The 70,987-nt window shown below is 41.7% G+C and overlaps 7 protein-coding genes across 7 annotated transcripts in view; 2 read left to right on the top strand and 5 right to left on the bottom strand.

The window, feature by feature from the left end:
- LOC137914316 (neuropilin-2-like) overlaps positions 1-7,801 on the top strand; it is a gene marked incomplete at its 5' end in the record, with an annotated part of 28,315 nt that extends 20,514 nt beyond the window's left edge. Inside the window, 2 exons of the mRNA XM_068757921.1 lie at positions 6,239-6,301; positions 7,473-7,801. Coding sequence (XP_068614022.1) covers positions 6,239-6,301; positions 7,473-7,801 — 392 coding nt within the window. The remainder of the gene's footprint in view (positions 1-6,238; positions 6,302-7,472) is intronic.
- Positions 7,802-30,985: 23,184 nt separating this feature from the next.
- On the bottom strand, positions 30,986-36,580 carry LOC137914318 (UDP-glucuronosyltransferase-like). Its single transcript, XM_068757923.1, has 5 exons — positions 35,709-36,580; positions 34,591-34,722; positions 34,306-34,393; positions 33,251-33,470; positions 30,986-31,962 (listed from the first exon to the last, which is right to left on the bottom strand). Exons 1-5 carry the CDS (start codon positions 36,567-36,569, stop codon positions 31,680-31,682), a joined length of 1,584 nt encoding a protein of 527 aa, XP_068614024.1. The 5' UTR covers positions 36,570-36,580; the 3' UTR covers positions 30,986-31,679.
- Positions 36,581-37,430: 850 nt separating this feature from the next.
- On the bottom strand, positions 37,431-41,514 carry LOC137914317 (UDP-glucuronosyltransferase-like). Its single transcript, XM_068757922.1, has 5 exons — positions 40,609-41,514; positions 39,765-39,896; positions 39,480-39,567; positions 39,125-39,344; positions 37,431-37,885 (listed from the first exon to the last, which is right to left on the bottom strand). Exons 1-5 carry the CDS (start codon positions 41,461-41,463, stop codon positions 37,603-37,605), a joined length of 1,578 nt encoding a protein of 525 aa, XP_068614023.1. The 5' UTR covers positions 41,464-41,514; the 3' UTR covers positions 37,431-37,602.
- Positions 41,515-42,379: 865 nt separating this feature from the next.
- Positions 42,380-46,354, bottom strand: LOC137914321 (UDP-glucuronosyltransferase-like). Its single transcript, XM_068757925.1, has 5 exons — positions 45,494-46,354; positions 44,656-44,787; positions 44,371-44,458; positions 44,016-44,235; positions 42,380-42,823 (listed from the first exon to the last, which is right to left on the bottom strand). Exons 1-5 carry the CDS (start codon positions 46,352-46,354, stop codon positions 42,541-42,543), a joined length of 1,584 nt encoding a protein of 527 aa, XP_068614026.1. The 3' UTR covers positions 42,380-42,540.
- Positions 46,355-47,056: 702 nt separating this feature from the next.
- LOC137914322 (UDP-glucuronosyltransferase-like) lies at positions 47,057-50,295 on the bottom strand. The gene is made up of 5 exons (XM_068757926.1): positions 49,425-50,295; positions 48,768-48,899; positions 48,397-48,484; positions 48,052-48,271; positions 47,057-47,720 (listed from the first exon to the last, which is right to left on the bottom strand). Exons 1-5 carry the CDS (start codon positions 50,283-50,285, stop codon positions 47,438-47,440), a joined length of 1,584 nt encoding a protein of 527 aa, XP_068614027.1. The 5' UTR covers positions 50,286-50,295; the 3' UTR covers positions 47,057-47,437.
- Positions 50,296-64,863: 14,568 nt separating this feature from the next.
- On the top strand, positions 64,864-66,165 carry LOC137914315 (neurexophilin-2-like). Its single transcript, XM_068757920.1, has 2 exons — positions 64,864-64,956; positions 65,419-66,165. Exons 1-2 carry the CDS (start codon positions 64,864-64,866, stop codon positions 66,163-66,165), a joined length of 840 nt encoding a protein of 279 aa, XP_068614021.1.
- A 3,658-nt stretch (positions 66,166-69,823) lies between these two features.
- LOC137914314 (speckle-type POZ protein-like A) overlaps positions 69,824-70,987 on the bottom strand; it is a 6,400-nt gene continuing 5,236 nt past the window's right edge. Inside the window, exon 9 of the mRNA XM_068757919.1 lies at positions 69,824-70,987. This exon is cut by the window's right edge and continues 187 nt beyond it. The gene's annotated coding sequence lies outside the window, so the exon portion shown is untranslated.

Below are 70,987 nucleotides of genomic sequence, written 5' to 3'. Positions count from 1 at the left end.
AGGTCTACCTGATGCTTAGACACTAAAAACAGCTCAGACTGCTTGTCTCGAATTTTTTTTGTTGTTGTTGTTGTTTCCATCATGTAAAGTTCTTTGTTGTTTACATTGTAAAAAACAAAGAACATGATAAGGAAGCATTCAAGGTCAGAGTTTATTCAAACAAAACCATTGCTGAAATCCAAACTAAGCTAATAGTTTACTTTTAATTAGACCTCTCTTTGAAGAAGTGTCTTTAGAAAGCTAGTTAAAGCTAGAGAGGCTAAATATTGCAGGTTACGACACAAAAAGCCAACACAATCCTTAAACTCTACATTTGTTTTTGCATTTATTTTAGCTTGGACATGGCTGAAAGTACTCGTATCACTCGTGCTGCACCCCCGACACGAGTCAGCATGTGGAGAAATCCAAAGCTTGACAGACCTGCTATGCCTGGTTAAAGGTGTTATGCTATGATTTGACAATAACTTTCAAACGGAGGGGATTGGCGAATGCTTAATTTGACGATCAACAGCTGCCCAATGCGATCTGCATGCTTGCCTCCCTTGTCCGTACTGCCAACCAGTAATGTGTCCTCCTGCCCTCCAGGGGGTGCCATGTCTGGGATGGAGCCCACAGTAGACACAGTGGCGGTGCAGCCTATCCCGACCTACTGGTACTTTGTGGGAGGTGGTGCCCTCTTGCTGTTGGTCACTGTAACGGTGGTGGTGATAATATGCTGCCGTCGGTACCACTGGGCAACCAAGAAGACCAGCGGCAGTCATCATCATTCAGTGATGTACCACAGCAGCCAGCAGCCAAATCAGCAAGCTCTCCAAAACTGCTACCAGAACCAAAACCTCAGCTATAATCTGATCCACAGCCCCAACCAAAACCACCTGTACACAGGTGCTGGGCAGAACCTCGATCCCATGCTTACCATCAGAATGGATAAAGACGACAGCTACGATAACCAATGGTGAAAAAGAATTGATAGCCTCGGTCCATTAAAGTGATCAACAAGGGGTCAAAGCTCCCTGAAATAAATGATAAATAGCCATTTTCACATCAACACGCTTGACGGGTCAACGTGGAAGACTGTTTGTGTCCTGATGGCTGATCCGATCAACCAATCAGGATGTGCCTTTTCTTGGTTGGAATTGAACCTCTGACATTCACTTTTACATCTCTGTATGCAGATGAGAGAACTAAAATGCCGGCGAAGGCCTTATGGCATCATTAAAGTAAAACTTTCAGAATCCTGGTCTCTACAGCTGCAACTTGAACATGAACTGTGATCAGACCGATGCTCGTCGGGAGCCGAACAGACTGTGGACACAACACATGTGATGTCGGTGTTGTAAGGACACGTTTTCCCCACATCTATAAGTCGGCCTCGCTCTGATTTGCAGCTTGGACACTGCCTGCCTCTGAATACCCAGTCTGACAGAAAGGGGATTTACACCTAGGTAGAGGCAGATGGAAGTCGCAGTGTGTGTGCTGCATAAAGATAGGCGGCTTTTTCTTTGGGTCTGAAACAAGCTGCTGTTTTCTTGTCCACTTTGAGAGGCTGAGAGTGACAGTGGAAGATAAAGAACAAAAAAAAAAAGGAAGAGTTGCAGGAAGAATTAGCGCCGCCCGATCAGCCGTGACGTGTCTTGCTCTGCGAACTGGCGAGGGATCAGCGTCATTTTGTTTGTTCTGTCGGGTTTACACGACGGGATGAGACGGCTTACACCGGATGCTGCAAAACTAGGAATAAACACGTATGCACGGACATTTCAAAATGTTTTACTGCATTGTTTTTTCTTACATCCTGATATGCCTTTTTTCTTTTCTTTTTTTTAAAGTGTGCATTAAATCTGTTACCTCTTCACCTCCTGAATGAGGTAGTGCCTCAGTGTCAAATTATAGTATGAATGGACGCAATGCATTGCCTGTTTCTAATGTCCAAAATAAACATCTTTGTATGACTTGCACACTTTAGATTGGATTGACAGGAACACATCCAGATATATTACGTATCCTGATGCTGCAGTTTTACTTTATTTGGAGCTTGTGCAACATTTTACAGCAGTTGAATCTTTTCTTGCATTGTCATGAATGACAGAATGTTTTGCGTACGAGCTCGGGAAACTGAAGATTAATTTTGCTTTTCAACAGGTGAGACCAAATATGCTGTGAGAAAGTGTCTTACTTATGAAGCGTTTCAGAAAACCACTGATCCAGGATCACTGGTCAGCTCATTTGAGCGTTTCATTCACCGTGAAGTTTAAAAAAAGAAAAGAAAAGCAAAACTGATTCCAGTGCAGCACTACTGTCACACACTCTCACACAGCCTTGTGGTGTTTTCTTAATCATCTGTTTATGTGTTTATTTGCATTAAATTCAGGTGGGTTTGCAGACATTTTTACCTGATGACATGATGCACTTTTGAAATCAGGTTACATTTTATTTTGAAATGCTGATTAGCACTTTTCTGCTGCTTAACAATCATGTATTGAAGGCTCTGGCAAATTGATGACAATTTACTGTGAATCTTAATATAGAGAATAAATTCATTGATGTTTTGCTTGTCAACCAAATAACATTGTTTTCACATTGCAGTAGGAGGCTTGTGCTTCTGATGTATAGTTACATGTCTGTTTCTTGTACTCAAAAACTGTTTTGAGCAACCGTCATCATGTCGTTTGTATTCACTGAGATGATCTTAACTTTTCTTGACTTTCATCTGATGGCAAATTCTCAAGTTAAAACCATTCAGTGAAAGTGAATGTTTAAATTGAAGTTAATGTGGCTTTAATTATTATTATTATTATTATTATAATTATACAAAAAAAAGCATGAAAAAAAATGTGTTTGGTTTTACTTTAAATAGTCCAGATTTAAATTTGACACAGTTCACCATCTTTTGTTGTGTACCACCCTCTACATTATTGTGTTAAAATCCCCCAAACGTTTTTTTTTTATTCATCAAAAGCTGCTTGTTCCTATTCTGTTGCGCCCCCTTCATCAAGAATCCTCCCAGTATAAAAAAACATAGGAGGGACCTTGAGAGGCAAAAAAGACGAGAGAGCAAAATATATCTGAGGAGAGGGGCCCATTAAACCAGGGACCCTTTCCCTCCAGCAACGCTCGCAGAGACGGATGAAGATGAAAGAAGTTTTTAAAAAAAGCCCTGTTCTCCAGCCTTTCTAAAGACGAGACTTTTGTCTTCCTGGAGATAGAGGACTAACAGGGGAGGCAGGTTAGGGTTTTGATTGAAGGAAGGAGAGAAAAGAGGGAGGAGGGCAGGTTGTTTAAAACACAAAGGCACATGAAAAGAAGTGTTTGGGCCCAATCGGCTGTGTGGCTATATAGACACGTTTTAAAAGCAGCACGTACACAATCACACACACAATCGAACAAAACAAATCTGAGTTAGAGATTCCTTATAATTCAGCTATTTATATCAGCATTTATTGCATATTTAACATGTTGATATTGACTTATTTAATGAAATTTGTCTTGAAAAATGTGCTGCCGTCAAAATGCCGTTTCTTTCTGAGCTTGCTTATCCGTCCCCGCTCCCTTCCACTCCAATCGACTTGTGCATGATTTACACTTTATGTGAATGAGGCTCGCGCAGTAAAAGATCAATGCGAGTCTGAAAATCCAAAAGAGAAATGATATACGGTTGTATTGATGTTGTGCTGCCAGCGCACTTTTGTCTTTCACTCTCGCTCTATCAAACCTTTTGCAAGATTTGGAAAATGCACTTGTCACGCAGCGCTTTCAAATCAACCTCCCCTCACTTCTCCCTTTTCCATCACAGGCAACTTTGAAGCGCTTTAATATTTCTAATTAGTTAATGGAGCTGATTGCATTCATAAAAACCCTGCAGTAAGCACTTCCAGGCTTCAAGCCATCTCTAGTTCTTTTTTTTTTTTTTACTTTCTGCCTCCTCCTCCTTCTCCTGCAGAAATATTACAAGTGAAACCACTCTAACAGGTCCTCCAGCCCCCAGTGGAACAGCATATGGTGCCAAAGAGGCATCCATGCTTTTGCCTGTATAAAAGCCCCTTTTTATTCCTCTCTTTTACTAATTGGACAGTGGAGATAAAATGGGGCTAATGGGGAGTTTTAATCTCCTTTCAGATACACATGATTCTTTTTAGGAATCTAGCCTCGGGGCTTGAAACTAAGATCATTAGAAAGTGTTCAACCACCATCCGAAGAGTATCTTCATATTATTTCCTTTCAGCCGTCTTACTTTTCAGTCAGTCTGTCAGCGATTTAATGTTCTGTCTGTGGCCTGTGGTGATTTCAGTCTACCGTGAGAAAGGTTTTAAATGCTGGAACTTCTGTTGCGAGATCGTACATTTACACAATCAGGACAAAAAAAAGAGAAAATATAGTTTTACATTTCACTCAGACCTCCAGAAAATATTTAAAATTGTGGCGTGACCACAGGGATAAGTCATATTTGGCTTTTATTGTTTTTGTTTTTTAACCGGATGCTTTTGACATTATCGCAAGTCATGTTTATATCAAAAGGAGGACTCCAAGCTTGAGAGGGACAGATCTTGATTGTATTTTATTTATTTTTTGCATTGCACTCCAATAATATGCGGTTGTAAAGTACAACCACATGTCGAGTTTATGGAAATTCAATCTTGATGGTGTTATTTTTTATCAAATGAAGGAATCATGTTGAAGTTTGATTTCTCATTGTAATAAAGCAAAAATATTTTGTTCTTCTATTTCGGTGCCACAGTGAGGGATGAAACCGAACCGCTTCAGACTGGGACTGGTTTCGATCCTGTTAGACTGGATAAAACTGGCCTTGAAGTGATAAACTCTTAAACATCCGTCCCTGGCTTCAGCCCCTCTGCTCTTATATTTACTGTGTACTTTGTCTGCCTCTGTGAAGAAAAAGACATCGACTTTATTCAACATTTGAGAATGAATGCATCCAGTTTAGGATCGGATTTGTTTGTTGCCGTGACATTAGAATTAAAATGAATTTTGTTTATTCCAAAAAGGGGTTCTGGAAGTCAGTTTTGGGTAAATTCTCAATTTTGCAAACGTGATGGAGCCACGGCAAAGAAATGATCTCGTATTTAATCCATGTGGAAATCACTTCCTCAACAGAAGGTCTCATCTAAATGCATTAATCGCCTACCTGCTATTACTTAAAAACTGAGTATTCTAAGTTGTAATGATTATTTTTAGAAGGTAGAATCTGGATGTTAAAATTGTCTCATTGAAAAATGACCTTATCTAACTGAGGAAATGAGGTTCTATATCTTTTTCATATCTAATAAATTAGTTTTTCTCCTCTTGTCTTTTGAATATCTATTACGGTTTTACTTCATACTGTGTTTTGGGTTCCTTTGCCAGAGCAATACAGGATTATCAGCTGGCCAGATATTGCTCTATTTATTTTTCCTTTATTTAAACTGAATTGAAGCAGAATTGAGCTCCCATACCCTTCAAAGCCTTGTACTTCAGCCTGCCACAGAAATATGTGATATTTTAGCTTGTTGAATTTCGTGGTCTTGGAATAAAAAGCAAATATATTGCGCGGAATGTGAAGGTAATAAAAGCGCTATTTTTCTAGCAAAGTCCTACGTATCTTTTTATTTCTACTCTTACTCTGTCTTTCTACCGTTCCCTTCATCCATACATCCATTTTCATCCGTCTTGTGGGTCACGGGTCTACGGGCAAGAGGCAGGGTACACCCCAGATGAGACGCCAGTTCATTGTGGTGCCACATGAAAAATAAATAAATACAGATACAAATGGACCTTTCACTGAAGTTGGGGGGGGGGGGGGGGGGAGCTGGAGAACCTGGAGAGAGCCCATGCAGACATAGGGAGGACATAAAAACTGCACAGTGTCACCCCCTACCATTCCATCCTAATCTGAAATCTCTGTTTTCTTTTCAAGGCAAATAAAAAAAAGCAAAGACACACATGACACAATGAAACGTGCATGCTGGCTGTTTGCAGGTAGTCTCTGCAGAATGTTGAGCAGCAGCAGTCATTGTCCCTCGATGGTCTGAGCACAGCTCAACGAGGTTTATGGGAGATGTCTTTCCTGATCTCTTGGGAAAGTTTCAACAAGATCACTAACTCTATTGAGCTGTTTGTGTGCTTTGATAGCTACAGCTACAAATGTAGCTTGTGAACTGACAACAGAAGAGATGGAGCGATCTTATCGCAACCTGTTGTAGACCGGAAGGAAGGGATTAATGCTTTTGCTCTTTCTTTTCAACAGATCCCAGGCCTATGGATTTTGGGAAAGACCCTGTTTTCAACCACAAACCATCCATCGATGGCGGTGAGGCTCCTCTCCTCTCCTCTCCTCTCATCTCCTCTCCTCTCCTCTCAGCCCGAGGCTATACCAGCTGTTTTACCCTAAGAATAGTGAAATAGCTCTTTAAGCAGAGGCATGCTTGTGGGTCTTCGTTTTATTTTGCGGTTCCACAGAGAAAGCCTATGGCTGTGTGTGTGCGTGTGTGTGTGTGTGTGTGTGTGTGTGTGTGTGTGATGCATGTGACTGTGAGTTTCCTCTCTTCCTCTTTCATATTTGTGGCAGACAAAGTGAGCCAGACAGCTTCCTCCTGGGCACCTAGAAAACATCTGCCTGCTACAATCATGGATTACACCCTGTATGTGTGTGCGTGCGTGCGTGTGCACATGCATCCTTGTTTCCCCTCAGCACATGTACAAGAAGAGTGATCAGCATATGTTTACTACTTGCCTCTGTGTGCATTTATTTATAAAACCATCATTTGCTCCGTTCACGTGTATAACTTCCTCATGTAGATTTGCATGGTTGCTTGTGTCTGTTAGATTCCCACACTTCCCCACTCCCACAACACACACACACAACAAACCAGAGACCCCCCGTACAGTAATTCCATGTCATTATGTCAATAATAGCTGAGGCTGCTGTAAACAGAATGAGCTCTTCCCGGATGTATCAGCCACACACATAAACGTTTGAATCTATGTGTAACCAATTACGCTCACCTTTGCTTTCATTCACTGCACTCAAGGGTTTTCCTGCATACCTGAAATAGTTGCTCTTAGCTCAGATATTTCTCGTCTCCAAGAAGCACCAGTGGAATTTATCCAGTGTCTCCGTTCCACTGGGCCTTATGCTTCTTTTTTACGTTTAGAGGTGGCTAATGCAATAACACATACTCAACTAAACCGTGACAGTCTCCTATTAAAGGAACATATGATGGCTTTTGCAAGGTTGTCCCATCTCATCTCAAATCGGCCACTCGTTGGTCATGCATCAAGGCAAACATCAAGGTTGTGTTCATGTGTGTCTGTATGTCTGCAGGCCTACACAAAACTGTCTATATCTAACAATATAAATACTTCTTTTTTTTTCAAACGCCTCCTGACTGCTTCTTATAATATAGAGAACTCAGTGGACACCAGTTGCTGTTCTTTGGCTTTCAGCATTTTTATTCCATACTTACCTGTTTTATCTGCAGATTACATCTTCCCTGGATGGCCGTCCTCCTTCTCCACCCCCTCCTCCTCCGATGTGAACCCCCCCTCCGTCACCCTGTTGTCGGAGCGAGATAAGGACAACGCCTGGTTGTACACGCTGGACCCCATCCTCCTCACCATCATCGTGATGAGCTCCCTGGGCGTCCTGCTGGGCGCTGTTTGCGCAGGACTGCTCCTCTACTGCACATGCTCCTACAGCGGGCTTTCATCACGCTCCTCCACAACGCTGGAGAACTACAACTTTGAGCTCTACGATGGGATTAAGCACAAAGTGAAGATAAACCAGCAGAGGTGCTGCTCAGAGGCATGAAGGAGAGAGGAGGACATGCCCTGTGGTCCTCTCCAAAAGTTATTTTATTCTTGGTGTTGGACAAAACGAAGCACTATCTGTTATTTAAATCCCGAGTGTGCCCTATGCGGCTCCTGCTCTGATGTCTGATGGGGTGAAATTCAACCCAATTATCTGCGTGCCAGTGGGGGAATTTTAGAACTCGATCTATACATGCTACAAGGCCTGAACTGGGTGAACCCCTCACCCCAGTCTCCGTTACCTACGATACTGAATCTCCTCTGCCTGCAGGAGACATCCTGCTCGATGCTAAAAGCCTGTGAATGAATGAAGGAATGAGTATGAATAACAGTTTTACCATAGAATATAGCCCACCGGCCACTGGGATGAAGTTAGAGGATCAGATGGACTACAGCACCGATGAAAATCTGGACATTTGGACCACAAATGACAGCAAAGTCCTGGATTGTTCTTTTTTTTTTTTTGGGGGGGGGGGGGGGGGGGCTTTGGCAATGGCATTTTTAATGAAGAGAAATTCATGAGCATGTGCCCATGGCTGGTACTTTACAAGGCATTTGTCCTCATTATCTTGAATATGAATGTGGCCAATAGAGAACGCATGCAGAAATCAAAACGCTGGAGCTTCTGACTGTCCGATTCAGCACCGGCGGACCATTGAGCGTGGGCACTCTGACTGAAATCAACACATATCAAGCAAATGCCGACCCCCCCCCCCCCCCCCCAACCACATAGAATTAGCCAGTCAAAAGAAAGGAAGAAAATGGACCTTTTCTTTGTTTCGTTTCTGAATTTCTTTTAGAGTTCTGTGAGTTTCAAACGTTGTCATGACGGAGCTCGCTCGCTCCTCTGGCTGCCTTTGGTCCGCCCCTCGTGAAACCAGTGGCATAGAAGAGTAATAGTGAATATTCCTGTTTCGTTTTAGATTTTTGTCAGTTTTTTTAAAAACAAGGTCAAGAAAAGACAACTTCAGTTCATCGATATACCCCCATAGAGCTCCTCGCGATTTTAGACTTTCTTTAGCATTGTGATGGACTCGGATGTCTTAAATGTTACTTCAGTCCTTTTCTATTTTGAAATATTTTACATTACAGATTATCAGAGTAGACAAAGGATAAAAGAAGATGGAGGACAGAAAAGGAGAGGTTTATCTAAATCTAAGATACTGTTATGGAGTCGTGCTTTAGATTTAATATTTTAGGGTTCGTCTTTGTTATATATATATCTATTTTTTTTTTTACTTTTCAGACTGTATGACGCCCAAATGATGGACAGACACTGTGTGAACAGAATGTCAGTGATTGTTATAATGCAACCTATGGATTGCCAAAGAGCTGTGTATGTGTTCAGGAGTCTGGACAAGGTGACGAGACTGAGGGAAAAATCAGCCTGCCTTTTATTCACGGCTCTTTGCATCACCCCACCCCCCGAATGAAGGATGCTCCAAAACGGATGGAGGCAGAATGACTAAAGATGAAGGACGGAAACCCTTCATCAACTTTTTTGGTCACACAATTCAGCCTTAAGCTAACTACAGTATACGCTGTATCGGAGGACAGCCATCAAGATGGGCCAGTGCTGCTGGAGAGACTGACGAGCAGGACACACACACACACACACACACGTACATACAAAGAAGGATGAGGAGAGAGGAAGACAAAGAGAGAAGGAGGATGGGAAAATATGGTGGTTATGTTTACATGCAGAGAGGTTAACATATCGGCCCGTAACACTTAAATGTGTATTTCTGTTAGCGCTGCGCAGCTCTTTCACCCAGGAAGTACATTCATGTGACATCATCTAATACTAAAGACACGCTGTGTATTTCTGTACCGCCATGGAATGATGATTTAACAAGATGGTTTCCCTTCGTTTTGATCTCACATAAAAAAGAAAACGTAAGGCAGCGAATAACACAAGATATAAATGTATTAAGAAGGGTTGGCTTCTTTTATAATGGTGAAGGACACAGGTTGAATGTTAAATTTAATTCATAAGAGAAGATGACAAAGGAAATCTTAAAATCGTGCAGGTAATAAGCCATTCTCAGAATTTGAAGTCAGACTAGAAAAACAATCAATTAGATGACTTGTCAATGAGCTGCTGAACTCCTCGGCGACTGAGGCATTATAGATGTAAAACATAGCAGCAAACAGTCATTATCTTATTTGGTGGCGCTGTTTCCGGCGACATTTGACTAACTTCTTATCATCAGCAATCCAACAAACGTGGCAAAAATACTCATGTGCATGCCTGAGAGGACCGATGGTTAATAAGAGGAACAATCTGAACACAAAATGAGAAGATGAAATTAAAATTTAAAAAAATAAAATAGAAGACGCATTCGGAAAGGAGGTCAGTGACTCTTGCAGAAAATAGACTCAAAACTCGCTGCCTGCTTCTTTTTCTTTTGCCCTCTGCTCGGCTGCAGTGGCTAAAGGTCAATCACAGAATATTTTTTTTAATCTGTCAAATATCCAGGTCAAGTGGTGATCTTCTGGTGGGGGGGGGGATAAAAGACTGAAATGGAAAGAAAGGGAGGAAGGAAAAGGGGAGTCAAAAATACCCATGTACTGTATTGTATTTATTTTGGAGTCACCGTTCTCTATTTAGTCTTTCTCACTCATCTGTCCCTGAAATGAAGAAAAGAAGGGAATCGTAAAAGGGTGTTGAAGAGATGAGCAAGGAGGGAGAGATGGAGGGATGAAACCATGGTGAGAAAGAGAGACAGATGGAGGGGTTTCTGTCCATCGAACTGCATTCTCATTGGACTGTTTTCCAAGTGCCTTGGAGCTCTCTTGTTATGTCTCTCTATCGCTGTCTCTCTCTCCTTTTCCCTCCAACTCATACAGTGATGATCATTGAGAAAAGAGTAACATGCACAGTTAACAAACAAACACACACACACACCTATTATCTAGCTCTTTGATTGAATCCAGATAGTATTACCTCTTATGTCTTGATGAACACACACACACACATACACACAAACACATTAAGACATGTACTGGCCAGGTAACTCAAACTGTCGTTTGTAGACTTTGTACAGAAACAAATCTTTTTTTAATGTTATTATTATTTAATAAAGGCTAAATAACAAATGATTGATTCTTGTTTCTTCTTGTGTGTTTTTGTTTCTTTTAGTTGTAAATAGTGGTACTACTTCAGTGACACACACACACACACACACACACTCATATATATACTCAGGCCATAATTTAAATCTCATATGTCCTTGTCAGTTTAACCTCTCACGCATGCTTAGTCTTAATTTTCTGCTGTCATCTTTTAGATGTCAGTGGTTTGCCTCAGTTTATCTCATCTATCCCGCAGATACACACCAGACTGATCATTGCATCAGTCTCAGCAGAGTCATCAGCCACCACCACCCATGTCTGGACTCCATATGGGGATTTATCTAGCTTCTGCTCAGGATTGCTGCCTTTGATGATGAATATGAATATATTTATTAGATAGAATGTTAGAGTACAAGTACAGTCACACAGTAGCATGTATTACAGTACAAATACAGTCAAACATCCTGTCTAAGAGGAGCATTTCGAAAAAGCCCTTGCGGTCTTGTTTCCGTTGAAAGTCCTTAGTACATAAATCATCGACATTTAAAAATACCAATAAAAATAAATTACTCCATTGATGCAAAATAACAATAAATTAAAATGACACATAATATGTACAACGTAGGTTCAGTCTCAAACTCCCCGAGGAGTCAAATTACAAAATACTTTCTGACCAATTATCACATATCACCTGCTGCCACAAACAATTATAACAAGAATGCCCAGAGCACATTGTGGTTTTGATTAGCTCAGGGCAGGTGAGGGGAGAGTTGGGGATGTTCACAGACTGGGGCTGGGTAGAGAGAGAGCTCCTTCCTAGTGTTTTTTCTCTCTCTCTCTCCCTCATAATACAGTATGATGGACCTGGAGTGGATTCTGCCTGTCAGACTGTGTGTTACTGTCACCTGGAGACATGCCTGAGCTGTCTCCAGGTGACAGAAAGGTTTCATGAGATTATGGTGAAATAAAGTGCCAGTATTATCAGCTGAACTGGCAATTAGAAAAACCCACACTCAAATATCGTGGCGTGTGATAAAATAATAAAAAAATAATCCTGAATTCATTTCACATAATTACAACGCGGCTAAACTCCCAGAAACTCCTGACTTTACTTTGTCTGCCAGCTTGCATGACTTTGGCATTTCTGTTTTCAGTAAAACAACGAGTTGACAAATCTATTTAGATTTTCAGGATGAACTTGAATGACTGTTTATATTTGACCATCATCTTCGTTTATGGCCAAATATCTGTAAACATAATGTCATTCATATCAGCCTCCGCTGTATATAATGCTAACAATCCAACATTAGTACAACTCAAGCAGACCCTCGTTTCAAATAAAACCTCAAATAATAAAGGTAAACCATATTTGTTTTGGGCTTCTCCTCCACCGATCCATCTTTTTTTTCCACCCTTCCTTTATTTTCACTCTTGAACTTTTGCATTTGCACGCTCAATAGGCCAAAGCATGGAGGATTAGAAATTCTCTTCATTTAAACTAGCCGCGAAAGCTCGTTGCTAACGAACACTTACCCACAAACACACACAAAGCAGATGCCCATCCTGCTGCAGATTAGCTGGAAGACGGTGAAGAGGTATTGAGAGTGATGAACATGAAGTCAGATCTGGGAAAACAGTCACTTAAACGAGAGACCAAACTAAATATTAAACTTTAACATTTGAAAAGCCATAAGATGGAATGATTGGATGAAAGTCAACAGGTGTAAACTATAGTTGGGTCCATACCAGATAAACCAGTGAGAAGATATGTTTTTAAATGCACTTTGAACACTGGTGCTGATGCTGATGACCTGATCTGCATCACTTAACGCTGCTGATAAACTATCAAGTTTATCCTTTTCTGAATAGCAAGCCGATGCAAGGACGTCAGAATCCAAAAGTAAGGTTTCATTTTGGGAGAAATGCTTGTCTTAATTTCTAATAAGTTCACTACACTCGGTGCCCCTCCCTGACCATCTGCCCCACTTTACAATGCTTCGTAATTGGCTGCAACTGCATACAGCAATGCTAATTTGATTTTCGCCCTCTAATTAGCTCATAGAGACAGCGATTTCTCCACATCAGCATTTCTTCACCTCTTTTGTATTCTTCTTCTTTCTCATTACTCCTGCCCTCATTCAAACATCGCTTCTCCAACTCTCTGTTGCTCCTCTCCTCAGGAGACAAACCCGGTTCTCACGCTGTCTCTGACATGAAAATACACAACTGTACAAACAGATCCACATGGATACGGAAACAGCGTCAACATGTTGGAACAGACAAACACCAGTGGAGTCTGAGGGTGCCGCCGGGCGCACAGCACTCTAACTGTACCTCAATCCCTCAATGGCCATCTGAGGCCGGATCTGGAAAGACAAGAACAGAACTTTAAGTACCTAATATATATGCACGTGTTGCCGTTCGATTGTTGAGTCTGCAGATGCGACCGCACACTTCAGACGGCTTCCTAATAACTTGCCTTTGCTGAGAGAGTAGCCTACTAACACAGATTTTAGCTTTGTGCTGAGTAGTGGAAATCACTGAAAGCACACACACACACACACACACACGCATACACACACCACACACATGCTGGTCTTCCAATACAATAAAAAGTCTAATGAATATTTTAGACTTTTCGAAGTCGTGGTGCAGACAGGGAAAAACTAAAAGCTCTGTATATCTGCTTCTGAAATAAACCGCCTGATAACTGAAGATATCCTTTCAGACTGACGACCGCTTAAGCCTCTCTATCTTTATTCTTTAGTATGAATAAAATTAAACAAGCGGTGCCGCTACAGCATAAAGCACAGTCCCACTGATCTTCTTTAGCTTTGAAGTTTAGAGGTTATGAGTGTGATATCGCTCCTCTTGCCTCAGCCTACCTTTTATTTTTCTATTCCCGCCTCCCTGTCTCTTATAACACACACACACAGCTCACATAAAAACCAGCAGGCATTTTCCTTATAAATGTGGCAAGCCCGGTACGTACTGGAAGGTAGTTACACACATACTGGTATGTGCAGCGCTAACAGAAAGCCCCACACAGCCACAGCGGCTTCTTCCTGCAGAGCGAAAGCATTAAACATTTAGTTCTTCCATTATGGACCATTGCTCCTAATATGGCGACAACAACATATATAAAAATTTGCATAATCCATAATAGAATCTAATGAGTTAAAAACTCATTTAGGCGAGAAATCATTTCTGCAGTTTGTTTTTATTTATGTGCGCTGATGCCCAAACTGGATTCAGCTTCCTGCATTACTTACACCTTGTTGCCATTGCAAATGAAAAATGTTGCCTTGAGCTAAGACAGAAGATAGTAATTAGAACCAAATTGGTGCATGCAGCACAATTCCTGCTTTTCCTGCAACACTTTTCCCTCAACCGGCTGCATTCCGCCTCCATCTTTTTTATTTCATTTATTGAAAGTAGTTATTGCAATAATGTGGTCAAATATTCATTGAACGTGGATTTTGCTGCCTCCTTTCACTGCCATCTTTGTTGCACCTATTACACATGTCTTTCTTGGTTTCTCCACTCCCCAGCAAATTCACTGTAATTTATAAACCTTATTTATTATAGAGTCAAGCTGGGCGTACAGAACAATGGGACTAAAAAGCATTTTAAGCTTATTAAGGTAGTAAGACACAAAATGAAATTGCATGCTGTTTGACCTCTTACTGAATCTTATTTTTCAATTTGTAGAAAATAAAGTGAGCTAAGTGCAAAATGTCTTCTTTGCCGGGTGCATAAAATCCATTACATGTTTTTTTATTTTATCTTCCACCACCTGGGTGGGCGTCTGGGTGTGCGAGTCGTTCTTGGCAGCCTCCACCACTGTGTTCTACTAATGTCCCGAACTCACTGACTGCACGCTGCTAAATCAAATTACATTTCATCAGACAAAAGCTTTTTTTTCTTTTCTCACTACTCTGGTATAAATATGATTGTTCCAAATCTAATCTCAGTATAAGCTTTATTGCTTTCTCTTTTGTCTGCATGGCTGTTTGCCAGGTGCTGGCACCTATTCCTGAATCTTTGCCAAATAGAAAAAGTTACGCTGAAAAACTTTTATTTTGCATAATCAATGTTTATTTTGTACACTTTGGCTTTCCCATCTCTATTTTGTATACAACCAGTATTTTTTCATCATTTGTTCATCTCCATCCTCTTCCTGCCTCTTACTCGATTCAATATTTCTTGCATCCGCTGCTTCTTTTGCACAGTAAATGGTTTTCCTTCATTCCTCTCCGCTTCCATGAAACATTTTATCATCAGTCCTTCTTTCGGTTTTATTATTTGTTTTTTTTCAGTCGTCTTGTTCATTTGTTAAACATCCCATCAGTCACCATCCCTGCAAAGAACATTCTGTTACGATGATATCAGTCTTTCCTTTCGGTAGTCCTTTGCTGATCTAAAGCGGCTGCTCAGCCACAAACACTTGTGCTCTTTAGAGTTGTCTGTTGACACTGCAACTCTTGAACAATCCAGAGCTGTGGTTTTCCCATGAAGAGCATGTGTGTGTGTGTGTGTGTGTGTGAGCGTGGAGTTATGAGGATCCAGTGTCGGTGTGGTCTCACCGTAAACTCTCAAGTAGGCACTGCAGTCGAGCACACATTCTGCACAGATAGTGCACATAAATAAACATGAAAACGGATGTGTTGCAGAAACAAAAAAGCAGACTAGCACAAAGGCATGCACGTCATACTGTACACAACACACTGACATGCCTCCTGCTGACTCCTAATCCTATAAATAGCAACAATAGCCTTCAGCAGAGTCTCCAAAAGAGCCGCGCAGAGTGGTCGGCAACAGAGCCAACACTTTCATCTGGGTAGGTGGCTCATGAGTGTGTGTGTGTGTGTTGCTCTCGCCAGCAGCAGAATGCCTGTGTGTTCTCTACTCCCTATCCTCCCCCACACAGGCAACTTTACATTAATGCAGAGGCTAATGCCCACACATACCTGTCTCTATGTGCTGGATCGGCTCGCTGAGCAAACTCGGACTCTTAGCTGCTCAGTGTTACATGAAACCTCGTATTGAATGTGTCTTTTTTTTTTTTATGACTAACAGTGTATTTCAGGCAAGTAGAGCCAAAGTGGGAGTTCAGCTACTCTGTGGCCATTGTAATCTTAAAGTGGGTTCAAGCTTTTTCAATGTGAATATTTAAAATTGTTAAAGACATTTCATGTTGCCTCTATCCATTTCAGCAATTAGTTTCTGTTCTTTGACACTGAATGGCTTCTATTTACTTGTTGAGTAGATATAAACACAGTTTCTGTCATTAATCCCATGTTTTTACTTGGTTTTTTACGTGGTGGCATTTGACTCTGCCGCCACAAGGGGGGCGGTAATACAGTACACCCACAAACTGTTTGCAATGACTAGCCGTAGCCGTTGCAACTCGTATAAAAAATTAGCTGGAGCTTTCGTGACTGGCTTACTTTCCTGCTTTGGACCCGAAAATGGCTCCTGTCACCATCGAGGACAAAGCGGACACTCTGTTAGAACACCCCCGGCCCGACCTAAAATCTACCTCATTTATCATGGTCATATTATGCATGTTCAATGATAGTGGTAAATAATGGCTGTTTATTTATAATGCAGCCTCACAGGTAGCACGGACGTAGTGTCTCCCTTGTGCCGGTCCCAATCCCGGATAAATGCAGAGGGCTGCGGCAGGAATGGCATCCGGTGTAAAATTTTGCTAGAATTAAGTATGCAATCGACTAGAACAGGGATCGGCAACCTTTAATACTCAAAGAGCCATTTGGACCATCTCCCACAGAAAAGCCGCAAAACCCTAAAACCAAGGATAACACTGCATATTAACCTGTATGCTGTATAAAAAAAGAACTATAGTCTGTTCCATTTATGAAATCAGATCTGCTGCAGGAAATATGTCATTTTATTTCAAGATTCAAGATTCAAGATTCTTTATTGTCATTATGCCAACATAACAAAATTGTGTGAAATTTCCGCATGTAACAAAAACATTTTGAGCTCTGAAAAAAAGACAGTTGGTCGATGTTTACTTTCAAATAACGTAGTCGATGCCTGTTTGAGTCGTTCTTGTATTTCGAAAATAGAAATCCAAACTTAAGTCATCCGTCCGCAGCGAACCAATAATGCCTTCTGCTTCTGTGTTCCGTCATCAACACAAGTTTGCCCGAAATGAAAGGGAAACATTGAGAGGAAATTAATCTGCGCGTGTATAGCAGGAAGTGTTCTGTTTTCTTCAGAAACTTTTCTTTTCTTGGATTTATCCATCATTTACCTACCAGGGGTCGAAAGGCCACCTCCTCTACAGAGCCGGTGATGCCGGGAACCAACGGGACTGGAATCCTATTTCAACTGATGCAGCACAGGAAATGAAACTGCGCCCAATTTTGGTGACTTTGTTCCATTTGCAGCAGTTTCTAGCACTGTCAGAGGGAAATGAGGCTTCTGTGACATGTATTGAAAAATGTCATATAATGAAATCAGAGAAGTAATACAAGATGATGCAAAGCAGGTCTGTCATCATGAGGTTTCTAATAACGTCTGCCTTTCCCTTCTATGTGTTGCCTTCTTTATCTCTCGGAGGCATAGAAAGTCCTATCAAGAAGTTTCTAATAAAGAGAAATGACTTCACGTGTTAATAGAGCCTCAACACATCAATCGCAGATCAGTGTGTGTGTGTGTATGCGTGTGTGTGTGTGTGTGTGTGTGTGTGTACAGCAGCCTTATTTGTGTGGAATTGTGTTTCACCATGTTGTGCATTTACCATCAGCTTGGGGCAGTGTGTGCTTATTGGATCGTGATAGACTGGTGTATTATTCATCAACTGATGGAGAGTGACAGATTACTCTTTGTGTGTGTGTAGGTGTGTGTGTGTGTGTGTGTGTGTGTGTGTGTGTAGCGACCAGTGTTGGAGGAAAAATCTGCTGTGAAGGACTGTACGTAGAAATGAATGTTATTACATAAAATCTTTTGACAAATGAGTTCACACTTTGCTGATTAAGCCTCAGCTAGTTAATAATTTTTTTTCTCAAGGCCTTGGTCAGGAGTCTGTGACATCCCAGTAGGCACACTAAAACCAATATGTTGTACATCAACCAGGAAAGAAGGAGCGAGCTGCTGCAATGGTAGCTTTTGTTGCTTTTTTGTCCTTCCATTCGAACAAGAAAATCTCAGGGATTAAAATTATAGCAAGCACATTCCAGAGTAATGATTTTTAAAAATGCCACACTACCACCGCCCGTTGAAGACAATGACGACACAACGTTGTATTTTGACGAGGTTGTAGTTCCTGTTGCAGTTCCTGCTACCATGTTTTGTTTGTGCTGCAGATTTCTTGAAGGTGTTACGCACCAACTCGTCTTGCAATACATACCATATCGCAGTCAATCGTTTGCCCAGATGTGCACATGTCTGGCCAAACGATTGCCCAGATGTGTGCACATGGGCCATTCAGAGAACGTGTCCTAAACTGGCCTCGGCCTTTTCCTAAGTGGTTGGTTTAAGTGACTGTCCCTTTAAATGCTAACGAGACACTTCTCACCCAGCCTCCTCAAACAAGGGCAGCGCTTGATGGCAAGTATAGCATCTCGTTTCCATAGTAATTCCTGAGAGGGGGGGGGGTAATAATTTGTTCCGGTCTGTGCAGGCAACAAGCGAAGTCATCAGACATGAGGTGGTTTGAGAAAATGGGACTGAGTTTACAAACAATGGGGCATAAAATCGTAAAGGGCTGCGGAATGGCATGGTTTCTGATCACAAAAAACCTTTTTTCCATTTACCTTTTAAATATTCAAAATGTAAATGAATATTTACCGTATATTTTAGTTATGATACTCGTGTAGTTGCTCTTTTATGCTTAAGTGCATCCTTTCAGAGGCAAACAGCTTCTGAATCTGTCAGTTTCATGTGAGACATTTCTCAAACAAAGAGCTTTTATTATCAAAACCTGATCAGACATCAGATCCAGGACACGGACTCTGGACTCCCGTGTCAAAATACCTATTTTTTTAATGCAAAATATGTACTCGTAGTATTTCATACCAAGTAAACATTATACTTCTGTTTTTGATAATAAGCAATGAATGAAAAGCCAACAAAAATAAAATCTCTAAAGACATTAATGCTGCAATTTAACGAGTCAGATGGAAATGAAAGATGACAGCAGGCTCAACTGGTTCCTGCTGAGTTAAAAGGGGGTTACTGGACTCCTAACACATCTTGCACAGCGTGAAGTGTGTTTGTAGGGTGTAAGATGCACACACAGTGCATTCTTCATCGGCCTTCGAGAGTGTGTGCATGTGTGTCTCCCTTTCTGGGGTCCTCTCAGCATGTCATTGTAAGTGACAGCTGGTGATTTTCAGCAACAACTGTTCAGACTGAGGAACCCCAGCGTGCAGCTGTAAATAAAAGCTCGTTCTGATTTAAACAACTGAGCCCCCACACCTTCTGTCCTGGCTGGCAGCGCACAGAACACCAAACAGACAGAGTTCGCGACTGGTTGTTTGACCTCGCGAAGCATTTAGCAGCTTAAGAACCAAATATGTTCCCGAGAGTTTGTGGAAACCAAATCAGCGCTGGGAGGAGAGCGAATGTTGGGCGGATCATCCAATTGGATGTGGAAGTTGCTCCAGGTCTGCGGGAGGTCTAAATAGCCAGCTGTTTACTCACACGGTCACCATGGCAATATGTTATTTCTCATGTAAATCTTTATGGTTTTTTTTTTTTGTGAAATCTGCCCCAATCTGTAAAAAAGAGGTGCACACATAAGTACAGCATAATTACCACAGGAGGACGACAGCCCATAACTGCTGGAGTGATGCTTCATTATGTTGCACCTGACTACAATTAGTCTGGATCTTCCAATAGACACACACACACACACACACACACACACACAGTGCTGTTCAGATGTGGGATATGAAGAGAGGGAGTCAACAGAGAAAGAAAAGCCCTTACTTGCCTTCATTATATGTTGACTTGATGTTCGGACAAAGCTTCTGTTGCTGCAGCGCCAACAATAAAGATGTCACTATTGTCCCTAAAAGGTACAAATAGTTCCCTTAACTTCGGTACTGGCGTTGATGAATGCAGGCTTTGCCTTAGAGGCCTCCATCCATTGTCACGCAACTTGAATTATTAGACACGCTTAATGATGTCTGACTCTTCATGGGCGACCCATTGCTGCATTCATAAACAGGAAGCCGGACAAAGCGCGAGTCTGGGTTAATCCACCCTTAATATACTCCCTTTTGTTCACAAAGATTCGGTGGTTTGGACTATGAAATCTTCACGGTGTCAGTCTTGCAGGTTTTTCACACTTCGTATCAAAGCTGTCATTTATTTGTTGCTGCACAATTCCTCTGTACTTGTTTAGCATTAACGGTTTGCCACGTTACCCCCTCATCCTGTGCTTTTCTGTCTCACATCTAAACAAAAGATGAATTTGCCTCTGCTGCTACCTCCGCCGATATTCTTTCTACCCATAAAGAATGGCAGGGACTGGATGCCCACCAGGCTTGCCTTGAACAGGCTGTGCAAATGGAGATGCTGTTTAAATTGTATTTTTTTTGTTCACCCTTTGCCACATTTCTACTCGTTCTGTTCCTCTTCTCTCATACGTCTGTATTTTCCTTCCATACAGGCTACAGACACTCTTGTCTTATGAGAACCCTAGATCTCTGCTGCTGCTTTACAATGGCTCAATATTGTATCATCTATCACTCTGCAAAGAGCTGCAGGCCGCGTCAGCCCCAACGGCCCAACAAGAAACCTGGATTCATTACGGTAGACGGAACCCTGCATGTGTGGCGGGCGAGGGGACGAAGGGGAAATGCAGATGCCGTCAGACAGAGATGAAGACTCAACTGTGTCAGAAAGACAAACAGACATGCACAGGAGGAATGGAGAAAGTGTTAAAATGGCAGAGGGGGGGGGGGGGGGGGTTCTGTGCTCGGAAGAGAAGAAAGAAAAGATAAAGTGATGTAACAGAAATAAAAAATAAGCAGAGAGAAAGATAGATAGATGAATATATAATGCTTAAAGGCCAGTGTGTGTGTGTGTGTGTGAGGCTGCAGTAATCATTCGTGCCAGTCTGACTGATGACTGACCACTGCCGCTGTTTAAACATTTAGACTCTTCCAGGACAGAGGAGACGAGGGAGGAGAGTGATGGTGAAAGGAAGTGAAGAGAACGATGGAGACCACAATCGCTGTCAGACCTTCCTTCCTTTGTTCACAGCCCTCACTGGAAAATATGAATGAACTCCTGGGGCATCCACAATTTGCTTTTAAAATATTTTCATTTCATTAATGAAACCAAAGCGCTTTGGTCGAAGTCCATTGAAGCTATTTAATGTGAGCAAGACAGAGTGCAGTTTAAGGAGTTATAAGTTAAGTTATATATGTTATAATAGTTATTATGGTTGCATAAAGAGGACACTGTCAGGATTCCTGTCCTGCTCGAACAAAGCTCGGCCAGTTCTTGGTTGTGCTGCTATGCTGGGGGATTTCCCATGATGCACTGAGCTTCGCTCCCCATTCCCTCTGTTACTAACCTGATGGCTGTGGTTCAGTGGTCGAGCGACCGAATGCTGACTCATGTTTTAAAGCACGTTTAGTGCTTAGTAAAGCATTATAAGTACAGTTCACCCTCACCTCTTCCCCAGATGATGACACTGATGATAATATAACTTAATATCATCAATCATATTATAATAATGCGAGCACATGATGATGATGATGATGATGATGATGGGGATGATGAAAAACAGCATGCTCATCATCGTGCTGTTGTGTGTGAGTTACCTACCAGCCACTGTTCACTTGGTAGAGAAAGAGAAGATTGATGTCAATCAATGCGTGTCCGTTTAGAAAAGTCGACTGTTTTTACAATTACATTAACATTAATCTATAATGAGGACCAGTCTTAGAACCTGCAATCCTTTCAGCCCACGCTGCTGACTTAAAAGGCCCTTACTCTCTCTCTCACACACACACACCAATCCACTCTTGGATGGTTTTATACCACTGCATGTTAACCCACAATGTTTAAATCCTCCCACATGATGCTGCATGAACGGAACAAGTGGATTTATTATTGCAAATATTTGTAAAAAATGGGCTCATTGGAAAAAAATCAGGACTCACCCCACAATGAGGGTGAACCCCGCCTCTCGCCCGTAGCCAGCTGAGATTTTTGCAGATAGTTGCAACTATACAAATGTACAAACTACTACTAGTACAGTAAGAGAACTGTAATGCAATGTCTACTTTAAATTGCTGAATTGCTGAACACAAAACACTAGACAATTTTTTTGTAATTGTAATTTAAGCAAGGTCAAAGAGTATTCCCTGGAGAAATTAGATCATTCCGTGCTTAGTGGATACTGGTGGAAATATTCTGGACATTAGAACACTAACAGGTGTGAGACACGGAGGCGGAAACAGTAGGACTGGAAGGCGAGAACAGAAAAGTCACAAATAATGAAAGAATGAAGGCAGTAAAAGTTGCCGTGAATGACAGATGGGTTCAGGAATAAATAAGAGTTTTAGAGAGAAAAGGCATGGAGGAGGAGGCGTGTGTGTCACTTCACACCAACAGTCTGGATGCTCGACTGTTCTTAGGGCCTCCAATATAATTCACCCGTTCCGCCATGTCAAGTTGTCCAACGCGGCCCTGCAGGGCCCGTTACGCCTCCATTTCTCCTCGCTTCCATATATGGGTATCCTGTCCCCCTGCAGCGCTCAAAGGGATTATTATGTTTATGTCCCGTGCTGCTCCAGTGACCCTGTGACAGAAGAGAAAGTCTGTGCTTCCATCGTCCTTCAGCGTCTGACTTCTGTGCATTTGCAGGGAGACATTGTGATAATATTTACATTTTACATTTACATTTTTACATGTAAATACTTTGAACTGTTTGATAAATTGGGAAATCCACTCGTTTTTTCTTTTCTTGTTAAAAACAACTGACGATAACGCCCTGTGGAGGTTCCAAAAATCCACCAAGGCAAAAATGAGATGAAATACACACTCCGAGGAAGCTAGTGTGCCCAATCAGAACACAGTTCAGCTCATAATCATAATGTCAGAGCCTGTTCAAGGCGGGACTTGTGCCTTTATTTTGCCTGGTATTCCATTTATACATTTGTTTTTGGTAATATACAGTCATGCCAGTGAAGTAAATTGAATCTGCAAGAGAAAGGGCAAGAGATTAAGACAAAGAGTCTGAAAATAGGAAAAAAAGACGTCTGACGAAGAGGAAAAAAAGACGTCTGACGAAGAGGAAAAAAGCGCAGTCTTTAAATGAGCATGTAGAAAAGCGGCCTGGCACCAGAACAGACACGCCCCATCGCACAACAGTCGAGACATTAACTTCTTGACTGGCTTCCCCCCCCTGCCATCACTCTCTCTCCCTCCCGTTTCCCTTCCTCCCATCTGCTCTGCCACTGCACCTGGCCTCTTCACTTTCTCTCACTCCACTTCCTGTCTTTCACTCCTTTTCAACATCTTCTCCTCATTTATCCTTTTTCTCTGTTTGCACAATCTTAGCCTCCTCTTCCTCTCGCCCCTTTCTTTGCAACTGAATACATTTTTTTCTGTCTTCTGTGTGCCTTCCTAAATTGTTTTTTTTTTCTGAACCATAATCATCTCTATGCTTTTGACATCTCCTTCTCCTCCCTCTCTTGAGCTCATATTCTTGCCTTTATTTCCACTATAAGCTGTTCTCCCTATTTGCACCCTTCTTTTCTCCTCCATCAGGGAAGCTCACTGCGTCTCCATTTTGGCCTAGAATGAATGAGCCACGTCTGGGAATTGGGAGTCGGGACCGCGAAGCGACTCTCAAGAAGAATCCCGGAGGGGTTTGACACAGTGGCCATATGGTGGATCATTGAGCCAACAGCTCCACACTCAGACAGGGAGACACACTGACAGACGCTCAGTGTGAAGGAATGGATGGAGTCTCCTGTGGCCAGTGGGCAGGTCCACCGCTCATTAGTTTCCCATGGAGAATTGATATTATTCACTAAAGTGACCACATGAATAAGTGTCTGTGGGTGTGTTTGGGGGGGTTCAGTGGGTTCAAGTTAAGAAGAGTCACAAAGAGGATTTAGTGGACCATTGAAAAGTTGATGTCAACCCTTTCCCCCCAACATTTCCAGGATAAAAGAATCCCCGGTAATCTGTACGGCTTGCTGTTCCACCGGAACGTCATGTTGTTTGTGTTCTAACTGTATCACAAATAACACTGTGCGATCTGCGACAGGTGTCGTTATCAGGCAGATTTTTACACGCCGTTGTGGCGATTCAGGTACTTTCACGCCATCAGCCACAAAGAAGATGACTAGGATTAGACGTATAAAGAATCCTAACACAGATAAATGCTGGGATTAACTGTGGACTAATCTAATTTATTCTGACACGTTTCTGTGTTTTAGATACAATTGTAATGAACATACAGTGTGCTTATTTTCACGTATGTATTTATGTATAGGATAAGCTACAATAACCATTGCTTCTGCGTATTCCTTTTTTGGTTGTAATATATATTTTGTTTTGTCTTAATTTGACAACCAAAATAAAACTAATCATCAATCATCATCATGTATACATGTATATATGTATACATGTATTTATGTATACTACATGTATACATGCATGCAGAGCATGATCCATTGTGTGTGTTGTTGTTGCGTTTATGCTGATCACCCTTCCACCAGCTTTTTTATTTCAAATAAGAAACTATTTTATTTTAATTTATGCAACTGATTCTGCCAGAGTCATTGTGTTCCTCGCCATTACACACACACTGACTAAATTAAAAAGATTAGTCACTTTTGACAACTTAAGTGTTTTCTTGTGTGGCTTACTCATTACAATCTGACTTCAAGCAAAAGGCTATCTGCTGCCTGCACAAAGTGTGCTGTTATTTTTGTCTATTTGAATCGCATGATGTAAAAAGCCCTCCTTGAATCCTTTCTTTACTACATTACCATTGTATTTAAAGCAGTTATACACAACATATTGTACTTTTAAACTAAATTCAATGCAAATTAGGTTTCAATATAATGCATCACAATTTTTCTTTACTTTTTTTGTTGTTGTTGCGTGCCTGTGACAAAACACAATGACAGATATTGGAGGGGGTCATTGAACCCATAAAATTACCATTATAGTATGTCTTACTTTAAGATTACCGTACATTTTGAACTGCTATATTATTATTGTTAATGTAATTAGTTTTCTTTCCCCGGTTACCCAGTCATGCCATTTTATTCTCTGTGATCAAATTACAGCTATGGGAAGTGGATATTTAAATTTACAGTCTTTTGTGGCATTTATGCATTTCTCATTGAGATGACATTATGGATAATAGAAAGTGAGTTTGGAAAGAGATAGGAAATGACATGGCCAGCTGGTCCCCAGCTGGACTGGAACCGGGGAATGTTGGGATTCACAGTTAGCATTTTAATCCACTATAAATCACTGGGGCTCCACAGCCAAGTGGAAATTGAATTTTATTTTGTCGTCATGCATGTGGAATTGGCAGGAGGTCCATCATTTGAAAGTGTTGGCACATTCAATATTATGAATTAATGCTATGCAGAGATCAACTACTACAGATACTACTATAAGATGTCTTCGGGTCAGTGAACGAGTGCCAATAAATACCCAAGCAGTCTGTCAAAGCACCTGGACAATTAGTGAGGATTCGAAAGACACCTCTCAACTTACCCAGGATGTCAGTCTAGATGACATCATCAGGAAGGAACTCTTACTGTAATACCAAATATGGGGATCAAGAATTACATGATGCATTGTGTTCAGAAAATTCTGTAAAGATTGTATTATTTCTAGTTTGGAACAAGGGGGGGAAACAAATGTTGACCTTCGAGATCCTCTGAAAGCAGGTTGCTATCGAGTTGTCTGAATTGATGATTGCAGAGTGAGAAATCACAATGTGACAGTGCAGTATTTGTGCAGAGGAGGAAAATCGATTGTAGAAATGAATGCAGCACAATGTGGGAAGTGAAGGAAGACTTTCTGTATCGTGTTTCAACCTGGGATTGAAATCCAGTCGTAAACTTCCTGTGTCGTCCTCGGTGATAAAAGTACCTCTGGAGTCCCAAACCAATGCTGTGCTTGTGCAGTGACACAGGGAGAAACAGGAAGAAGCAGGAAATGAACACTTGGGAAGCGAGTTCCTCATCCATCAGTTTCAGTTTCGCTTTCCATGAATTTCATGATTGACGTCCTCTAGAAATATTGCCACTGTTCTAGAAAACTTCTGTAGATTTCATTTGAAATGCATCGCAATCATCTAATTACATTGATTACATGCGTTTAAATCTCTAGGTTTAGGGACGCGTTCAGGATCCCATCTCCCGTTTGGGTTGGTTCGAGGCCCATTTCTCACATTCATTGTTTGTTGTCTCGCTGAATGCATTCCCACTTTACACTGGCTGTTTACAGACTGATTACACCTATGATCAAGTCGAGTGCTTGGAACTGCAATGAAGTCTATCCAAGAGTAGTTTTTGAATAATGATATGAACTTCGTTTCGCTGGGACTGACGTCCATCTTGGACTCGCGCCTAGAGAATGCCGTTATGACCGAGGTCATGACGTACGGCCCACTCCTGAATAATGTCCCAGTCCTAGGGTGACTGATGCATGATGTGCTGTCTCGGCTGTTATTGGTAGCGGTCAAACATGGAGGAGCCACCTGTGAAGAACTGCCGTACCAGGTCATGTGGACACGTTTACACGATTCAAAGGAGTGTGTGTGTGAGTCAGACGGATGATTATGGAAACAATCGGGATCATGAGTAACTAATCAGTGTTTTCTGTTCATATCGGTGGAATAACAACACAATGTGTTACACACTTGTGACCCATGCTGCCGTTAATAGCTGCGATATTTACTTGGACAGTTTGTGTTTTCTGCCGGATTTTCCTCGTTTGAGTTTAATTGACACTCTGAACAGACCGCAGGTGCCCGTCTCAATAATCGTTGCTATGGAAACTAAACTTGGCGTGACAGATGTAATTGTGGCAGATTAGGATACGGCAAACCACAAGGGACACGCACGGGTTGGCACACGGGAAGATAGATAGTTGAACAATACAGAGAAGGACACCATTTGGAAAATAATAAATGATTCCTAAATGCCAATAAGCAGATATAAATATTTAAATCTGGATCATTATTACGGTCGATTAACTTGAATAGGTGTAAATATCACCGATTCACAGCTCTGAATGCAAACCGCTGATTCCAATTATTATTTTCTTCTTGAGTAATTCCTTCAAATTAACATCCATCAATAAAGACACTGACATTTTCACCGATTGATATAAAAAACAGTTAAATATTGGGATTATAAACTCAGCACTGTTCATTGGATCATTCTGTTAGCAAATTAAAATGAAGAAAAGCTGAAGTTCTCAGGAGATCAGGAGAAACCGGATGTTCTAAAAACAATTAGGGAAAAATACTGCTTGGGAAATTTGCTTGTGTCCTTTTGCTCTGATTTGAAATTTGATTGGGTTAGGCAGGCTTCACCCAAGTACTGATTTATTGTTTTATGCGTCAGCCCTTCAGATGTAGTGCCAATTTATATTCTCTTTTGTCAACAAATTGAATTTGACCGTGTTTTATGCGCTGACATTCTACAACAAAATATCTTACTGCATTAATATTGTTGACACTATATCATGCTAATGGTTTCCCCTCTGTTGATGTTTCAGTTTTATGTTGAACTAGATGACAATCAAATGAAATTAATGCAGTGATAATGATCAATAAAATCCTGATTAGTTGCTGATATAGTGATTACATGTTCTGGCACGCTGCAGAGGTCATTTTAAGAAGTTCATTGTCGAATAAGGGGATGATGCGGTGATCTGTTCTCACGAGTGTCACAGGAGCAGCAGCTTATTGGTCGATACCTGAGGAAGTGGAGTGCTGTTTGTGTGTGTGTGTGTGTAGGTGTGTGTGTGTGTCCTAGAAATGACAACAGCAGAGTGACGGGGTGAGCATGCATCACACACCACTGCAGTGCGAGCACATAAACCCTCCTCTAGATCTGGTGCCAGCATACGTGCGTGTTTGTGCGTGTTTGTGCGTGTTTGTGCGTGTTTGTGCGTGTGCCGTGTCTGTCTCGGTGCAGATGCGTGATCCCGCTTCCGCGTGTGATTGGCAGGGCCCGTTTGGGCGTCGTTGATTACACACAGGAGGGCGACCGCCACAGATGAGCTCTGTCAAGCTGTCTACCCATCAGACACCCACACACACACACACATACACACACATACACACACACCAGTCCACTTTCTTTCTCAGATCTGTTTTAAATAAATGCACATGCACACACACACACACACACTATCTCTATGTTTTCAAACAGGTCTAGAATCCCCACTCTCTACGCTCACAAACGCACACAGCCGTGGTCGACCTCTGGACCTGGTTTAATGATAACAGCAACAACCGCTCTCTCTCCTCTGACGGGAGGGACTGCCTCATTTATACGTGAGGTTTGATGGATGTGTTAGGAATCACTTACTGATGGCTTGAAAATACCGAGCTGAGATTCGCAGGAGCACATTTTCAACGCAGGACTTTTAAAAGCAAAGGCAATTGCAGGTGGGTTTTTTTTTGCACGATGGCGGCCATGTTCACAAGGTCAGAGTTCTCTAAAGTACCCAAAGTGAGACGCGGCAGAACATTGCTGCAGTATGTTAAATTATCTGTAGGCCTTCAGCCCCAATATGAAAATCCCTTTTCCATCTCTCAATCCCAGGTTGAACCCTTTAACCAAACATTAAAGCAAATGAATTGACTTTATTGCCGTTTAGAGGAAGTGAACCAGGCCAGAAACTTTGATTCTCATCATACTGACATAGCGACACGTTTTCACAGATCTTACAGGCACGAACGAGATGGTCAAGGTTGAAGGTAGAGTCGCTGCAATTCTGCATGAAATGCTTGTGTGCGTGTGTCCATAGCCTCACCTGTCACACATACACACAAGGGCATGCATTGGCACAGTGCAGCTCTTTAGGGATTAATTACTGCCCTCTTGCATCTTCATCATCTCAGTGCACTCCACCGCCGAACGGACTCGCTCTAATCCTGATAGTCGTGATGCAGAAGCGCCTCCTCTCGTCACAGTCGTATCTCCTGCAACAGACGGCCAAACACACAAAGGCCTTCATCTCATAAAGGACGTTACGTGTTGAATTTTCAGGACTTACCGATACACCTGAGACCAGCATACACACACATGACCACACACACACTTCATCCAGAATGTAAAGACGTTTGTTCATGAACGCGAAAACCTGCCTGCTACATTTTAAAGTAGCTGCAACAGATACAAAATGTTTTTGTTTTCGTTTTCCTTTTAAGACCTCTTGAATTCCCTTCTGTTACGTAATCACGTGTACTTTTCATTGGCACTGACGCATTCCATTCTCTGCTAATTGCTTTGTCTCCTTCTAGCCAGCAGGGTGTTAGCACAGGTTCAATATGCAAAGCAGAGCAGACTCGCCGGCTTTTGCTGAGCTATATCTAAGAGTCATCCTATTTCCTGGAGCAGTGAAGGTTTTTCATTGCATAGGCGATTAATGCAAAGTGTATTCTATTCGTTATCATTATGCCTTATGAAAGTGACAATTAAAAAGTGCTAACAGATGTGGGGGAGGCCAGAACCATCTCACAAGCAGCACATATATTCATATTAGTCAGTAAGAATTTGGTGAAATCAACTTAGTGTTTTTTAACTCTTTCAGAAGAAACTACTAAATTTACTGCCTAAATGAGGGAACACTGTACAGGTGGTCTTTAGGCGTTAAAATAAATTCTATTTGGTTTTCATTCAGTAGCAACCATATCAAATCTCGAAGCATGTGAATATTTAAGAGAGGATATGTTTTACATTTGCTTTCATCACATCTGAGCTGGTGACGTCAGGGCACAGGCCTGGTGGCAAATCTCCACCAATCCACCCAGACCGGTGAGCATGCTTAAGCAATCATGACCTGGCATAAGGTCCATGTACGTAATCAATTATTCATTTGGGAGGTTGGGGAAGATGGGCCCATCTGCTGAGGGGAGCAGTCCTGGCTGAGTTATTGAGCTCTCTGCTGTCTGCTGTTTCATAATGATCCAAGTATGTATTGCTCTGCAGCGGGCCTCAGTCACAGTCAATCAATATCAAATCACTGCGTTTTGAAATGTAAACCAATACGTCAATTGATGAAATAACAGCAGACTCTTCACTTTGATTCTGCTGATTGAACTTTTTCCCAACAGGCAACATTCCCGGGTACTTCTTTGAATAAATGTTTTGTCCCGCTTGCGCATATTACCGGTACTCACACGACATCTGCCTGACAGCCTTTTCAGAGCGAGTGGGAGTCATCTTGAACTTGGCGATATCAGAATGTGTTTTATAGACATGTAGCAGAATGTTCACTTAAAGCCCATCTGTGATTGGCTCTGTGTTGATTTCTAATGAATGAAGATAATAAAATAATTACACATGTTGATAAAAAAAAGAGGTGGTGTTAGTGGAGCTACACTACACTCTAGAGGTTAGAGGCAGCGCCATGCTGGTGCTGGGACTGCATATACTTTTATGTTCGTACTATACATATCGGCTGCTTCGGCCTCTGGCCTTCTCTGGAATGAGATCTGACTCATTCTGCTCGCTGGGAGAAATAAACTGGACATTTTAGCTGCATGCTGTATGTCACACTGTTATGTCAGATTTTTCAGTCTGGAGAACCTGGTAAAGTGGCATCTTCATTGCATGAAGGAAACCAAAAGTCAAAGGCATGCATACCATTTACCATTTTATTGAACTACTGTCACAGAGGCATGCTTTCATTGAAGCATATAAACATCCTGCCACTTGCTGGAAATCTAAGTGGAAGTCACTTCTGGAGGAGAAACACGATCGGCTGTTAAACACCTTCTGGACAATAGATAAAAAAAATAAAATTATACTCTGCTGTCATCTTGTGGTAAAAAGGACAAAACACTGAACAACGCAGCTGATGGAACTGAAATCTGAAAAATGCATCAAGTTTCCTCTTCAAACATGTTTTCTGTGATTTAATTTATTGTAAATCTGCAGGACAGGCAGCTCAAAGAGCTTTCCACTCAGGTGCTTCAGAACATCCTCATACTGTTTAGGTCTGTTGCTTCACCAGGGTTGGAGCTGCATAAGAGTTTGATGCAAGCCAAAACTATTGACTTATAAAAACATGAATTTTGTTTTTACAATTTGACATTCTATGTGAAGAATGTTGGTTTTACTTGCAGAAGTTGGAAGTCCAGCGATAATGTCTGGAGCAGGTGTGAACCGTGCACAAATTGTAAAAAAACACTGTTTAGTACTCTAACCTGTTCTTTTACTGTGGAGTCGTTACAATCACAGAGAATTACAGTTGTTTGTGTGCTTTTTAATACTGTTAAGGCACAGACTATGATTTTAAGGTGTGGCACAGTTACATCAGTATGTCGTCATCACAAAAAGGAACAAAAACAAGTTGTGCATACATCGACCTGCAAATACCTGAAGGAAAAGAAAAGGCTTGTCACATGTATTTGTCTGTGAATGTTTCATGCACATGAGAAACACTAAAAAAATAATATTTGGTTTTATTTTCAGTAAGGACACTGAGATTTAAATATGTTGATATTTTTCACTGATATTTTATTCTTCTCTTTCCTTTTTTTGGGACACAAAAATGTGTTCTGTATTCTGATGAATATTTCTCAATGATCACTACGCTCTCTTTTTCTTTACAGCCTTCTTTCTGAAACACTTCCCTGTCCAGAACAAACAGCATTTGAGTGTCAACCACAGAACAGTCAGGAGAATGACGACCATGAAGCCGATGACATCCAGGGAATGGTACTGAATCCAGTTTAACTCATGAGCAGCGACTCTCAGGTGCGCCGCTCCTTTGTGCCTCATGACAAACTCAGTCCAGAAAACAGCCAGGTCCAAAGGCTCCACGGGACGGTCCAGGTGGATCCGAGACAGCTCCACCATCTTCTCTTTGTAACTGGGGAGTACAAATATTTTGACTCTATATTTTGTATATTTTGATACTCATGGCATTGTACATTTTTCATAATATGAAATATTCATATCAGTGTAAAAGTAGATTAAACTGCATAGGAAGAGGTACCCTGTGTTTTAGCAGCATCATTAGCATGCTGTTAGCCCTTCAAAGTACAAGATATTAACAACCAGTAGAGAATGATTTGGTAATACAAATAAATGTCCACTATGCAGTTCATATAGATACAGCAACTCTGACACAATAAATAATAAATGCATTTACTTTTCCAACCCTAATCCTTTAAATTAAATAATTGGCTGCATGGCTTTTATTGTCAGTTACACAGTCAAATTCTATTGTTCAGAACCTTTCACAAATGTGTCTCCAATGGTAAAAGCGCCATCTGCTGGCTGTTTTCCAGAAGTGTCAAAAAGAACTGAACACAAATGTTTTACAGTGTTTATAGAGCTGACCACAATGTCATTTTTATTTTGCTAGAAATTGCTTTTGTGTTTGGTCCAGAAACATTCTCACAGTTAAAATAACAGATAAAATGAGGCCCTATGAGGGACTTGATTACACCATCCTATAAGACTAGCATGGGTAAATCCTCTTTTTACAATACTGCCATCCAAGGGTGGAACTGTTTGACTCCTGCCCTCAAAACATGCACCTCGATGGCCTCCTTCAAAACAGCCCTGAAAATTCACCTTTCAGGGGGGCCCAAACAGAGATAGTCACCACGACTCTCTCCAGATCAATTCCCCCCCCTTTTTTTGTCCACCTACTCTGTACATTCATTCAAATTACGTGTCATTTTAATTTATTGTTATTTTGCATCAATGGAGTTTATTTTTATTGGTATTGTTACATGTCGATGAATTATGTACTAAGGATTTTCAACGGAAACAAGACAGCAAGGGCTTTTTTGAAATGCTCCTCTTAGATAGGGTGTTTGACTGTACTTGTACTGTAATACATACTATTGTTTGACTGTACTTGTACTGCTCTAACATTCTATCTAATAAATATATTCATCATCATCATTATGACATCATTATGACAAATAAAACAGCCTCATACAAGCTGTAGGTTTCACTTTTTGTAACTTTCTTGGGTTTTATAAAATTATCTAGCACCATATTGTGTGTTAAGTTTAGACACAAGAACATTTATTTGACATAATGCAAAATGTCAATAAGTGCTATAAAAAACAGGGAATTATGTAGCTAATGAAATATGAATAGTAGAAAGAAAGAAAACAGGAAATACATGATTTATGTCTTACCTTTTCTCATGGATGACTTTTTTTAGTGCATCTAACAGCGCTTCAGTCGTCACAGTAAAAATATCAAGTTTCTCTGCAACACCACGGGCCACCATGCGATGCACGTTGTCCACCTGGTCCCCAAACAGTGGGAACATCAACATGGGTACAGCGTTACAGATACTCTCGTAGATGCCGTGGTTCCCTCCGTGAGTGATGAAGACTTTAGCTTTGGGATGAGCTGAGAAACACAACAGACACAAACCATTGCTGGTGAATTTTTATCAGAATATACTTTGATGGGTTTGAATGGTAAAGTTAATACAGATGATGATGATGAATAGCACCTCATGCATTTGTCTGGATAAAAGCTTTCTGCTTCCTGGGCACCACCATCACCCGGGACCTCAAGTGGGAGCTGACCATCAAGACGGCTCAGCAGAGGATGTACTTCCTGCGGCAGCTGAGGAAACTCAAGCTGCCAACCCAGATGTTGGTGCAGTTCTACACCTCCATCGTGGAGTCCGTCCTGACCTCCTCCATCACCGTGTGGTACGCTGGCGCCACCACCAGGGACAGACACAGAGTGCAGCGCATTGTACGTGCTGCGGAGAAGGTGATCGGCTGCAAGCTGCCATCGCTCCAGGACCTGTATGTCTCCAGGACTCGGAGGCGTGCAGGTCGGATCACAGCCGACCCGTCCCACCCTGGACATGGACTCTTTGACCCTCTCCCCTCAGGCAGGTCCATCCGGACCAGAACCTCCCGCCACAAGAACAGCTTCTTTCCCTCAGCCGTAAGACTAATGAACACTTAATAATTCTGTCCCGGACTCCTGAATACAACCTGCACTGTTCCATTTGCACTGCGTGGTGACGCCAGTTTACTGCTGCTAGTACACATCTGTGTAACCACTCCGGCTGCTGCTGATGTGTCTGTACTTGTATGATCTTTGTATTTTGTCATTAATGTTAGATGTAGCACGACTTCACCGAGAAACGTTCCTAGTCTGTGAACCCTCACTGACAATGGCAATAAACCACTTCTGATTCTGATTCTGATTCTGATAAACTTACCGAGCAGGTCCTTCTGAGGTAACCATTTCATAAGTTTCACATTCTTGGGTGGAGCTTCAGGTGGGACTCCAGTGTATCTCCACACAACCTGAAACACAAACCGCTTCATTTTCCCTATCTGACAGGTAATGTATTCATTCATGAAATAAAGGTTTGACATGTTTACAGTCGGATAAGGTAGAGAACAAAGTCCTCTGCTTCAACATGATAAACTCATACAGTACATGCAGAGCTTGAAAACCTCTAGCCAATGATTGCCATGCAGTCTGTTAAGATTGTTGTTACCCTCTGAGGAATTTGCTGAAAGGCATCAAAGAACTGTTTCGCCGTCTTCTCAGGCATGTCGGGCACCATTGAGCCCAGAGTAAAGACGATGAAGCCGTCATCTCCCGATCCATCGACAAACTTCTCCAAATCCTGTAGAGAAAAAGACAAAAAGATATTTAAGAAATAAAGCGTGACACGTCAAGTGATTTATAATCCTGATCGAACTTTAAACCAAATAGCTCTAGTCATATCTATATTGCTCTGATAGTGATGTGTAATGTGTAACATATTATAGATTTTATAGTAGAACCATTATAAAAACAAACTGTCACAGCCATAAAGCATGGATACTCAAAATTACATCGTGTTAGAAAGATGAGATATTCACTTTTACAGATAATAAAACCAGGTCACTTGAATGCAGCGACGAGAATATTGAGGAGAGCAAACAACCGCTCCACTAGGGGTTTAGCTCAACACAAGAGAGACAACTCCTCAGGACAAGACTCAGCAGTCCACCTGCACCAGAAAGAGACAGGACACTCCTATGGGGACAGTAACGTCCAGGTTTTATCAGAGAAGACAGATGGTTTGAGAGAGGAGTTAAAAAAGGCATTTTTGTAAAACTGGAGAAACCATCCCTGAACAGAGGAGGAGGTTTAAGACGCCATCTATCAGCAGCATACGTGTGTTTACCTCCATCCCCAGAACCGGCAACCAGCCACACCTGACTGCAGCTCAACATAACAGCCCACAAGGTGGTGGTGGGCGGGGCAACAGACCTTCACCTTATGGATGCTGATGACGACTGAGGATTCTTATTGTCTTGGTGGTTTCGGTCCTTTCTTTGTTTTCAGATCCAACAGGAGTATACGTATCTGGACTCTCTACCAGTCAGTTAGAACTGATGTATTCTACTAAACTTGAACAAGTCCAGTTGATTCTTTGTTTGAGATTTTTAATTGATTTACCCCGACCTGGATTACCTGATTGATACAAACATTGTAGGTCTCGACGATAAGATGACAAATTCACATAGGGTCATTACCGTGAATATAAAACTCCTGTTGAGGGCTTCTTTCCTGGCATGCAGTGTACGGCATGTTTTATACTTTGTACTTTCTTTGAATACTCACCGCTGGTAGAGGAGCTTTCTTTGCACAGTTGATTCCCCCGATGAAAGCCGTGTTTGGCATGACTGGTTTGGGCCACTGAAAAGTAAAGTCATATCTAAGCAGCCAGAAAGCACCATGGCTGAGAAGCTCCTGGTATGTTGTGATGTCTCCTAAATACCTCCTGACCAAATCATCATAAAAGAAATACCATTTCCTGCACATGTAGGAATCCACAGTAGTCATAACCATGTTTTTGACTCTCTGTGGGAAGTTCATCACATCTGTATTTCCAGAACGGAATGCAGGAACGTATGAAGGAGGAGATGGGCACTGGGTAGCTTTTGAACCCAACGCACATGGAAGCATATAGTGGATATAAACTGCTGGAATAGAAAACATAGCAGCCAGAACCGGGCCACAGGGAAGGAATGCGTCTGTAAGCATAACATCGAAGCCCTCCCTCCTCAGTCGACTCATCACGGGCTGGTTGTTTAGCAAACTCTCACAACCTTTAATCTGCAGAGTGGTATAGTTAACCAAACGCTCCACATCAATAAGCATGTCTGTCATTGCTGGCGGTTTGAGGAACACTCCATCTGTGAATACTTTCATAGTTTCATCCAGTTCAGCTTCAGTGAACGGCACTTGGTAGATCTCAGTCCTGTAGCCTTCGGAGCCTTTCATCAACATGCTGGTTTCAGGCAACAGCGCCAAAACATCATGTCCTCTGTGGCTGAGCTCTTCAACCAGGATCTTTATGCTGAGCCAGTTGCTCCCATCCATAGGCAGAACCAGCACTTTTCCACCCTGAACGGGCCCCAGGCTGAAACAACACAGCCAGGCCACCAGCCCCAGCGTAGGAAACAACACCCTCCCCTTCATGCCTCCTCTCTGTGCTGGGTTGCTGAAAAAAAAAGCCAGTGGCGGCTGCTGTTCCGCTGCGCCTTTATATCTAGCATGTGTTTATATTTGGAGTAAGTTAAGATCACATGTGTGGGCGGGGTTTCATAACACCACCAGAAAGGGGGTGGATACAGAAAGAGAGAGAGAGAGAGAGAGATCCTATTCAGAGTTACCTCCCTTGATCAGTCACGTTTAACAATACTTGACATCATGTCACACAACTGACTGGTGTATTCATCTAAAAGAACCTCAAACAGCTACAGTGTAGATTTATTGTGTTTAGGTGAGAGTGTTGAATTATGAGACTATTCTAACTCCCCGGACCTGAAATAACTTGAAACACTTTTTCAGTAAGGCCAGCTCCGTTTCCGTGGAGCTCAGAGAGCTTTCCTGTCACGTGCTTCAGAACATCCTCATACTGTTTAGGTCTGTTTCTTCACCAGGGTTGGAGCTGCATAAGATTTTGCTGCAAGCTGAAACTATTGGCATGTTAAAACATGACTTTTTTTGTTTTTTTCAATTTGACCTATCTGAAGAATGTTGGTTTTACCTGCAGAAGTTGGAAGTCCAGCGATAATGTCTGGAGCAGGTGTGAACCATGCACAAACTGTAAAAACCGCTGTTTAGTACTCTAACCTGTTCTTTTACTGTGGAGTCGTTACAATCACAGAGAATTACAGTTGTTAGTCTGTGCCTTAACAGTATTAAAAAGCACACAATCATTTTAAGGTGTGGCACAGTTTCATCAGTATGTCGTCATCACAAAAAGGAACAAAAACAAGTTGTGCATGCATTGACCTGCAAATACCTGAAGGAAAAGAAAAGGCTTTTCACAAGAAACACTTTGAAAAAAAATAATATTTGGTTTTATTTTCATTCAGACAGTGAGTAAAGACACTGAGATTCAAATATGTTGATATTTTTCACTGATATTTTTTTATTCTTCTCTTTCCTTTTTTCGGGACACGCAAAAAATGTGTTCTGTATTCTGATGAATATTGCTCTATGATCACTACGCTCTCTTTTTCTTTGCAGCCTTCTTTCTGAAACACTTCCCTGTGCAGAACAAACAGCATTTGAGTGTCAACCACAGAACAGTCAGGAGAATGACGACCATAAAGCCGATGACATCCAGGGAATGGTACTGAATCCAGTTTAACTCATGAGCAGCGACTCTCAGGTGCGCTGCTCCTTTGTGCCTCATGACAAACTCAGTCCAGAAAACAGCCAGGTCCAAAGGCTCCACGGGACGGTCCAGGTGGATCCGAGACAGCTCCACCATCTTCTCTTTGTAACTGGGGTGTACAAATATTTTGACAAATTAAGAGATGAAGAACTGATCAAACTACTTTAGTAAAACTGTGATATTCATGGCATTGTAAATCTTTCATAATATGAAATATTCACATCAGTGTAAAAATAGATTAAACTGCACAGGAAGAGGTACACTGTGTTTTAGCAGCAGCATTGGCATACTGTTAGCCCTTCAAAGTACAAGATATTAACAACCAGATGATAATGATTTGGTAATACTGTCACACCTTGAGGCGGGCCGGTGTCATTCCTCAACTAACTCTCCCTGTCTTCACCTCCCGGTGCTCCTGCAATCAGCTCATTCCCGTCATCATCTGCACCACATCAGCAATCAGCCCGGACCCTACATATACTCTGCTCACACACCACACCCTTGCCAGATTGTCAGTGACGTTACTACTTTCCAGCACTTCGAACTGACCTCCCGTGTTTCGACCCTGCCTGCTTCCCGGACTCTGCCTCTTCGCCTGCCGCCTCGGATCTGTCTGCCTGACCGTCCTAACCGACAATAAAATCTGTTTTTGTAGTTCCACTTGACTGCCTCACAATTGGGTTCTTACCTGCCTTAGGCCGTGACAAATACAAGTAAATGTCCACAATGCAGTTCGTATAGATACAGCAACTCTTACACAATAAATAATAAATATATTTAAAAAAAAAATAATTTTCTAACCCTAATCCTATAAATTAAATAATTGGCAATACACATAACATACATTATATGGCTTTTATTGTGAGTTACACAGTCAAATTCTATTGTGCAGAACCTTTGAGAAATGTGTCTACGGTAAGAGTGCCATCTGCTGGCTGTTTTCCCAAAGTGTCAAAAAGAACTGAACACAAATGTTTTACAGTGTTTGTAGAGCTGACCACAATGTAATTTTTATTTTTAGCTAGAAATTGCTTTTGTGTTTGGTCCAGAAACATTCTCACAGTCGAAACAACAGATAAAATGAGGCCCTATGAGGGACTTGATATGTGAATAAGTACTGAAAATAAAACATAACCTCATACAAGCTGTAGGTTTCACTTTTTGTAACTTTCTTGGGTTTTATAAAATTATCTAGCACCCATATTGTGTGATAGGTTTAGACACAAGAACATTTATTTGACATAATGCAAAATGTCAATAAGTGCTATAAAAAACAGGGAATTATGTAGCTAATGAAATATGAATAGTAGAAAGAAAGAAAACAAGAAATACATGATTTATGTCTTACCTTTTCTCATGGATGACTTTTTTTAATGCATCTAACAGCGCTTCAGTCGTCACAGTAAAAATATCAAGTTTCTCTGCAACACCACGGGCCACCATGCGATGCACGTTGTCCACCTGGTCCCCAAACAGTGGGAACATCAACATGGGTACAGCGTTACAGATACTCTCGTAGATGCCGTGGCTCCCTCCGTGAGTGATGAAGACTTTAGCTTTGGGATGAGCTGAGAAACACAACAGACACAAACCATTGCTGGTGAATTTTCTTATCGGAATATACTTTGATGGGTTTGAATGGTAAAGTTAATACAGATGATGATGATGAAGACCACCTCATGCATTTGTCTGGATAAACTTACCGAGCAGGTCCTTCTGAGGTAACCATTTCATAAGTTTCACATTCTTGGGTGGAGCTTCAGGTGGGACTCCAGTGTATCTCCACACAACCTGAAACACAAACCGCTTCATTTTCCCTATCTGACAGGTAATGTGTTCATTAATGAAATAAAGGTTTGACATGTTTGCAGTCGGATAAGGTAGAGAACAAAGTCCTCTGCTTCAACATGATAAACTCATACGGTACATGCAGAGCTTGAAAACCTCTAGCCAATGATTGCCATGCAGTCTGTTAAGATTGTTGTTACCCTCTGAGGAATTTGCTGAAAGGCATCAAAGAACTGTTTCGCCGTCTTCTCAGGCATGTCGGGCACCATTGAGCCCAGAGTAAAGACGATGAAGCCGTCATCTCCCGATCCATCGACAAACTTCTCCAAATCCTGTAGAGAAAAAGACAAAAAGATATTTAAGAAATAAAGTGTGACACGTCAAGTGATTTATAATCCTGATCAAAGTTTACACCAAATAGCTCTCGTCATATCTATATTGGTCTAATTGTGATGTGTAATGTGTAACAGATTATAGATTTTATAGTAGAACCATTATCACTTGTATATATATTTAAAATAAGATGTTACAGACAAAAAGCATGGATACTCAAAATTATATCGTATTAGGAGGATGAGATATTCACTTTTACAGATAATAAAACCAGGTCACTTGAATGCAGCGACAAGAATATTGAGGAGACCAAACAAGCGCTCCATAAGCGTATAGCTCAACACAGAAGAGACAACTCCTCAGGACAAGACTCAGCAACAACCCCTCACCTTATGGATGCTAATGACTCCTGAGGATTCTTATTGTCTTGGTGGTTTCGGTCCTTTCTTTGTTTTCTGATCCAACAGGAGTATACGTATCTGGACTCTCTACCAATCAGTTAGAACTGATGTATTCTACTAAACTTGAACAAGTCCAGTTGATTCTTCGTTTTAGATTTTTAATTGATTTACCCCGACCCGGATGACTGAGAACCGACACAGACAGGTTGTTTGCTTGTTTGCTTAGAAACGAGTGGACAATGTCCAGACATTTTTCCTGGCATGCAGTGTACGGCATGTTTTATACTTTGTACTTTCTTTGAATACTCACCGCTGGTAGAGGAGCTTTCTTTGCACAGTTGATTCCCCCGATGAAAGCCGTGTTTGGCATGACTGGTTTGGGCCACTGAAAAGTAAAGTCATATCTAAGCAGCCAGAAAGCACCATGGCTGAGAAGCTCCTGGTATGTTGTGATGTCTCCTAAATACCTCTTGACCAAATCATCATAAAGGAAATACCATTTCCTGCACATGTAGGAATCCACAGTAGTCATAACCATGTTTTTGACTCTCTGTGGGAAGTTCATCACATCTGTATTTCCAGAAAGGAATGCAGGAACGTATGAAGGAGGAGATGGGCACTGGTTAGCTTTTGAACCCAAGTCACATGGAAGCATATAGTGGATATAAACTGCTGGAATAGAAAACATAGCAGCCAGAACTGGGCCACAGGGAAGGAATGCGTCTGTAAGCACAACATCGAAGCCCTCCCTCCTCAGTCGACTCATCACGGGCTGGTTGTTCAGCAAACTCTCACAACCTTTCACCTGCATTGAAGTATAGTTAACCAAACGCTCCACATCAATAAGCATGTCTGTCATTGCTGGCGGCTTAAGGAACACTCCATCTGTGAATCCTTTCATAGTTTCATCCAGTTCAGCTTCAGTGAACGGCACTTGGTAGATCTCAGTCCTGTAGCCTTCGGAGCCTTTCATCAACATGCTGGTTTCCGGCAACAGCGCCAAAACATCATGTCCTTTGTGGCTGAGCTCTTCAACCAGGATCTTTATGCTGAGCCAGTTGCTCCCGTCCAAAGGCAGAACCAGCACTTTTCCACCCTGAACGGGCCCCAGGCTGAGACAACACAGCCAGGCCACCAGCGTAGGAAACAACACCCTCCCCTTCATGCCTCCTCTCTGTGCTGGGTTGCTGAAAAAAAAAGCCAGTGGCGGCTCCTGTTCCGCTGCGCCTTTATATCTAGCATTTGTTCATATTTGGAGGAAGTTAAGATCACATGTGTGGGCGTGGTTTCATAACACCACCAGAAAGGGGGTGGAGGACAGAGAGAGAGAGAGAGAGAGAGAGAGAGAGAGAGAGAAGCAGTCCAATGGGACACCGGTAGACTTCCTATTCAGAGTTACCTCCCTTGATCAGTCACGTTTAACAATACTTGACATCATGTCACACAACTGACTGGTGTATTCATCTAAAAGAACCTCAAACAGCTACAGTGTAGATTTATTGTGTTTAGGCGAGAGTGTTGAATTATGAGACTATTCTAACTTCCCGGACCTGAAATAACTTGAAACACTTTTTCAGTAAGGCCAGCTCCGTTTCCGTGGAGCTCAGAGAGCTTTCCTGTCACGTGCTTCAGAACATCCTCATACTGTTTAGGTCTGTTTCTTCACCAGGGTTGGAGCTGCATAAGATTTTGCTGCAAGCTGAAACTATTGGCATGTTAAAACATGACTTTCTTTTGTTTTTTTCAACTTGACCTTCTATCTGAAGAATGTTGGTTTTACCTGCAGAAGTTGGAAGTCCAGCGATAATGTCTGGAGCAGGTGTGAACCGTGCACAAACTGTAAAAACCGCTGTTTAGTACTCTAACCTGTTCTTTTACTGTGGAGTCGTTACAATCACAGAGAATTACAGTTGTTTGTGTGCTTTTTAATACTGTTAAGGCACAGATGATCATTTTAAGGTGTGGCACAGTTTCATCAGTATGTCGTCATCACAAAAAGGAACAAAAACAAGTTGTGCATGCATTGACCTGCAAACACCTGAAGGAAAAGAAAAGGCTTGTCACAAGAAAAACTTTGAAAAAAAATAATATTTGGTTTTATTTTCATTCAGACAGTGAGTAAAGACACTGAGATTCAAATATGTTGATATTTTTCACTGATATTTTTTTATTCTTCTCTTTCCTTTTTTCGGGACACGCAAAAAATGTGTTCTATATTCTGATGAATATTGCTCTATGATCACTACGCTCTCTTTTTCTTTACAGCCTTCTTTCTGAAACACTTCCCTGTGCAGAACAAACAGCATTTGAGTGTCAGCCACAGAACAGTCAGGAGAATGATGAACATGAAGCCAATGACATCCAGGGAATGGTACTGAATCCAGTTTAACTCATGAGCAGCGACTCTCAGATGCGCTGCTCCTTTGTGCCTCATGACAAACTCAGTCCAGAAAACAGCCAGGTCCAAAGGCTCCACGGGACGGTCCAGGTGGATCCGAGACAGCTCCACCATCTTCTCTTTGTAACTGGGGAGTACAAATATTTTGACAAATTAAGAGATGAAGAACTGATGAGACTACTTAGTAAAACTGTGATACTCATGGCATTGTAAATCTTTCAGAATATGAAATATTCACATCAGTGTAAAAATAGATTAAACTGCACAGGAAGAGGTACACTGTGTTTTAGCAGCAGCATTGGCATACTGTTAGCCCTTCAAAGTGCAAGATATTAACAACCAGATAATAATGATTTTAGTAATACTGTCACACCTTGAGGCGGGCCGGTGTCATTCCTCAACTAACTCTCCCTGTCTTCACCTCCCGGTGCTCCTGCAATCAGCTCATTCCCGTCATCATCTGCACCACAACAGCAATCAGCCCGGACCCTACATATACTCTGCTCACACACCACACCCCTGCCAGATTGTCAGTGACGTTACTACTTTCCAGCACTTCAAACTGACCTCCCGTGTTTCGACCCTGCCTGCTTCCCGGACTCTGCCTCTTCGCCTGCCACCTCGGATCTGTCTGCCTGACCGTCCTAACCGACAATAAAAGCTGTTTTTGTAGTTCCACTCGACTGCCTCGCAATTGGGTTCTTACCTGCCTTAGGCCGTGACAAATACAAGTAAATAATAAATATATTTAAAAAAATAATAATTTTCTAACCCTAATCCTATAAATTAAATAATTGGCAATACACATAACATACATTATATGGCTTTTATTGTGAGTTACACAGTCAAATTCTATTGTGCAGAACCTTTGAGAAATGTGTCTACGGTAAGAGTGCCATCTGCTGGCTGTTTTCCCAAAGTGTCAAAAAGAACTGAACACAAATGTTTTACAGTGTTTGTAGAGCTGACCACAATGTAATTTTTATTTTTAGCTAGAAATTGCTTTTGTGTTTGGTCCAGAAACATTCTCACAGTCGAAACAACAGATAAAATGAGGCCCTATGAGGGACTTGATATGTGAATAAGTACTGAAAATAAAACATAACCTCATACAAGCTGTAGGTTTCACTTTTTGTAACATTCTTGGGTTTTATAAAATTATCTAGCACCCATATTGTGTGTTAAGTTTAGACACAAGAACATTTATTTGACATAATGCAAAATGTCAATAAGTGCTATAAAAAACAGGGAATTATGTAGCTAATGAAATATGAATAGTAGAAAGAAAGAAAACAGGAAATACATGATTTATGTCTTACCTTTTCTCATGGATGACTTTTTTTAGTGCATCTAACAGCGCTTCAGTCGTCACAGTAAAAATATCAAGTTTCTCTGCAACACCACGGGTCACCATGCGATGCACGTTGTCCACCTGGTCCCCAAACAGTGGGAACATCAACATGGGTACAGCGTTACAGATACTCTCGTAGATGCCGTGGCTCCCTCCGTGAGTGATGAAGACTTTAGCTTTGGGATGAGCTGAGAAACACAACAGACACAAACCAATGCTGGTGAATTTTCTTATCGGAATATACTTTGATGGGTTTGAATGGTAAAGTTAATACAGATGATGATGATGAATAGCACCTCATGCATTTGTCTGGATAAACTTACCGAGCAGGTCCTTCTGAGGTAACCATTTCATAAGTTTCACATTCTTGGGTGGAGCTTCAGGTGGGACTCCAGTGTATCTCCACACAACCTGAAACACAAACCGCTTCATTTTCCCTATCTGACAGGTAATGTGTTCATTAATGAAATAAAGGTTTGACATGTTTGCAGTCGGATAAGGTAGAGAACAAAGTCCTCTGCTTCAACATGATAAACTCATACAGTACATGCAGAGCTTGAAAACCTCTAGCCAATGACTGCCATGCAGTCTGTTAAGATTGTTGTTACCCTCTGAGGAATTTGCTGAAAGGCATCAAAGAACTGTTTCGCCGTCTTCTCAGGCATGTCGGGCACCATTGAGCCCAGAGTAAAGACGATGAAGCCGTCATCTCCCGATCCATCGACAAACTTCTCCAAATCCTGTAGAGAAAAAGACAAAAAGATATTTAAGAAATAAAGTGTGACACGTCAAGTGATTTATAATCCTGATCAAAGTTTACACCAAATAGCTCTCGTCATATCTATATTGGTCTAATTGTGATGTGTAATGTGTAACAGATTATAGATTTTATAGTAGAACCATTATCACTTGTATATATATTTAAAATAAGATGTTACAGACAAAAAGCATGGATACTCAAAATTATATCGTATTAGGAGGATGAGATATTCACTTTTACAGATAATAAAACCAGGTCACTTGAATGCAGCGATGAGAATATTGAGGAGACCAAACAAGCGCTCCATAAGCGTATAGCTCAACACAGAAGAGACAACTCCTCAGGACAAGACTCAGCAACAACCCCTCACCTTATGGATGCTAATGACTCCTGAGGATTCTTATTGTCATGGTGGTTTCGGTCCTTTCTTTGTTTTCTGATCCAACAGGATTATCTGGACTCTCTACCAGTCAGTTAGAACTGATGTATTCTACTAAACTTGAACAAGTCCAGTTGATTCTTCGTTTTAGATTTTTAATTGATTTACCCCGACCCGGATGACTGAGAACCGACACAGACAGGTTGTTTGCTTGTTTGCTTAGAAACGAGTGGACAATGTCCAGACATTTTTCCTGGCATGCAGTGTACGGCATGTTTTATACTTTGTACTTTCTTTGAATACTCACCGCTGGTAGAGGAGCTTTCTTTGCACAGTTGATTCCCCCGATGAAAGCCGTGTTTGGCATGACTGGTTTGGGCCACTGAAAAGTAAAGTCATATCTAAGCAGCCAGAAAGCACCATGGCTGAGAAGCTCCTGGTATGTTGTGATGTCTCCTAAATACCTCTTGACCAAATCATCATAAAGGAAATACCATTTCCTGCACATGTAGGAATCCACAGTAGTCATAACCATGTTTTTGACTCTCTGTGGGAAGTTCATCACATCTGTATTTCCAGAAAGGAATGCAGGAACGTATGAAGGAGGAGATGGGCACTGGTTAGCTTTTGAACCCAAGTCACATGGAAGCATATAGTGGATATAAACTGCTGGAATAGAAAACATAGCAGCCAGAACTGGGCCACAGGGAAGGAATGCGTCTGTAAGGACAACATCGAAGCCCTCCCTCCTCAGTCGACTCATCACGGGCTGGTTGTTCAGCAAACTCTCACAACCTTTAATCTGCAGAGTGGTATAGTTAACCAAACGCTCCACATTGATAAACATGTCTGTCATTGCTGGCGGCTTAAGGAACAATCCATCCGTCAATCCTTTCATAGTTTCATCCAGTTCAGCTTCAGTGAACGGAACTTGGTAGATCTCAGTCCTGTAGCCTTCGGAGCCTTTCATCAACATGCTGGTTTCCGGCAACAGCGCCAAAACATCATGTCCTCTGTGGCTGAGCTCTTCAACCAGGATCTTTATGCTGAGCCAGTTGCTCCCGTCCAAAGGCAGAACCAGCACTTTTCCACCCTGAACGGGCCCCAGGCTGAGACAACACAGCCAGGCCACCAGCCCCAGCGTAGGAAACAACACCCTCCCCTTCATGCCTCCTCTCTGTGCTGGGTTGCTGAAAAAAAAAGCCAGTGGCGGCTCCTGTTCCGCTGCGCCTTTATATCTAGCATTTGTTTATATTTGGAGGAAGTTAAGATCACGTGTGTGGGCGGGGTTTCATAACACCACCAGAAAGGGGGTGGATACAGAAAGAGAGAGAGAGAGAGAGAGAGAGAGAGAGAGAGAGAGAGATCCTATTCAGAGTTACCTCCCTTGATCAGTCACGTTTAACAATACTTGACATCATGTCACACAATTGACTGGTGTATTCATCTAAAAGAACCTCAAACAGCTACAGTGTAGATTTATTGTGTTTAGGCGAGAGTGTTGAATTATGAGACTATTCTAACTTCCCGGACCTGAAATAACTTGAAACACTTTTTCAGTAAGGCCAGCTCCGTTTCCGTGGAGCTCAGAGAGCTTTCCTGTCACATGCTTCAGAACATCCTCATACTGTTTAGGTCTGTTTCTTCACCAGGGTTGGAGCTGCATAAGATTTTGCTGCAAGCTGAAACTATTGCCATGTAAAAACATGACTTTTTTTGTTTTTTTCAATTTGACCTTCTATCTGAAGAATGTTGGTTTTACCTGCAGAAGTTGGAAGTTCAGCGATAATGTCTGGAGCAGGTGTGAACCGTGCACAAACTGTAAAAACCGCTGTTTAGTACTCTAACCTGTTCTTTTACTGTGGAGTCGTTACAATCACAGAGAATTAGAGAATTACAGTTGTTAGTCTGTGCCTTAACAGTATTAAAAAGCACACAATCATTTTAAGGTGTGGCACAGTTTCATCAGTATGTCGTCATCACAAAAAGGAACAAAAACAAGTTGTGCATGCATCGACCTGCAAATACCTCAAGGAAAAGAAAAGGCTTTTCACATGTATTTGTCTGTGAATGTTTCAGGCACATGAGAAACACTTTGAAAATATATATATATTTGGTTTTATTTTCTTTCAGACAGTGAGTATGACATTTAAATATGTTGATATTTTTCACTGAGATTTTATTCTTCTCTTTACTTTTTTTGGGACACAAAAATGTGTTCTATATTCTGATGAATATTGCTCTATGATCACTACGCTCTCTTTTTCTTTACAGCCTTCTTTCTGAAACACTTCCCTGTGCAGAACAAACAGCATTTGAGTGTCAGCCACAGAACAGTCAGGAGAATGACAACCATAAAGCCGATGACATCCAGGGAATAGTACTGAATCCAGTTTAACTCATGAGCAGCGACTCTCAGGTGCGCTGCTCCTTTGTGCCTCATGACAAACTCAGTCCAGAAAACAGCCAGGTCCAAAGGCTCCACGGGACGGTCCAGGTGGATCCGAGACAGCTCCACCATCTTCTCTTTGTAACTGGGGAGTACAAATATCGAGATGAAGAACTTAATATATCCCCATAAACAACACTGTTGAAACTTTGATACTGCCCAAAGATTTATAAAATAAAATATGAATTACTTACATGAGTTTAAAGGATTGGGTAAACTGCACAAACACTTTGCAGCTACAGTAACATATACAAATGTTTTCAATAATACTGATTAGATTTTAGTTCAAGTTGAATTCTGGTGGAGTGATGTGGATGTTACATATATGTTCTGTGATTTGATTGCTCATATGCAAATGCCAAAAAGCTATTTCAGCTTGTATCGCTAAGGCATTTTATGATTTTTTTCCATGTTACCTTTGGTCATAGATGATTTTGTTTAATGAAGCCAAAAGTCTTTCAGTCGTCACATCATAAATGCTGAGTTTCTCTGCAACGCCACGGGACACCATGCGTTGTGTGTTATGAGTCTGGTCCCCAAACAGTGGGAACATCAACATGGGTACAGCGTTACAGATACTCTCGTAGATTCCGTGGTTCCCTCCGTGAGTGATGAAGACTTTAGCTTTGGGATGAGCTGAGAAACACAACAGACACAAACCATTGCTGGTGAATTTCTTTATCGGAATATACTTTGATGGGTTTGAAAGGTAAAGTTAATAAAGATGATAGCACCTCATACATTTGTCTGAATAAACTTACCGAGCAGGTCCTTCTGAGGTAACCATTTCATAAGTTTCACATTCTTGGGTGGATCTTCAGGTGGGACTCCAGTGTATCTCCACACAACCTGAAACACAAACCGCTTCATTTTTTACTTTGCAATGTATTCGTGCAATAAACTGAAGGTCTGGCATGTTTGCAGCAAGATAAGGTGGGGATCAAAGTCCCTTACGAGGACACACCATTAAAACAATTTAGACCAGGGACTGCAGATTGTTCAATCCAGGAACTCATACTGATACCCTAATGAAGGTTTGGCGTGTTTGCAGTCAGATAAGGTAGAGAACAAAGTCCTCTGCTTTCAACATAAACTCATACAGTACATGTAGAGCTTGAAAACTTGTTGTTACCCTCTGAGGAATTTGCTGAAATGCATCAAAGAACTGTTTCGCCATCTTCTCAGGCATGTCGGGCACCATTGAGCCCAGAGTAAAGACGATGAAGCCGTCATCTCCCGATCCATCGACAAACTTCTCCAAATCCTGCAGGCAGGTTGTAAAAAACAATACAAAACATTACAGAAGAATTATGTAATAAATGTTTTTTCTTACAGAGTCTTTGTCTTTAGGGTGCGCTATCATCCTCTCACTCTCATCTGGAAATTGTCATTATGGTCAAATTATTTTCAAGTATAATGATGAAGGGAATTAATTCGATCCAAATTGTTTTAAATACAGCTTATTGCTGTTCAGTTATTTTGTTTTAGTCTCAATGAGCTTCTCGCTGCAGAAGGAGCTGCAGAAGGAGGCACCACTTCTGTTGGAGTCTGTGATTCAACAAATGAATTGGAAGAGGCAGCTGCACAGATGGGAGGTATGGGTGTAAAGGTAAAGCGATCACATTTCCACTTACAGAACTGTTGAGAGAAAACCAATCTTCAGAGATATTTTTCTGATTTTCAGTATCACGTTTTCAAATCACAATTTTATGGGTTTTAAGACAAATCACGCGCATGTGATTGACATTTCACACATGTTTAGTTTGACATGCTTTCTTTGAATACTCACCGCTGGCAGAGGAGCTTTCTTTGCACAGTTCATTCCCCCGATGAAAGCCGTGTTTGGCATGACTGGTTTGGCCCACTCAAAAGCAAAGTCATATTTAATCAGCCAGAAAGCACCATGGCTGAGAAGCTCCTGGTATGTTGTGATGTCTCCTGAATACCTCCTGACCAAATCATCAAAATGGAAATAGAGCACTCTGCACGTGTAGGACTCCACAATAGCCATAACCATGTTTCTGAGTCTCTGTAAGAAATTCATGACATTTGTATCATCAGAGTAGAACACAGGAACGTAGGAAGGAGGAGAGGGACATTGGTTGACTTTTAAATCTAGGTTACATGGAAGTTCATTTAGGAAATAAATCGCTGGGATGGAAAAGATATGAGCCAAAAGTGAACCACAGGGAAGGAAGGGGTCTGTAAGCACAACATCAAAGCCCTCTCCCTTCAGTCGACTCATCACAGGCTGGTTGTTCAGCAAACTCTCACAACCTTTAATCTGCAGAGTGGTATAGTTAACCAAACTCTCCACATCGATAAACATGTCTGTCATTGCTGGCGCCTTAAGGAATAATCCATCCGTGAAAACTTTTAGATTTTTATCCATTTCAGCTTCAGTGAACGGCACTTGGTAGATCTCAGTCCTGTAGCCTTCGGAGCCTTTCATCAACATGCTGGTTTCAGGCAACAGCACCAAAACATCATGTCCTCTGTGGCTGAGCTCTTCAACCAGGATCTTCATGCTGAGCCAGTGGCTCCCGTCCATAGGCAGAACCAGCACCTTCGCACCCTGAACGGGCCGCAGGCTGAGACAACACAGCCAGGCCACCAGCCCCAGCGTAGGAAACAACACCCTCCCGTTCATGCCTCCTCTCTCCAGTCAAGCTGTGTTGTTGTGAGCAAGTGGTGAATGAGTACGTATTGCTCAAGGGATATTGTGTAACCACCGAAAGGGAGTGTGAAAAAAAAAAGTCCCAGTAATCAGAGTTTGTCTCCAGTTTGTCATGTGATTTAGTCTTTTCTTGGTTAATTTATCCATGTTCCAATTATTAGTTTCATTTACTACTTAGTGACATTATGCAACTTGTATCTATTTATGCGTAATTGTTAACTTTTGTTCATATGTCAAACGGTGTTGTTGAAGCATAAAGACAGTATTTTATTTCAGTGAAATATATATTAAGGCATAGCAATAGTAAAAAAATATTTTCTTTGTGTTATTTCTCTATTATCGTAATTGCGATTTTTTGGTTTAAATACAAAATGATTTCCTCCAGCAACAGATGATGAGTAAATAAATTGTCTTTGTTTGAGTCGGCTATTGAAAAAGAGGGACATCCATGCTTAATGAGTTACTGGATTAACTCTTTTGCTCTTTTTTTAAATCCTCTCTCATGACCCACACACGGGAGATGGTGTAAATCAGGGGTGTCAAACTAATTTTCTCCGAGGGCCACATCAGCATTATGGTTGCCCTCAAATAGCCAGTTGTAAATGTAACATCGTGTAAATGTAACTAAATGTAATGTAAATAAAATGTAACTATTCCTTAACATTCTGCTAAATAACTGTATTTACTACTACATACTTCATGAAATTATAAATATTACATATGCAATTGCATAGTTCTAAAAATATATCGATACCTTACTGCTGTAAAAATATCTGCTGAGGTTTTGTAATCGCCGGCGTCTGTCTGTAATTTGTTCTTCAATATCTCCATTGATTATTGACCGATATTTAGGGAGTTTAACACAGTCATGTAGGGTGGGGGCCTCGATCTCACCAATGAATATCATCTGGGTCGGATCCAGAATGGAGTCAGCAACAAATATTTAATTTTAACATTAAAACCCAATTTACAGATTAAAAATCAGTTACAAATACACATCAACTCTGATTCACTTTTACTTTTCAGCATTTTACGAAAACAAATGTGTGCACAAAGCTCTTGCGGGCCACAAAAAATGACGTGGCGGGCCACATTGGCCCCCGGGCCTTGAGTTTGACACATATGGTGTAAATCATTTTCTATGGGTGCACAGAGGACATATTTTTGAGTGAGGATGATAACGGTGCTCCTGAATACGATGAACAACGGACAACAAACAATTGTGTTCTCTGCACTTGTGGAAGGTGTAACCCTCATGGTTTTTTCATGGACACTGAAGGGTTAACTCCAGTCAGGTCCATTGATCGTGGACACATCTGCTGGGAAGGCACTAGAGAAACAGGATAATCCACAGATACAGAAGCAGCCTGGGAATGACCGCCCTGAGAAATAATGTGTATGAGGAATGCTGTTGGTTAAGTGAACTATTTAGGATTATCATCACCAATCATCACTTCACTTGTTCTTACCAACAGTAAGGAACATTAGACACAAGGATCAAGTGGTGGGATGTTGATGATTAATGATCTTGTGATATATGCAAACAATCCTCAATTTCAAATGATCAAAAACGATACCTATAGAGGACCTGCGACATGAAAATGCTAACGCACACAACTAAAATAAATGCAGAGCATATTGTCGATGGCAGCATGTGTAATTCCTCTCAGAGAATGAACACCCAGACCACGAAAGGCTTGCACAGAGACTCCTTGGTGTAGAAGTGATGCTGCTTGGGCTGCGTAATCAGGAAGCCTATGTTCTGGAGAGGATCTCCTTTGTTTGATTATTTCACATTTGTGTTTCCTTGCGTCACATCATCACCTGGAAATCCTTTTTTTCCCCCTCTGTAGCGTGAAACGCGTGTCTTTAACCACACGATGGCACCAAAGCCCAACGGAGCCGACACAGTGCCTCCAGCAGCAGAAAATGTTGGCCCATGTGTGGAACCGTGACCAAAGCGTGAACGTTTTCTGTCTGCTCTGTGGCCAGGACTGCTTCATCAGCCAGTTCCCAATGACGATCACTCACCATGGAGTTTTAATTTTGAGATTCAAACAGTAAAATTGTTTCAAAAGTGTGTGTGCGTGCGTGCGTGCGTGCGTGCGTGTGCATTTTGCAGGGACTGAACGTATAAATGCGACTATAACAGAAACAGTGAACCTATTTGAGCGTGAAGCGCATGAAGGGTTAAACACGTGCACGTTTTGCTGAGCAAAACCTGACATCAGTGAGATCAAGCCACTTTACGCGTCTCTCGCACGGTGAGCGGACGACTTCAAAAGAAGATAGCTCGTGCGTCGACGCGGATGCGCGCCGGCCGACCTTGGACTCTCCAGACGCGAAACGGAGGGTTTTGCGCACTGAAACAAGACGAGCTGCGTGCCCCGCATCCAAGCATCTCAGCTGCAGAAGGGAACATTGACTCAGTATCCAGAGAGACGGAGACGTTTGAGAGGATTTTACGCGCCGTTCCCCAAAGTGGATTGAACGCGGATGATTCCAAACATCTTTCCAAACTAAGTGAGGTATTATTACATTTGCAGAACGGTAAGGGAAATAATATTTAAATAGCTTTTCCGTTGAAGTCCTCTCAAATGTAACACGCCGAGGTTTAAGTGATTTGCAGCGTCCACATGTCTACTTTTGCGCGCAGGTGATCCCAGCAATGCTTCAACGGCATGCGCGTCTCTCCCTCTCCAAATCTTCAAGAGAGGATTTAAGCGCCGCTCATTGTGAATAAGTCGAGAAGTCTGTGAAGATGAGAGCTCTGCCAATACTCCTGTTTCTTCTCTTCCTGCACCAGGTGAGATATGAGAGCAATAAATGGGAAAAAAAGACAGAATGCGTAGAAATGTATCTGCGGGGCGTAAAAAGAAAGTTTCAGTGTTTTTGTTTCAAGACTTTCACTTCTATCCTGATATATGTATGTTGTTTTTTATACATCTATATAAAAATATCTGTTTCATTCCATTCTTGCTACAAACATGACAATTTAAGTAAATTATATGCTTCTTTTTTTGACAGAATTATCAGCAGCTCATTTCGTTTGTGCGTGGGGGGATCCATATTAATAAAATAACAATTAATGATAATGCTGTTTTTCTTTTTTCTTTTTTACATTTATTAAAGTTCACCTCTGCAAATATGGTGACATATTTATTTTTGCAACCTATAAAAAACACTAATATACATATAAATTATCAGCTTGTTTTTTTGTTTTTTTACTCAGTAGAATCTATCTTAATTGTTCATTCCCATATCTCTTTGAAATATTGTATACTGTATTGAAAAGCTAAAAAAAAAAGACTGTTTAAAAAAAGAATAATAATACAGAGGATTTACATTTAAATGTGAGCAATGAGGATTGGATTATAATTAATGATAAATAAGAAGTGGTGTCAGTGTAGTTTACAATCATTTTAATATAACGCTATCGTCACTCACCTGACTGTGGCCAGTTTCATCCTTTTACCCTGCGGTGACCGTTCATATATTATACTACGGCCGAATAAATACAAACATCTTCATTTATTCAGCTGCATCACACGGACGCTGATGTTTAGCAGTCATTTTTATTCATTTTGCTTTCAGCTTCAAACAATGTATGACCTTTGTTTTGAGTTCTCAACTTCCATGAAGTGTCTTATTGTGTGAAAATGGAGGCCAGAGCTTGAAAAAGAGAAGACAACTAATGACACTAAAAATTGGTTTTAAGGCTCGCACTGTTCCTTCTCGATTATCAAACAATATCAAATAAGGGGAATTATTTCACTCAGGAAGCTGATTATCTTGATCCTCTTCACATAATCTTTCCGGAGTATAAATCAGTTTTCTTTGCCGGAATAAGCTCTTCAAAGAAAGATCGTAAGCTTCAGTGAAATTTAAAGGTCCTCTCCTACTTTTTTTTTTTTTTTCATATACATTTGAATAAAGTGTGCGTTTTATCATGATCGTCTTCACTTTACGGATTCTTTTGGTGATCACACCTGAAAAGAAAATGCCATTTGATTGAAGAAATTCCTTACATCTGTGCTGTCCCCAAAGAGGGTTTCTTTAGAGATAGCCTTGAACTGTGATGCAGCAGCAACATGCTGGCTGCTCTGGCTGCTGTTGTAATCATCCTTGAACAGAGAGAGAGAGAGAGAGAGACAGAGAGAGAGGCTGCATCCCTGGGGAGGCTTTCTTCATATGCCTCAATGGCTTTCCTCCCAGCAGACCCACCACTGCCTGACTGGGGACATATTGCCCCTTATCAATATTCACATCCTTCCAAAGGGTGAACTTAGGTAATTTACAGGAAGATTGCACCAAAACTGCCCCATCCCCCCTCTATTTTTAACGGCATTAACTGTGTGGACATGATATATAGATCTGATTTGGGCGAGCCTAAAACACAATATCATCTTAATGCAGCTCAGACAACTGAGCAAACTATGACATTGAAGGAACTTCATGTTTTAATTTATCCTTTGTTCTTGTGAACCGATCACTCAGAACAAGAGAGGCAGATGAAGAACAGTCTTCCTCAGGCTTCCTCATGCACCCAGAACATGAATCATACGTTAAAAATGTAACCCCAGCCCAAGCATCTGTGCCGTACCCCAGGGATGTATAAAAGGGTCAAAGCCATCCAGGGAGAATCAATTCTTTCCCTTGACATCTGCTCTGCAGTTATCCTCTGTGCAATGACAGCAGTACAATGTAGATGAAGATAAAACATACTTGAGAGGACTTGCGCTCTGCAACCCCCCCACCCCCTGCTTGTCCTGCATCTATCCCGCAGATTGCTGTGTTTTTTCATCACTGCATGGGATTAAGCGTGAGAAGACGTCGACAAAGGCTATTAAGCCTTTGTATCTTATTGCCAGGCTGAGAGCTCTTTGGTATTATCATGTCATGACAAAGCATGGACGAGGTCCACACCAAGAGGATGAGTGGGAGTGTTAAAGTGTATGCCCCCCCCCCCCCGGTTATACCATGAACGCCGCCCTGGGTTGGGCGCAGCGGAATGGCGCAGCGGAATAGCGCGAGCATCTCATGATAGAAGAGTGTGACGCATTAAAGAGACAAAGCGTAGCTGGCTGTGAGGAAGAGGAAGAAGTCTGTCCTCTGGAGCCGATACATGCATGGAGTTTATCCCTGCAACTTTGATTTGCATTGATTTATGGGATCACAAGTCGTTCCTCAAAGGGTTTGGCATTAATTTCAACTGTTATTTATTTATTAACATCCACTTGCTTGATTATCCTCCCGCTTATCCGGCACCAAAAGTAGAACATTATCAGAAGAGGAACATCAGAACTTGAAATATATTTGGGCGAGTTTTAGCTGCTGAAGTGGCTGTTTCATCCAACCAGATTTATTTTCCTCTCAGTTGCACCAGAGTGATCCGTTAATCGAAGTAAAAAAAAAAGAAGAAAAAACCTTGCAAGGTCAATAGTTTTGTCCTCATCTTCATAACAAAACACAAATTCTACATAAATTCCCTCTCTAAGGGCTCTTTAACCCCCCCCTCATGCTCCATTAGCTTTGGTTTTACTATTTATTTAATGTATATTTAAAGGCAACTAACGCTGAGAAGTGTAATAAAATGTACAGTGAGGTGATTAGGAGCAGCTCTTTAATCTCACGCTTCTGATAATACTGCATGGGCTGATTGATTAGTTTTTCAGGAAGCTTATGTCAGAAAAACCTAATCCGTCGTTGGATTGTGCCAGCCTTGTAAGGTTTTCCGCGCTGCCACTTTATCATGGCGGCGAATTACAGAGCTGCTGGGCTGTGATAAGGTCCTCGTCTCTTTTTACGGACCCCACCATCCAGCCCCCCCCCGTGCAACCCCACCCCCAACGCACCCACCCCTCGCTCTGGACAATCAAAAAAATAAAAAACGTGTTTATATTCTTCACATCCTTGCTCTGCCTGGTCTTCACATCAACCTCTCTCAGGATTTGCTTTTTAACAAAGAGAGAGAGAGAGAAAATATATATTGGCACTTAAGTCTTCAAAAAACCCTTCAGAGAAACTGGAATGGCAGGAAGGCCAGCAAACATTTCTGCAGGAGTGATCGAACACGGGCCGATGGAGTGAAAGGTCCTTGCATGCATGTGATGCATTCCAGGAATCGGTTTGGAGCCTGCGTGGTTCTGATGTGTATCTGTGCTCAATATTGGGGTCACAACCATTTCTATCCAGCGGGCTTGTCTAGATAATCCTCCATAAACAACAACGTCTGTGGCATTTGCAGTCCTCAGCCCGTCTGAGGTCGAGATTCTTCAGCCCGAATCCCCCCCCCGTGCCTCCGGCTAACGCTGCAGCCCGCATCGACTGGTCATGGGCCCAGCAATGTTTCCGATCATTGATCAGAAGTGTGTGTTTACCGTCAATAAATCCATAATAAAGGGCGAAATGAAGATAGAGGAGTCCAAAATAACTGATCGGTCTAACATGTTTGCCCTTTGCATTTATGATAACAGTCTCGCTACTGGGCGGACCGTTAAAGACTAACGCCAAGCAATTACGAGCAACTCAATTACTGTCCTCGCCGCTTCTCCCTCGGTGTGAGATGTCCAGATGAAGTGATTTTTCTAAAGCGACTCACGCCCACTGTGAAGGAAACATTATGTGTAATAAGATGCTGTTTCCCCGGTCCTGGCCCACACCTATGAATTTTTATGGGCAGCCTGAGGCAGCCGCTGGCACTGGAGGCTTCGCTGCCTTCTGCCGCAGCACAGCCATCACCGCTCTGCAGGGTCAGAAGCATCCAGCATCCTCTGATGCACAGCCTCACCGTTTAGCAGCGCTCTTTTCTTTTTTTTTTAACTCGCTGCATGGCTTTCTGCTGCTGCAACAAAATGAAAGGAGGATAGCAGGCGGGTATTCTGTCCAAGTCGTGCGTGGATGATGGGGTATCATCTCTGGAGTCACTTTTGGTCTCATTAAGTCAGTAGCTGAGTTGTTGCACCGCAGCCGAGAGTTCTTCATTTGTCTCAGAGCTGCGGGACTGGATCAGTTCGTAAAATGCCACGTCTCCACTTTCATATTTCCCAAACACACTGGCATATAAAGTTGTTAATTACCAGCTGGTTTGATGCTGTCGAAAAGGTAATCACCATTCATGTCAGCGCTCAGGAGGATGATTGACCTCTTTAATTAAAACGGCATTGCTTTCCTGTGAAAGGCAAAGTGTGACAGCTGTAAGAACCATAAATCTTCCCTCTGATTATTCTCAGTTTTGCATTTGTTCCTCTGCCTGTGGGTTTCGAGGCCTTTTTTTCTTTCTCCCAACCCTATAACAAAGAACTGTCAGCTCCCGTCTGTCTTTGTATATTTCTTTCAAGTACCTGTCGTCAGAGCAACTCAGAGAGAGAAGAAACGGCGTCTTTCCCCACTCTTGTTTCGTCTTCAAAGAGAGACGTTAATGTGAAATCAGCCGAGGCGCAATCTCCTTTGAGGACAGAAACATTTGCTCCGCCAAAACTTAAACGGACGTTCGTTTGAGCAAATCAAGCAAAAATATTGTTTTGGAATACAACAGCCGTATCATTTGCTGCATGGATTTGAAGGAAAGGAAACACAAAAGTGAAGTTCACACAAGTATTCACACATAAATACTCTCTCACAAACACTATGTAAGAAGAAAGTGGGAAAAACAAAAAGTCAGAATCCTGACGTCTTCTTTTGAGAACATCAAACCTCCACAAGAATTAGCTGAGGAGTTTTACAACCGTCTTTACCACTGTTGTAAAGCAGAAGCTGGTAGACATTGGTCAAGAGAAGCATAATTACGCCGAGTCCAACATGCTTTGTGGTATTATCCCCCTGAATCGCTGCTAACAGACGTACAGAGGTGGGCTGCAGGTGTCAGGAGCCGGCGCGGAAGTTGATGCTTTGACCATGTAAGGGGATTATGAAAGTGATGATGCGTTGAAAGGTAGCGCCTGCCTAAAAGTGAAGCGTTTACGGCTTTGCTGCTGTCACATGTGGCAGGTGCTGAGCTCACACAAGTATCCAGATTACCTGGAGGCTCTTGGGGGGGGGGGGGTCTTTGCTAACTCTTCCTGTACACCGGATGTTGCTGCTGTATATTAATTAATTAATTTTCATGCAGGGAAATCACAAAAATAATTGCTATTCACAAATGATAAATATTAGATAATTGTACTTTCCTCTTCAGTAGGTGCTGTGATGTTCATATTTGTATTTTACTGCAGTATTTTCATTTAAAACAGGCACATTTGAGCAGTTGATGGTTTTAGTATTTCATTCTTTGTTATTAATATGCATGGGCACAACTATACATGACATTTCTTAGGAAGGAACTCCTATAAAACCAAAAATGATTTGCCTCTCACCGGGTTCATTCAGATTCTGAGGAAGTACTTCTTCATTCAATGCTTGAAATACCATATATTTAAAAGTAAATATTTGAATGCAGGAAACATTTTCTTGGTGTATTTTTTTTTGCACTGTGGTATTTCCACTGTCTGCGAGGAGGCGCGATCTGGAGATGTTTTTGCTTCATTGCAGGACGGTTCAAATGTCATGTCTAGCGGATTCATGTTCAGATGCTCAGATTGTAACCGTCCAGGTTAGTGGCTGCATTACCTTTGGTAGAAACACTTCAACAGCAAAATGCTGAGATCCAGCATTTGTCGGTGAGGTCAGCATTGCATGTGACAAAATGTGCTGATTTGATTGGGTGCGCACTTGAAGCATGTGTTTGCAGTTTTTTAACAGCTGTCACACGTGCAAAAGTGCAAATTGCTTTTGATCTGTGTGGTTTAGTGTAATGTTCCCTGCGAGGAAAACGCAGCAAATGCTTTGCCACGGATGGAAAACTTCAATATAAATAATCTACCAGTTGTGTAAAAAAAATAATTTGAGTCAGTGTCATTTGCTGCAGGCAGAGTAAGTAACTCAGAATAACACATATTTTATGATCTATGCTAGCCACAGCAGGGGATATGTTTTGTGCTATCGTTCATGTGAATCATTGGCGGTGATGAGTTCTGAGTAACACGACGAGTGAGTAGATTTTGCCTTGTTTGCAAAAACAGGCCCAAAAAACAAACAAAATGCCTAAAATATATATATATATATATATATATATATTATTGTGACAGAATAAAAAATGACTCGTCGCGAATGAGAATCTCCTTTCAGACTTCGAACAGGCTGCATAACATCTTGACAAAGGAAAGTGCAGTAATTATCGGTCCTGTTCATACCAAGACGTTTGTGCAAGCTTAGCGCACACTTGCATTTGAATGTTTGCAAACCTCGCGAACCCCAGAGGCTTTGTTTATGTGTTTCTCTGTGTGGTTGGATATAATCGGAGCGGTCGATGCAGCCGTCACGTTCTATGGCCTTTGTGTTTGTCTCATCGTGACTGACAGTGTTGTACCTGAACACTCGTGCACGCTTTGTGATGCCGTAGCTGTTAACCACTGACAAACACGGAGAAAGCAGCCCTGGCAGACGGAGTCAGGTGTGGCAGCATAGTGTTGTTGTTGTTTTCACTGTTATTTCATTACATTTACTTTGAATAAATAACATTTGCGTAATTATTATTCAGTGCTGCAACACCAAAGCTGTGAGCGGGGTTTGATGCTGACAGTTTGTGTTTTTTTTTTTCCACTGGGAGAGTGGATGCTTTCTCACCTCTAACCCGGGAATCTGTGATTTCACTTGTCACATTTGATGTTATTTTAATTTTTAAGGGCATCTGTCCACGGTGTGATGGAGAAGGAAAGATATGATGCTGGTGATCATAATTAGAACATAAGCACAACTTCCCTTTGGGCTCGCTGGTCTGGCTCATCTGGCTTTAATGCTTGTTATTCACAGGACCACCTTTTTATATATATATATCAGCACGACCATTGTGTTGCGTACAAGCTTTGAATTTGCACGTTTGTGCATCTCACCCTCGGCAGCAGTGATGAGGAAGCTATTTTTAAGTTTAAATATACAAGCTGCTGCAGATTTCTTCACAGTGCCAGAATTTGAACAACATTCTAAGATAGACCCTCAGGAGAAATCCAGCTTGGTAAAAGGAAAAGTGTTTCAAACTACCTCATGAATAAAAAAGAAAAGAAGATAAATTGTAACACATGTGTACACAAACACAAATAGAGATACATATTGCAAAAAGTGAGAGTTCTGGTTGTGTGTATGATTTCATGAGTCAGACAGTCGGTCCAGGAGGTGACAGGACACGACGCCGGGTTATTCAGTTAACGAGATAAAAAAAATAGCACAGCAACAACTTCTTGGTGCACTTGTAGATAACAATCAATAATTAACACTGAAGTACTCTAAATAAATAAAGCTCAATGTTACAATTTCTGATCCAACAAGACAAGTATGGATTTCAGTTTCAGATCGTCCAATAATTACATTTCCTCAGGCTGTGGTTCGGACATTAATCCATGATGGGGCGGTTGCTGCGTGAAGTGCCGCCCGTTCTTCTGGACACACACTACAGTACAAAAGGAAGGTGGCTATCTTATGAATTGCTGGAGCTTATATACGGTAACCTGTCATGATATATCACAGTCAGTGAGCAACTATGGCGCAGCAGAAAAACAAATAATAACAACAAAAAGTGATTTAAATCCTTTCATTGCTCACATATATAAATATAGAAGAATTAAATTCGTACCTACTCATCGCTGCTCTCAATATTCACCTCAAATAATCCTGATTACAGAGACGATGAATTGATCTGAAAATTCAATATTGAATCTATAGCATCTTTAGCATGAGTGTTCTGATATCAGAGGCTCATTCTCGCAGAAGTCAGGTTCTAATGGCCTAAAGAGCCATCCTTGAGGGGAGCAGATTGGTCACATGCACTCTCACACACACACACACACACTAACTAGCTTCTATGATTGGTAAGGTGCCCCTGGTGTGGATTTGCTGTTGCGATCCACCACAGCGCCGAAGCACCTGCCATGTGTCTTCGTGGATGGGCTCTGATTGAAAGTGATGGCTCTGGAGCGTGAGGCTGTTCTAGCGATCAGACTCCCAATCTATTCTTCGGGAGCGTGTAGACTCTCGCTCTCGCTCTGCCTAAGCGCCTCCGGGGTCTTCTCCCCTGGAACCGGTTCTGGGTGTGGATCATTACAAATGATGCGGCCTGCAGCATCGGGAGGAAGATGGCTGGGGAAGGAGGTGTGGCTGGGGATTTCGGTTTTAATGTGAGTGGAGCCGCTCATCATGTTGGATGCTTGACTGCAAGAGGCTGCAGTCAATCCAGCTCTGCAATAGTCGGCAGACTAACTATTTGAGCAGCTCTAATATAGCAGGTGTTGCAATAATGCCGGGAGAGTATTATGGTATGCTGTGGTGAAGCAGATGTAATTTGCATGGAATGTCCAGATTTTTACTACGCAGAAGTGCATCAAATTAATGAAGCCTCAGACACGGAAAATTAGCAGAGAAATGAATTGCGCCACCAAAGCGAGGTCAATTTGCACGGATAAATCCATGAAGAACGGTGGAGTGCATCACTGGAACAGCTCTGTTTGCACTGATGAGCAGGTTAATTGCCCATTTTGTTTATTGTGAGAAAAATGCCTGAAACCATTTTCCTCCAGACGCATATCCAAGCCTTATGTACTGGAAATAAACAAATGGGGAACTCAAAAACACATTATTTTAACTCAATGGTAGAAAAACAGTAATGTGTAATGAAGATGCAGTAGAGGCTATCACAGAGAAATGAGGGGGGGGGGGGGGCACGTTGTCAGCTCGGGCAGACTGAGAGCCATCCCATCGTTGCCATCCAAACAGCACCGTAAACCTCGCCCGCGGCCCGGAACCCATCACGGTCCGGCACAATGTTGCAGGCTGCCCGCTGCAAATGTATTTTAGCAGCACCTCTTCAGATGAGCCAGAAGCCAGATGTCACTGGCTTCTTTATAACTTTCTAGAGGCTAGTTCTAGTCACTGTGGCAATTACCTTTATGTCAGGCCTCGAAAAGATATGTCTACCCACGGGACAAGCAGACAGCCAACGCCGTAACGCTCATTACAGAGGAACAGCAAGGCTGATTCATCCTGAACACGCGGCGTTCCCCGCTGCACATTGTCCGTATTAACGTTCCACCATCATTCATGATAGTAGTATATAGAGGAGACATTAAATGAAATATGCATACTATTTGATTCACAAATGGAGCCTTTGGATCGCTGGACTAGAACACCATTATACGTATAGAAGTACATGGAAACCAGTAAAACAATCGTTTTGAAAGGAGAGAGACATGCAGGCCATGTCATTCAATGGGAAATACATTACTGTATGAAGTAATGTATTTCCTGTTGACTCATATTATCTAAAAATATTGTGTGTAAACGAATGTTAATCTCTCTGTTCATGGCTACAGTAATTGGTTTTGGAATGCTTTGATATTTTTGGAAATTTGAAAAATTCTATTGAAAAAATAGTAGTATGAAATTAGTGGTATGTCCCATGCCTCGTATTTCTTCTTGAAACCTTACACACATACTGCCCCGACAGGAAGTGTGTACTTTTCCATATTCTGAACATCTTAGAAATGTTACTTTTATTCACATTAATATAAATAGTTTGAGATTGAATTAATTTAATGTCATATAATTTATAATAATAAATAATAAATCTCTCAATACTCCCAGTTCCCGGTGAGATAACAAGTGAACTGTAAACTGCATTTATTAGACACTTGCAGGTAGTGATGCAAAAAAGAATTATAACAATTAATACATTTAGTATGCCGATCACTGTTACTGCAAAGAGCAAAACATATCTAAATGTAGTTTTGATTCATCACTACTCATATGCATTTATATATATATATAATTTCCTGACCTCTGTGTTTGTGTTTAGAAAAAGAAGTGAAATCACACAGGCAGATATTTGCAGCCTTTGCCACTCGTCGGTTTTTCTTGTGCCGTTAAAATGAGGTCTCGTGTTTTCTGCTCCATAAGTCTGCAGTTATTATCATAATAATGCCTTGTTTCAAGTCTCCCCAAACTGCCTCTAGCACGGCAGCGGCGATTAAGAAATCTTAATTAAGCTTTTGTAGATTCCCCTTCATCAGACCTTGACTTTTTTTTTTTGGTCTGCACTGCTGCAGCATCTTGTACAAAAACTTGCTCTGTTTTTAATAGACGGCACGCAGCCCACCTAAACCAATGAGGCGTGCTACTTGTGTGTTTGCTGGCGCTCCATGTGCACAGGGAGACAGACAGTGAGAGAAGAAGAGAGAAAGGAACCAGAGCCTATGTGTCAGTGCAAGCTTTCAAGCTCCCAGCACTTCATCTCTCTCGGGGCATTTAAGCCTTAGATATTCCTCTGCTGATCCCCTTGTTGTCACAGCAATTTCTCCAGTTGCTCGTCATACTTAAACTCCTCTCTCATTTGCATTATAATCATCCTGTACAAAGCTCACCTGAGAGTTTCACTGAAAGACAAAAATGTTGTTTCACCTCTGCAGGCGTGCAAAGCACGGCTCCCAGTGTGTCACGGATATCACAGGCCGGGCTTGTGTCGTCACGCCGTCTTTGTTCACAGCAGTGGGGAAATGTTCCTGTTGGGAGTCCCGAAGATTTTACGAGCAGCCCGGCCTGTTATTGTGATGTTGCAAGAGTCAAATCAAATTAACAGCTGGACTCACAAGAGACATGACTGCGTGGCACGGCCATGGCAGCACCGGCGCTGGAATTGGTTGATTAAAACACAATGGATGAGCGGCGTAAAGGGGCATTACGTATACAGGGAGCAACAGACTTAATTATGTATTGCGAGGACTAAATAGGCCAAGGCTTCGGTCCTTATGACATGCATTGATCTCACGCTATATATATCCAGATAGCCATCGCATCCGGCCCGCCACTTTAAGGTGCTACTGGAGTCTGTGGCATTAAGCGGGAGAGTAAAGAAAGGATTTAAGACATTTGCAGCACTTTAACAGGAGCTAGGTTTATAGGAATGTCATGTGAGGTTGAGCAGACAGACCTAGTTTTTTAGTTTTGTACACACATGTGCCTCAGTTAGGCTTACAGCAAAAATTATAATTAGTCTGAAGGTAGTGTGCGGCAACTCAGTGAGAATCCTAACAGCCGCTGTTTGGTGCTTTCAACATCTGCTTCTCTCAGTGATCCCTATAACCAGGCCTGGAGAGACTCTGCACTACTAATTACTAATAAAACCATAAGCTTATTGCTGTGAATTATTAAAGCGTTATCTGAAGTGGACCAGGAGTCGCTCCCGAAGCTAAAAGGCTTTGAGGTACGAAGGAGGGATCACAGTTCATTGCTGAGTCCGGATTAGCACACAGCCCGTACTTCACGGAGTCTGTTTTATTGTTGAGAAGCCTTTTCGGGCTGAAGCTCACACGGACGGGGTGTCGAAAAAGAGCATTAGTGATCGGAAAGCAGCTCCCAAGGATTTCTGTTGTCATGTCATTTGACAAATTGTCTTTAAATATTAGCAGTTGTCTCAATCGTGTGTTTGGCTGTAGCTGATGAAGCGGATGTCTCGTGTGAAGACGCATCAATGTGTCCATGCCTGCTGTGTCAGAGGACAGATGTGTTCACGTTAGAGCAAGGTGCATGGGAAGTGAAGGAAATTATATTTGCTACAGATCGGGTTCGAGTTCTGTGACTTGCGACGTGAATGTAGCTCAAATATATCAATGTGTCATCGTAATGACGTACATCTAGATAAATATAACACTATTGATTCTCTTCTTTTTAGTCCCTTTTAATTGTGTTTTTTAATGTTGCGAGATCTATGTTTTAAAATAAGTATTTAATTAATAAGCAGTTAAATGCTTTTCAAGTTCAAGCAAGTAATTACTCTCTTCTGTAGGCTGTATTGTTTTTTGGAAGGTTTCATTTTTAGAGCAGAATATTTCTATATTTTATATTTATTATATTACTTATTTTGCTTGTTAAGACCAACTAGAAAGTCTAAAATGTCTGAATAACAACTTTGGGTATAGTTTGCGTAACTTCTGTGTCATATTAATCTGCACCCAAGCATTAAAACATTATATTTCCATAATGTTTAATCCGTGTAATGTTTTTTTGCTTTCCTATTTTTCCTAAGGTCACATGCAGGAAAGCGCACGGCGGAGCCACGGAGCTCATCCAGTGGGGCGACAGTGATGATGAACAGAGGATTTCTCCCACAGGGGCAAGTCCACGGATCATCAACCCCCTGCGTCTGTTTGCCAAGGGTTCCCCCGGGTTCAAGAGCAACATGAGGGAAATTACATATTTACAGAACATGGAGGACTTCTGGGACTGGTTATCTAACCAGACAGATGTTCAGGGTGCACAGGCCAGAACTAAACGCAGGCCCATCGTAAAGACTGGCAAGTTCAAAAAGATGTTTGGATGGGGAGACTTCCATTCCAACATCAAGACCGTCAAACTCAACCTGCTGATCACGGGGAAGATCGTGGACCACGGGAATGGCACCTTTAGCGTCTACTTCCGCCACAACTCCACGGGCCTGGGGAATGTTTCTGTCAGCCTGGTCCCACCCTCCAAGGTGGTGGAGTTTGAAATCGCCCAGCAGTCCACGCTGGAGACCAAAGACACCAAATCGTTCAACTGTCGCATTGAGTATGAGAAGACAGACCGAAACAAGAAAACTGCCCTGTGCAGCTTCGACCCCTCTAAGGTGTGCTATCAGGAGCAGACGCAAAGTCACGTGTCCTGGCTGTGCTCGAAACCCTTCAAAGTCATATGCATCTATATAGCCTTTTACAGTGTAGACTATAAACTGGTGCAGAAGGTATGTCCTGACTACAACTACCATAGCGACACGCCCTACTCCTCCACAGGATGATCTAGCTGTTGGTATGCATCAATCGTTTTTTTTTTTCAAAGGTCAACCTCTAATCTCCTTTTTCCGAAATACTTAAAACCTAGACGTGTCAGAGGAAGTCCAGTTCACAACAGGAAGGATTTGATGCATTGTTACCAAACCCTCAGCAAGTATTCCAGACACGTATGCAGGTTTTACACTTGGAGTTAGGTGTCAAGGGACTCGGTTTTAGGGGTTGCTTTGGGATTCCAAGATAGCTGCCAACCCTCCATAACAACAGCACATGTCTCCTGTAATCCGCTGGTATAATTAGCATGTGATCCAGATGTTTTCTTCAAGGCTGGACCATAGGCCAAGCAGCCTCCCAGTTTGAGATGCATATTGACTTCCGCACCAGCGCCGCCGCATTAATGCTAAAACCGCTAAACAATTTCTTCACCTCAACGAGATGAAAACCTTTAAATCATGTAAATTACTAACAAACAAGGCATTTGTGTTGCTTTCAATAGGACATAAAACTCTGTAATTCTCATCACTGTAGGTTCAGTTGAAACAATCAGTTCACGGTCTTTGAGATAGCGCTCCCATCCATTTATACTTGTCAATAGAACACAAAGCAGAGCAGCGCATTGTCTTAGATTCGTTTTCTCGATGAACATTCTTTCAAGTAGCTCTGAATAATGACTACGGCCTTACAGTCTATGTTTTTATCTCTTGGAGCAAGTGGCATAAAATGAATTGAGTGATTTCTGTGCCCATGACCAAATAAATTGATCCGGCACATCTGAAGGCAAGTCGAGAGCATAACCATAAATCTTTGCACGTGTAAGTACCCATCCATATATATAACCTGGCTGCTGCCACGTGCGATCCTTAAATAATGCTGGATTTCTGCTGCCCTCATCATAAGGCATGTGTATGCTAAACCAGTCTGAAATACAACATCTGTTTTTGCAGGATGCATTTTGTGGCATCAGCCTGCAGAACGGGCTCTGCAGTGAATTAATGCGTTAGGAAAGGTGTGTGTGTGTGTGGCGGGTGAGATAATTGCAGGACAGGTGGATTTAGTGAGTCTGGCAGACAATTATCAGCACTTTGTCATGGTGCTGCCACCAGCCCTGACATTACCTGTCTTTAATAGGCTTTAATTAGCCAGGGAAATTTAATTTATTTGAGACCAGGAGTGGAGAAACCGAAAGCCAAAACAAATAAATAAATAAAATGAAGAAAAAAATAACTAAAATCCATCTGGGATTTTAATGAGAAGTGTGACTACATTTGAAAATGTCAGACATTTCCCACTTGTACAGCAGGCTTAATTTGACTGACTTTTGTGTTAAAAGTGGATAACATCCAGTCTTCTTGTAAATGGTGTAATGTGCTTCGACTTAGCGATCACTAACATGGTTTGAAAAGCTTCCGTTGAAAACCGTCAGCAGATTAAATGTCATCAATCGTGTTGATGCATCCGTATACGGAGGATTTTAGGCTGAGGGGTGCGCCACTGATTTATCACGTGGCTTTTCGGAAGACTACCTGATCTGCTGTATCTCGTCTTTCTCTATCAACTGTAAATTATCCTGTCACATTAAGCACATAAGATGTGTAATGTTTAGAAAATGCCTAAATCCGAGTGTTGATATTTTAGTTCCACACCTTTTGTGCAATGCTGTGTATTAACATGTAACTGGATCTAAATGTGTTTACCCTGAAAGTAAACAACTTCCGTTTATTCTCATTCATTTCCCAAAGAATTATAACAAAAAGTATGCTGTTCCTTATTTTTGGTGTTAAGCAGTATCATATATATTTATTCCTCATAATTATGAGTTGCTTTCATTTCCATTTTCTTTTTTGTAATCATTGTAGATGGCATTCATTTCCTGCTTGCTTAATCCTGTTTGAACAGTTTCCTCTGTGAAAAATGAAACAAGGACACTACCTGTGTGTATAGTGTTCGTAAACAATGTTTTTGGAATATTGCATTTCGCCTGGAGTTCGTTTTGTTTAAATGAAACTGTAAAGATCAAGCTGAGGTTTTTATGGCATTAAACCTGACTTGAACTTGGCTCGCAGCATACTGTCAAACTGACCCACCGCCGGTGTGTTGACGCTCAAAATTGTTGCATTTTATTCCTCAGCAGGATAAACACACCATTTAAGGAGGTACATTTCAGTGTCGCTTTTTAATGGGCAATAAATCTGTGTCCACAGGCGTGGATGATACCAGAGGTACACCTTAGAGCACATCCATTTTGCTGTGGCCATCAGTGACAGGGGTCTTTTCATCCGCTTCCATTACTCTTATCTGATCAGGGCGAGGCATCTTCTATAAGGATCAAGCCACACTGCACGCATCCAAATGCTCGGCAAACCCATTTAATCCAATGAGATCACACACATTTTCTTAGCCAATTACTATACAGTCAAACAGCAAAATATTTTTTGTATCAAACTAACCTCCTAACCTGATTTTCAGTGCGTTCTACCCAATAACACAGGAAGTGACCTTGATTTCATGGCAACATTTTCTTCACCATCAGAGGCAAAAGTCAGATTTGGCTTGTTTGAGAAACTTGAAAAGGCAAAGTTGCAGCAATTCACCCCAGAGTGCAACACAACCATAATATTTGAATTTTGAATAAGTATCAATTTTATCTGCAAAAGCTCCTTTGACATGCTCAGCGAACGAGGACAAATGGCCTTTGAGCTCATCGCGACATATTTCCTTTAATGCACTGAGCACCATAATTAGCAGAATCAAGTCTCTTCTTCGTGGTAAGCGTTAGCAGCACTCTACTGCAGCCTCATTGTGACCCATGCAATTGACTTTTTAACATCACAATACAGGCATGAACATTTGCCAAAGCCGTTTTGGCCTCAGGCCTGCGCTCACTGCGTCTTTAGCAGGTTCGTTTTCTACAATCCAAAAAAGACAGAAGAAAATCTTCAACCGTGACAATGCTTTTGCATTCAGCTGCTCCTTCATTGCATTGCGGTTAGTGAAGGAAAATGAAAAGGGAAGATAATAAGTTGCGGAGGCGTCCTAAAGCAGAGATACCATCGGGCCCTGTGGTGAGAGGAGTGGATGAGGATCAGCAAGCCGCTGATGAAGACGTCTGTGCTCCAGTAGGACAGACCGGCCTTGTGTTCCCTTTAATTAAGGCTATCGCCGAACAGGCGCACATAAAGCACGAGGAAAGTGTTTGATGTGCTGTGAAATGCTCGGCGTTAAACATGTTACTATGCTAAAGAGTCTTAGCTTTTGGTTGATACATTGGTGTTGTTTCCTAATGTCGTCTACCAAATAAATCACTGGTGAGATAGAAGGGGGGGGGGGGGGGGGTTAGTCACCCCAGCCTGAAGTCCGCATGCATTACCATTTAAACAGCAGCGCGCACACACCATAAATTATTCCTGTTAAAAATAACAATCGCATCTCATTGATTATGAAACCGAAAAAGGGCCACTTCTGACTGCTGGGAAATGGTTTAATGGGTTAATGCAGGCATTCTCGCGGACAACAACTTCATGTTTTTTTTTTGTTCCCTCCAACAAATCAGGCTCAAACATGACACTGAATGATGAGTATTATCATGTAAAATGATTTGTCGTTTAATTTACAAAATCCTCTGAAGTGTCGGCCACACAACACTACATACGAGACTGACTGAATAAACATGATGACCCCCCCCCCCCCACCCCCTCCCAGTGAAACACAGAAATAACATTGCCAGTAGAAGTGATGCTCAGCATCCTACAAATATCCAAGCATGTTAGAGGGTTGTTGTTGTTGTTTTGCACGTTCTCAATTCATTTAATTTTTCCACAAATGTCAGATAACTGCAGAAAAATAAATTAAAAATTAAAAATGAAACTGCTAATTGGACACTTTCTTTGACACCAACATGACCATGCATTAGTCTCTCCACTTTTAGTCGACCACGATATATTGCAAATATATATTTGTAAGCTGGCAATACTAAGGACAGAAATTCTCATAATTTTCTTTTTAACGGTTCACAGACATATGATCTGGAATATGTCATTTAAAAAATAAAAAACAAAACATGGGAGATTGAGTAAATACTTCCATATAAGTCCAATGGTTTAATATATTAGGGCCAAAGTATAGACACTTTTCGTCTTGTATGCATTATACGGATTGACACCGGGTCTTCATAATGGCAGATTACATGTTTGCTCACAAATATGCAATACACTTTCTTATACACTGGGTCTTCTGAAGATGTTCAACTGTCATTTACATAGAAATGGTGCCATCAATATGGGGCATACACATCTTTTAAACAGTGTAAAGAACCGACCTTGCACTGAAAGTGTTCATGCTTTTTAATGTCTAGTCACAAAACGGGCTAAACATTACAAATATATAATATTTCCCACTTCGTTAAGCCTTTGTTACGTTCCTATAGAACTCCATATCAAAATGACTATACATGGGAACTAGTGCAACCTGGAGGAGGCCCAGTCTTTGTGACAAGGCAGGCACAGAGTAAAATAGACAAAGTACTCTGGAGCAGCTCCAGAGCAATGGCAGATATGTTAAGGCCATTTTCAAAATTAGAGGGGGGGGGGGGGGGGTAGCACAGAGCTCCACTTACTGCCCAGGCTGAACGAAATTCAGTTGGGTCCAGCAAAGCAAGCAAGCAACATCAATTTTACCAATTCTTTCCCCCCCCCAATCCGCTGATGTCAACCATCCACCTGCCAGCCTCCCCACATGCCTGGCCCGAAAGCTCCACTCTTCTTTATTTCAAGTGTGTTCAGTTTTGGTGGAAATAAGAGTAGTACCCTTGCTAGTCCTTCCTTTGTAAACCCA

Source organism: Brachionichthys hirsutus, unplaced genomic scaffold, assembly GCF_040956055.1.
Source record: "Brachionichthys hirsutus isolate HB-005 unplaced genomic scaffold, CSIRO-AGI_Bhir_v1 contig_1394, whole genome shotgun sequence".
Lineage (NCBI taxonomy): Eukaryota > Metazoa > Chordata > Actinopteri > Lophiiformes > Brachionichthyidae > Brachionichthys > Brachionichthys hirsutus.
Note: the sequence above shows the minus strand (reverse complement) of the source record. Positions and strands in the feature narration are given on the sequence as shown.

Bases quoted from the DNA above. Each gene is read 5' to 3' on its own strand.
- LOC137914318 (XM_068757923.1), bottom strand. From the start codon at position 36,569: ATGAAGGGGAGGGTGTTGTTTCCTACGCTGGGGCTGGTGGCCTGGCTG. The intron at 34,723-35,708 runs GTGAGTATTCAA...TTTTCTCTACAG, and splicing joins AGAAAGCTCCTCTACCAGCG to GATTTGGAGAAGTTTGTCGA. The intron at 33,471-34,305 runs GTAAGTTTATCA...TGTGTTTCTCAG, and splicing joins ACCTCAGAAGGACCTGCTCG to CTCATCCCAAAGCTAAAGTC.
- LOC137914321 (XM_068757925.1), bottom strand. From the start codon at position 46,354: ATGAAGGGGAGGGTGTTGTTTCCTACGCTGGGGCTGGTGGCCTGGCTG. The intron at 44,788-45,493 runs GTGAGTATTCAA...TTTTCTCTACAG, and splicing joins AGAAAGCTCCTCTACCAGCG to GATTTGGAGAAGTTTGTCGA. The intron at 44,459-44,655 runs GTAACAACAATC...TTTGTGTTTCAG, and splicing joins TTCAGCAAATTCCTCAGAGG to GTTGTGTGGAGATACACTGG.
- LOC137914322 (XM_068757926.1), bottom strand. From the start codon at position 50,285: ATGAACGGGAGGGTGTTGTTTCCTACGCTGGGGCTGGTGGCCTGGCTG. The intron at 48,272-48,396 runs GTAAGTTTATTC...TGTGTTTCTCAG, and splicing joins ACCTCAGAAGGACCTGCTCG to CTCATCCCAAAGCTAAAGTC. The intron at 47,721-48,051 runs GTAACATGGAAA...TGTACTCCCCAG, and splicing joins AAAATCATCTATGACCAAAG to TTACAAAGAGAAGATGGTGG.
- LOC137914317 (XM_068757922.1), bottom strand. From the start codon at position 41,463: ATGAAGGGGAGGGTGTTGTTTCCTACGCTGGTGGCCTGGCTGTGTTGT. The intron at 39,897-40,608 runs GTGAGTATTCAA...TTTTCTCTACAG, and splicing joins AGAAAGCTCCTCTACCAGCG to GATTTGGAGAAGTTTGTCGA. The intron at 39,568-39,764 runs GTAACAACAATC...TTTGTGTTTCAG, and splicing joins TTCAGCAAATTCCTCAGAGG to GTTGTGTGGAGATACACTGG.
- LOC137914315 (XM_068757920.1), top strand. From the start codon at position 64,864: ATGTGTCCATGCCTGCTGTGTCAGAGGACAGATGTGTTCACGTTAGAG. The intron at 64,957-65,418 runs GTTCGAGTTCTG...ATTTTTCCTAAG, and splicing joins TTATATTTGCTACAGATCGG to GTCACATGCAGGAAAGCGCA.